The sequence below is a fragment of the Oxyura jamaicensis genome, chromosome 1 (genome assembly GCF_011077185.1).
Source record: "Oxyura jamaicensis isolate SHBP4307 breed ruddy duck chromosome 1, BPBGC_Ojam_1.0, whole genome shotgun sequence".
In the NCBI taxonomy this organism is placed as follows: Eukaryota; Metazoa; Chordata; class Aves; order Anseriformes; family Anatidae; genus Oxyura; species Oxyura jamaicensis.
Window position 1 is genome coordinate 87,237,754 of NC_048893.1, and position 72,089 is coordinate 87,309,842.

Consider the following 72,089-nt stretch of genomic DNA (forward strand, 5'->3'; position numbering starts at 1 on the left):
AACTTTAGCAAGCTGATCTCTGTACACAGCTTAAGTCATTCCTCTCATTTGTGATAGTCTCCTGAAAAGAAAAATTAGGTTTAATTTCACTTTTCTTTCTGTCACGGGATAAATATCACTCAACAGCACCTCAACATCATCTTTAGTAGACACTTTACCCATACCTAGTAAGATTTCAGTTCTTGTACAAAATAGGCCCGTTGCCTATTGTAGCAATACAAAATCCGGAATGCTGCTTCACTGCTAGTAACTGTTAGATGAGATCTATCCTCCCCAAAGGGGAGGGAATGACAAAAAATGGACCTACAGATCAAACCAGCCTACAGAAGTAGCAGGGCATGATGCTTTGCAGACCGTATCTAAAAATATAAGTGGTTTTTTTTTTTCTTTGTAACTTCCAAGATGCTCAGCAGAAAAATACATGAAGACTCCTATGTAAGTTCATAGGCACAGTTACAGCTCTTGGGTTCCATTCCTATGGGTTAACCACACAGACAGCTGTAAACATCAGCTTGCTGCAAGTGCAGAATACAAACCACAAACCATTAAATGTTGATACTATTATATTTTCAAACAATTAAATGTTCTTTTCATAGAAGAACAGCAGACACTCAGAATTCACTTGGATTGAATTAGAGTCACTGAAGACTAGATTTTCTTTGTAGGTGCAGCTTTGAACACAGCAACAAGTATCCCATACTCAGTGGCAGTCCTATGAATTCTTGACAAAATACCTATAGACTCAATCCACAGTGATGAGACTGCAGCTGTTCCTGGCTAGAGGAGAACTCCTTTAGAGCAGCAGCAAATTTCAAAGTCCCTGCTGGGCTACAAGACAAGAGCAAATAGGTGACAAAGCTTTCTTTCTTTCCCATCCAAACACTATTTATGCCTCCTACTTCTCACCCTTCAATTGTATTTTGGAAGAGTCACATGTCTTTTCTCTTTCTACGTAAAAATTGTCTCATCACAAGAGATGAAAAAAAAGGAAAGAAGCAGGCTCTTAGAGAACAGGAGCCAACTCCTTAGCTTAAGAACTGACTGGCTTCAAATCTCATTTTTCAACAACTAAGGATGTAGTCAGTCTTTGATTTCATTCTTTAGTAAATGATGACCTAAACTCCAGGACCATACCATGTGGCTGTTTTATAAATAGCATGCAATACGCAAACTGAAGTAGTAAATGCATATATAAGAGGTCTGACTTTGGGAAACCAAATTTCTTCATTTCTTCCTGTCAAAGAAAAAAAGAGGCTAGTGTGCCAGGAACTGGATGGATACAAGGCCTGCACCAGTCATTAGCGGTGACCATCAGTAAATGCACACAATAGGCAACACCTCCCACTGCCCTTTGGGATTGGCCAAGCATAAGATTCTTCTGCAAAATCTGTCCCTAGAGTGTTTTGCAAAAGCTCTTCAGTAAAGCCATCTGAGCATCCAGTCAGACCACTAAATGAAAAATAAATAAATAAATAAATAAATAAATAAAAAATGAAGAAATGACATGAGGCATTTCGAATTCCCAACCAGCACTGACTGGCCTGCACAACACTGGTAACTCCAGGCTGAAAGCAAAAGGACCTGACATGTTCATCTTTGTACTCTGCAGCAACAGACATCAGATCCATGATGAAAAATCCAAGAGCTTCCAAGGGCCCTTAAAAACTGCCTGGCTTTGGTTTTATTCCCATGGGTCCATACTACAAATAGTCACAGCAGCCTGCCCTATAATGCATTAAGCAGCACAAGGACTGCCCAGACGCTAGCAATTCAACTGTTCTCCAGTGCCCACATCTTACACGTAAGGCACCAGGTGTGCTGACTGGGAATTTACCTCAGCTTTTCCTTAGTTGCTAAAGCCTGCAAGAAAGAAAATCTCACCTTTAGACTGTCAGAACAACAATACTCACAAAACAAAAACAAATCCATCAGACTGGCAAAATCAGAAGAAAAAAAGAAACCAAAGTATGGCACAGTCTTGTGTGAATGTCACCCAAATTATTATGGCTCCAGGAAAAAGTGTTTGGGTGAAACCCGGCACTGAGCAGACAAATCAGTAAGTAAGGTTATAAAAAAGCAGTGTCACCTGATCACCTTATAAGAATACTAAATTGCCTACCCTGTTCATTTGTAAGGAGAGAACTATGCTTGTTTTAAGAATGTTTTAAACCCATAAAAGTAGGAAATAGCAACACTCACTTTCAACATTAAGAGCATTATACAACATGTATATGTGATGTTTTCCCTTGGACCTCCTTGTATGTTCTGGTATCTCCTATGCTCCTCACCTTAAGAGGTCAGAGTAGTTCTCATGTACTCTGCTGTGCCTTGCTTCTGAGAGGTCCAATTTGGTAGCCAAAAACTCACTCTTATCAGAAGTGCAGAATTTTCCAGGACTCTTTAAAACTTTACCTCCTACATTTGATTCTTAGACTTTCTGAAAGCTGTATGTGAGTAAGCTATGTCCTGTTGAATAAAATACTCTCCAAATCAGCACAAAGTTTCACAGATCTAGCATTTAACAAGGTGATGGTGCACTGCTTTAGCAGAGAGATGATCCAAGTCCTGAGAGCTTACTGATATGACAGAGCACTGTACAGCGTATCACTGTAATTTTGCTGTGGAAACATTTCCCCTGTTGAATCAGACCTTAAGTCCATCCTGATGTTCTGTCCCACTGGCAGTAGCCAGTACTAGTACTTCAAGGATGGATGTAAGGAAAAAATGCCTCCAAGAAACAATAATTACATCCATAATACTTTCTTCCATGCCTCAGAGAAGTTAGCTTAATACGGATGGAATAGCCTTCTAAGCATTTCTCTCATCATTTAATCTGAAGTGCTTTTAATATCCAGTAAATAATTCTTTTTGACCCAGCTTCTGAGCTGCTGTTCTCAGAAGGCAACTGCATTAATTTTGAGTGTTCTTCATTAACTTTCTACTAGAATATCCATTTTTGCTATGAATTTTTTGTTTTTTAAAACTTGCGATCAGCTCAGTTCCCTTTTTGAAATTGCAGCTATGCACTTCATTAAGTTGTTGGCAATAACATCTATCCTCACGTTCTGCCTTCAGACCAGGTTGCAAATTCAGAGCCCACACAGGTGAAGAGAAACTCAGATTACTTTTGCCAGTAGGCATTACTGTAGCCTTATCCATGTCAAATTTAATCTGTCACTGGACTGCCAAGATGTTTAATTCTCCCTGGAATGTCTAACCAACCTCAACAGCTTGCAGCAACTGAAAGAAATTACCATGATCAGCAAAATTCCCAGTTCAGTCTTTCCTTCTCCATGCTGCTAACAAGCAAAGTACCATTGACCAGACCCCCATCAGTCTGCACACAATTTGCTTTCACGTTTAAATCTATTCAATTACTTGTAAGCACGTAGTATGATGCAAAACAGAGAAAAGGAAAGGTTAGAAGCATCTCTCTGTGTTTCGTATCCTGCTGGTTTTACTAGTTGGAGTTGCAAAAGTAATATATGACTAATTAGGCTAACTGGATAGAGAGACATTAAGAGGAATTGTTATCCATGAAGAACACACATTAACATGCCTGGGATTGCAGGCTCCCAAGTGCTCTAGCCCTGTATCAAATGATCATTTCTCTGCAATTCCTAGGATCACTTTCCTCATTCATTTTCAAAGAGTTACAGACAGTGTATTATTGAAAAGCTGTTATGATTCTGGAGGCTTTTCTTGCCAGCTATCATGTCTAAACAAATACATCTCAGGAGACAACCACAAATGGGAAGTACCCTAGGAAGCCATGATTTTTCCAGACATGCAAATGAAGTAAAGAACCCCAATTATTTTTCATGCATTGTTCCACTTCTTGCCACGATGGGAGCAGGTTGAAGAGCACAGATATCTTTAGCTACTAATGTTCATATTTATGCACAAAAAAGACAGAAAGTTTGTGGGGAGCTTGCTGAATTAAATGAGGCACCCAGTAGAAGAGACAGGAAGGGTTTTGGAGTCACTTTTGTTCCCCATTTTCTCCCAGGCCCTTCCTTCTCTTCTCTCTCGTATCTCACTTCAGTACCATAGAGCGATGATCAGACAAGTAATCTTCTAACTCTTTGGTACAGCTGGGGTTTTACAATCCACAATGTACTTTATAACTCAATGCCTTGCAAATTTAGGGCTTAGGCAAAGTAGTTAACAGCCAGTTCTCTGAAAGAGGGAAAGCCCCACTCTTGAGAGAAAATGAGCACACTGTTCAGTTTCTACAAGCTGCTTCCATTAGTTATTACTTTCATCCCTCCTAAGTGACCCTTATCCTTGTAAAGAGAAGGTCTACTCGTGCGGACCCCATATGTGTCCCCAGGATTGGAGTGGATTTTCTGTTGCTCAGCATGTCTCTACTTCCCAGGGCGTTTCTCAGGTGAAGGGTACCTGGATGCAGAGCCCGGGCTGTGGACCACAGGTTTGAAATAGATCCTCCTCAGAGAGACTGTGAAAACAAGTGTATCCCCTCTTCTCATGTGAGACTTGTCTCCTACCAAGGCACATTCCTGTGGCTACCTCACCCACCATGTTGTCTTGCATCTCAGAAGCCTGCCCACTCATAACAGCTTATCCAGCACTGCGTTCCTGTCACATCATGCTCAGAGATGTCAGGGCTCTCAGCATCAAGACAAACTGGCACCTGCCTTTTCAATAAGTGTCCCCGTCTTGCCTGATGCCCAAACCTGCAGAGAAGCTCTTCCAAAACCTGTGAGTTACCCTGACAAACAAGATATGGTCCAGAGGAGGCCAGACTTACCTTGACCACCCCAAGAAGGCAACATCGTGATTGTTCCCTGGTACAAACCTCCTCAAATTACCTTTCTTTTCCCTCATATGCCCCTTATTTCCCATGCTGAAGGAACAGATCCACGGTGTTATTCTGCCAGAAGCGATCATCGCCACACTCATGTCCATCAACTTTCTCTTCACCCCATTCTAAAATGGGGATGATCAGCAGGAAAGTGTCTTGTTCTGGTGGTATTCAAAATTAGTCAATTGTCAGCTCTCACATGTAGTTTGCTCTCCCAGATCACTGCAAATAATATTGATATTCCTGCCATACACTTCAAGAATCAAGGGCACAAAAGACCAAGAATATTTCAAGGGAAATAACTTCATCTGCTTCCAGACCAGTTTTGCAGAACATCCTACAGCCACTAAATCTCTGTCCAAAAAGAGACTGGTATAAGACACAGAATGAGCCCAAAAAGCAAGACTGAAGAGCTACTGTGGGAGAGGGGAGCAGGCAGTGATGTTTCCCTGTCCTATCTTGCATAAGAAGAGGGATGAGAGAAACCACAATTCTCCATGTAAGGCAACAAGGCAAAGAACCACCCGACCCTGCCCTGTGGAAGATGGACAAAGTCATATCACGTGGTAACCCCAAAACCAGACATCGCTGAAAAACTAAGAATACACAACTTGGCTTGCATTTTATCGATGGGGGGTAAAGGCAGAGTCTGGCATTTGGTGTTTTCTATCCCCCTTTTCAACTCTCTCAGCAGTGACCCTCCCAGCCCAGCTCTGTTGAGTTTGGTAACTTGAAGCCATCTGTGTTTTGCTGTGTGAGGGGACAGCCCAGCCACCCAGGCACAGGCAGGGGAGCCCTGGCCAGGAGTGGGAGCACCCAGTTCAGCTGTCTGCCATGCCGGAGCTCCTGCATGGAAAAACGCCCTTTCCAAGGCTTCCAAGGAGAAAATGCTGAGCAACAGATGTCAAATCATTTGCCAGTCAACTGCTGGGGGTGGAATGGAGTCTGATAGTGCCAGGTACTCTTCCCTCTGAAATGAGATGGGGTGTAGGGGCTTAAGTCACCTGCTCAAAGCCAGCACAATTAAAAGCAGATGTTTCAGAGACACCCTGACAGAGAAATCCTGGTAGAGACCCTGGCAGAGGCTCAACACACCTGCACGTCTGGTGCAGGCCCACCAGGCTGTAACATGTTAGTTGCATTGCACCAGGCTTCTACATATCAGGTTTACCTCACTGGCCCACTGGATCCCAGTATTTCCTCAAGTGACTCAAAAAAAATAAATTTAGTTGTGCCATGCCATGCTTCACCTTCATTTTTGTCAGATACAGTCTCCAAGTTTTCAGTCTTTCTCTCATTCCTCCCCCTGATCCTCTCCTAGTGATACTTAGAAGTGAGAGCAACAAAATCTTTCAATATCTTGAGTTGGAAGGGACCCACAAGGATCATCGAGTCCAATTCCTGGCTTCACACAAGACTACCTAAAATTAAACCCCCTGTCTGAGAGCACTTCTTGAACTCAGGCAGGCTTAGTGCTATAACCACTGCCCTGGGGAGCCTGTTCCACTTCTGTGGATATGAGGGTCTTCTCACTTTTAATTTTCCTGCAGGGAAAAGAACAGACTGATGGAGGGAAAGCATATAGTGGAAGAAATTACTTTTTCCACCAAGGACTGGAAACAGGCCTGTGGTCAGAGAGGAAGGAGAATAAAATCTGTCTCCTGACCTCCATGACCCTTCACCATCACTGCTGTCATGGAAAGGAGCAGTGAGGAAAGGTCATGAATGGGGGTGGCTGCTGCCCTCATAGGAGCAGAGAACAAAGTCCTCCATGAAAGTGCATGGTACCAAAGCCTCACAACAGCAGCCTTGCTGTGGGGAATGAAGAGCAACAACAGCACCCAACTAACAAACATTTAAGATCCAGGCTTCTAATGGGGCAAAGACTGGAGAAGTCAGGGTATGAAAGACCTGGAAAAAAGACTGTGATCATGGGGAAGCCAGGAGGGGAGCAAAGGACTATTGTGCTATCCTATTTAACCCAAAGGGGAGACAAAACAGCAAAGAGAAAGAAGCCAGCTTCATTCTGGTTTGTACATCATTAGTTGAACCAAAGACAAAGAAACAAACAAAATCAATCGAGTTCCAATGGCCAAATGTCACAGGCTGTGACATGAACATAACAGAAGTCCAGACCAAATGAAGCTTGTAGTGCAACAGTTCAGGAAAGGAAAAAATAAATAAATAAATAAATAAAGCCAACTATACTCTACGTGTGAGCCTTTGATCTGATTTCACATTTGGCCTGACCTTTAGATCTTATTTATAGCATCCTTAGCAATTAGTAAGTACTAAGACACAGTAGAAGCTATGAGGTCAGCTCTAAGGGTCTGGAAAAACAGCCAAACTTGAACATTTAAACTAGCTTGATCTAGATACCTCATGAAAACTAGCTGTCTTACTGCACTGCCAGAAGCTTCTGTCAGCAGTGCTCTAGACACTCCAGTGGATTTTTATCTGGAATTTTGCTTTGGCCCAGGAGTCAAAGGGAAGAGAGTTTCTTAAAACCTTCAGTTTCCCCAGAACTCTCAGCATCAGCTTTGTGTTCTGGGAACACCATGAGAAAGAGACTCCTCGCAACTTCGTTTCTGGACAACCCACAGGTACTACCACAGGAAGCAAATGTGATTGTTTGCTGCCAGCTCACCCTTCTCCAAACAGCTGTTACCATCTCAGTGCTGTGGGAGGGCATGCAGCACCCCCAGAGTGCAGGCCTGTCTCTGCTGGAAACAGTGTTTTGACACTCCTCCTCTATGATTTGGTCACAAATCTGTCTTCAAGTTCATGAGAACTCAGTCTGGGAAATATTCAAGTGTACAGCCAAGAGTAGGAAGTAATGTGTGATTTACATCTGAAATGAGATCCCTGAAAGGTATTTCTTCAGGAAATTCAGGTGCCATGAGCGCATATAATTTCAGCATGGAAAAGTCATGCTCATTACTTATATTTTTTTATTATAAATACTATTGAAGGCTGTATCATGTAACTTTGGGATTAAAATAAGAGCTTAACTCTCCAGATGAGCAACAACCCCCCAAACAAGTGACAGCTGAAGCAAATACCTGGAACAATCCTCCAGACCTTCCTTCGCTTTGAAGCAAGATACAGAGGGCAAGACTACTGGGGAAGCAACCTGTAGTAGAGGTGCCAAAGACAGATGACCTGACAAAACGCAGTGTCTAGGGAAGGTACGCATTCCTACATTATAAGAAAACAGACCATCGCTTTCGGACATACTAAAAAAATGTAAAGCAGCAGACACCTCTTACAAGAGATGTCAAGATGATCCTGCAAGATCTTTAAAACCATATAACGAGACAAACCTCAGAAAATATAGCACATCACAGGTTAGTAGCAAAAATCAGCCCCAAAGGGCTGTGTGCTACTGAACGTGTACATGGAGTTGGGGACAACAGCCAGTGGTTGCCAGAGAGAGATGGAGTTTAGCAAAAGCATGTAACAGCTCAGTTGTTCACAGTATGGAAGGGTCACAACCCACAGAGGATGAGATCGTTACAGGAAAATAAGAACTACAATGCAATATTATAAAACCTATCTGGATTGTATTGGATTTGTCGATATTGCCAAAATCTGCTCAATATCTTGTTGAATGGAAAGGACTTCTGACTGACCTGGTGTGAAGCCAAAACAAATGTGCTTATTTATAAATAGCAAAGAAAAATATGCAGCTAGCATTGTCCCAGTGTCACCGATCAGATGTAGATAAAGAAACATTTTACCTGCTGTATAATACAAGGGAAGACCACATTAGGTGCTAAGCAGCAAGACAATTTTACAGAGCACAATTAGCGTGACCAGTGCTAGTACAAAAATGACATTTCAACACTATCATCATACATTAAAGTCACAAAAATCTGCCACATTGACAGGAAAATTAAAAAGTCCTCAGAGTCCGCTGGAAACGTTTCTCCAAAAAAAATCTAAACCAATTTATCAAGAGGCATAGGGCAGTCAGTCCCTGGACTTGTTACCAGTATGATTCCCTTATTCCCTTATCAAGTGTAAGCATCTTCTGGAAAAGCAGTAAGTGACCTAGAGGAACATTTTACAGAACAATGGAGGGGAAAAAAGCCCCATTCAGCAATATGATATTGAAAGTCCTCCACAGGCTAAAATTGTGGCATTTAGTCAGGCTCCAAATCCAGATGATGTGGCAGAAATCAGAGGAAACTACATGTTAGAAATTCTGGGAAGATGAAAAGAACAAAACAGAAAACCAGTCGGTATGGGCTGTGACAATGGTGCAGTACAGTAAATTTGTAAAAGCCAACAAAAGGTTAGAGATGACTGTCTGATGAAGCACAGTACGTGTTGTTACACCAATAAAGATAAAAATTGTATTTTGTTCTCAGTTAGACAAGAACTGCTCTCCACACAGGGCACAGAAGAAGTATTATCACTGATCCAACCTGAGTCATTAAGTAAAGAGATTTTTAAACCTGTTTCTAAAGAACATGTATTGGCCCCTGTAGGAGAGAACTGTTCTACTCTTTGCAATGGACCAGTGCAGCAGCTCCTGGAGTTACATCCAGGACACGTACAGAACATGTGGTTCACTTTTGTGCCCACACAAGCAGAATTCAGTAATTCTCATGGGCTTTGCCGCTCCCCCCAAATCAACATGTTCTAAAACAGTAAGAGATCAGAAAATGCATTACCTAGCTGTGGATCTCTGCAAGGACGCTGAATGCGAATGGTGTGCAGGAAACAATTAGGAACTCAAAGATACCTGGAAATGTGTCTGGGTTGTTCACCTAGACCATTAATTTAAGTCAACTCTCAGAAGTCAAACTGTCAAGGCAGCGTTACACGAACTGGGATACAAGATACAGTGGAAGGGTGGGTGGTGAGGGGAAAAAACTTGGAAGAGGTGCTTGAATTAGACTAAGATTGCCCTCTGTTCAGTGGGGTTGTACATCCCTTTCTGAAGTTTTTATCATTGTACTTTTCAGCATTTTGTTGCTGTTTTTTGACCTATCAAGTAATGCTCCATGATGGTTCCCAGGAAGAAAAAAATACTTCAAAAGTCAAAAATGCTTCACTGTTAAGTGGTTGGGTCTCGTTCTCCTTTACTACAGCTTTCAGACTGACTTTGACTTAATTGGCACTGCAGCTGATTTCTATCTGGGTGGTAAATTATCTGATATTCAAGGCCTATTTTATTCAGTGAATCAATATGACTGCACTGATTATGTTGAGGAAGGAACAGAGCTGAAGTCCTTCCAAGGAAATTAAGGACTGAGGGATTTCCTACACAGTGGTTGAACTAACTGAATACAGTCCTTGCCATCTCAGAGACAGGAGTATGCACATACTCTAGATGCCAAGAATTTATTCCCAAAATGTGTCACATGCTTTCCCTTCCAATTCCCTGAACTAACCTGTCACCAGAAAAAAAGCCTGATCATCTGATCCCAGAAGTTTCCTCTCAGAAGTTTCCAGGAATTGAGAAAGACTTCAATTTATACAAGCCTGTACTGGCTCAGTCTATAAGGAAAGAAAAATAAGATTCACTAAAGAGCTGGAAGGGTTCATGCAATTCTCCGATTTCATCTGAAGCAGAAACACAGACAGATGCTTTAGGACAAGGAATTGTAGCTCTTCAGAACCTGCTGCTCTTCACACACCTTCTCTGAGGCAGAGAAGCAAGTACTTGTCTTCGCACAGCCAGATGTGAGGTCAGAATAGCTTGTATTGAGCCCCTTCCTACAACCCCGTGCAGCCATGAAGTTCTAAGACAAACTTTAGCCCTGTTTTGTTCAATACAGAACCAATTTATCCAGAGTGCTGGGGCTGTCTTCCACTCCCTTTGGGAAGCAGAAGAAAGCTCACACTACCCAGAACATTTCTGGGATGTTCAGCCAGCATCCTGCACACTCATTTTCATTCCCCTGAATTCAGCTATGCCCTGTGTCCCACTGTAAACAGCACCTGGCCTTCCTCATGGCCTAGCAGTTGTAATCATTTAACTGTGTTCTGCAGAATCCCTTCTGTTTTTGTTCTTCATAAATCAATCTCTACGGTATTGCTTTTTATAGCTCCTTACTAGGAGACATAGTTACTTCTGCAGCAAAGCAATTTTTTTTTCACTTTATTTTTCATCTCCACATTAATCTTTTCAACAGGAAGAACACCATAAATGCGAGTGACTCAGTCTGTGCTTCAACCAAGCATACACGTTGTCTGCAGCTCCTAACACTGCAGCGCCAAGCCCACTCCATCTGCTGAGAGGGCTGGAGTAGTAGAGAGACAGCCATCTGTGTTAATCAGAATCATTTACAAGGTTACTCCCACCTGGGAAGGAAGAAAGGAAATAACAGGCAAGCATAATAAAATAATACACATTAAACTGTCCATTGGAAAAGTACGGTGACTCTGTCACTTAGGATAGAGACCAAGCTCGTAACGATGTTCTGCCAACTTAAAGCCAGCTTGAAGTTTATTTTTGCTAATGATCTAATCACAGACTACACTAAAGGAAAAGATCCAGCTGTGCGTGCATTCTGGTTCTAGCTCCTTCCACTGACTAGCTGGCTGGCTTTAGGGAAGCAATTGTAACAACCCAACAAAAAGAAAACCACATTCTAGCAGGACAGCAGTAATGAATCATTAGCACTAGTGCCAAAGACAATAGTCTCACTTGTCACTTAACACAGAGAAGTTTGTTGTGCTCAGTCCCAGCATAACAACACCCAAGTCCTTGACTGCAGCTTTTAGATACTACTGGAAATCTGATAATCAAACTACATGCGTCCCTCCTCAAAGGTTAAACCAGACTGGTCATACCTGCTTCTAGAAATGGTGGCACTCAGAGGAGCACTGTAGCTACCACACACCTTATGTACCAGGTCATGCTCTGGGCCTGCAGCAGGAGATTACATTCTCCATGACCATGTACACATTTCTTGTGTACAGAGGAGGGTCTGTTGGATGGGGCTGCTGACCTGCCAGGTGTATGAGGGCTTGCAGACCCAAGGGACCTCCAAGCATCACTGTAAAATACAAAACAATAAGATCACACTATGCCAGTACACATTATCGTAGAGAAACTTCAACCAGAAATAGACAACAATGTGAAGCATAAGCCTGACCAAGACTCGTCTTCTTGTGACTTAGCCAGGATGCCCCCTCTCTACGGGCAGGAATAGGTGGCCTTTTCTCCCAAGAAAGCTGACACAAACCCAACCAGTCTTTACATAAACTCCTGAAGACAGCAAATGGGCCCAGCAGTATTGCCAGTGAAGCCAAGGGAGTTGAGTCAATCAGTGTATCCCGCAGAGATAAGTAACTGTAACAGAAAACAGGGCCCCACACTTAAAAGAGCATGAGATAGGGAAACAGGTACCAGAGGTTCAATTGATGGCTTTTTGGTGATCCAGTTTCCCTTCTGGGATTCAGTTTCATCACCTGAAAAATAGGAAACACTAATAGTGACCTCCTTGGTAAAACATTGAGATGTGCCACATCCCAAATGTGTTCTTGGAAGGTATAATGTACCAAGGAAGAAGGTGAAAAGTAATGTGTTATGCTAGGGATGATTATTAGGAAAAACAAAGTGATGGCAGAAAAAAGACTGAAGGGCAAAAAAAAAAAAAAAAAAAAAAAAAAAAAAAAACTTGCTGACCACTGAAATCACAAGTCCATTGTTTGAGAGTGTCAAAACCAAAGTCAGACAACACATTAGAGTGCCATTTGTCAAAATCAGGGAAGCAGACGAGATGATCGGCTCATACTCCTCAACTCAATATTTATGATGCACTGAGATCATGACAGATTTCACCTCGAAAGAGTATATAATGTGAAAAAGGTTAGATGAAAAACAGAGCACAAGGAGATCAGTAAATGCTTCTTTCAGGAATGTTAAAGTACTACCAAATGACAGCACTGAAAAGAGAAGAGAAGGGAGTGGAACCAAGTCAAAAACCTGGTGAAGAAGTAAAATTGGTATAGTTATTTTTGATACTAGACAACAAGGACAGTAATCTCAAAGACACTCAGAGAAACAATGGTTCCCACTAAACTGCTTGTGCACCTTTGAGTAGTAACTTCACAGACTTGGAGACAGATCATCCCAGGCTGAACGAAGTAGGTGACACAAATGTGGCAGGGTCTTAAACTGCTGCCTAAACCATCAGCAGCTTGTGATGCAAGCATGAACACTTCTGTCCCCCTCTTGATGTTCTTCTTTCCTTCTGTTTTACCCAGTGTCACCCAGGACACCCCTACAGGGAGTTTATAACTTTCCCTTTCCTGCTTCAGTACTTCACCTTCCTTTTTCTGTCCCCAGGATGAGCCCTAAATAACTCCTCTTTCCCAGTATATCTAGAAAATTGTTTGTCGTGTGCCTTCTCACCTGCCATTTAATCTAGTCTGACATGATGACCACTTCAATCATCCCTATAAATCAAACTTCCCAGGCCTCTCATCTCTCTTCTTTCTTCGCTGTGAATTCCTTCCAGCTTGTCAGAGCACCCCAGCACACCCAGAAAGGAGCAGAGCACTGCTCATCAGCATTACCGCAGCAGCCTCACTCAGCAAACAGCTCTGCAATAACTTCTTGTCAGCTTACAGCACTGGTAACATTCACCCTTTAAAAATACTATCAGACTGAAATATAGCAAGGTTTCTCTCCTGTCATGGCAGTCAGGCGTGTTCCAGTCAACGCTGTTGCTGGAAAAAGCGAGAAGCCCAAGAAGAACTGAACAGCAGCTCACGCCAGAACTTCATCAAAGTGCTGAAAAGACTGGAGCACATCCAGCATCTCACTGCTGTGCCCTCAGGCTCCTGGGTGGCAGCTAAGTGTTGCTGTGCCACCTGCACATGACCTTTTTTCAACGTGCTTTACTCTTGCAACAGCAAAAAGAGCTGTGCAGCTTTGAACAGCCGCCACTTCTCTGTAATGGCATGTTTCTCCTCAAGCTGAGCAGGAGCCTGCAGGTGTCCTTCCCTGCTTTTCCTTGAGTAGTGATTATCTGAGACCACGTCGAGCACCTGGGCAGCATTTAATTTTGCATGCCATTTCTCTGGGTGGAAGGAGGATTAGAAGTGCTTGAAAACGGTGATCAGTCAACTGGTGAGGTATTTGTATTAACAGGGTACCCCCTGTGCCTTCTGCTGGATGTGTTCAAGTCACAAATAGCTGAAGAACATAACATTCCTCAACCTTTATTTCACAGGTTACAAAGAGGGGGGGAGAACAAGTACTAGTTATGATTGCAGGTGGAAAAGAGACATTCTTTAGGTTAGTTACATGATTTACACATAAGCCTCCTACTTACACGACCCTTACCTTTTGCAATATCATTTAAATAATGCAATCTATTTTAGTATAGCAAAGACCTAGAACTACTCCTCTTTTCCAGGCGTTCAAAGGGAAAAGTGATTTTTGCTGCTCTCAGGATGAAGGACTAGGTCCCTACTACCACAGAAAGGGGAGAAGCAGAGAAAAGAAGAAGGGAGGACCCAGGCAGATAGCACACTGCCCTGGAGAACAGTCTTACTGCTCCCATTGTTTTTAAGGGTTATAGTAAAGGGGTTACATCAGGCTGGCAGCCAGTCACTAGTGGCATTCCCCAGGGCTCTATTCTGGGCCCAGTGCTCTTCAATGTTTTCATAAATGACTTGAATGCAGGACTCAAAGGTATTCTAAGTAAGTTTGCAGATAACACAAAATTGGGGGCAGGGGGAGCATTGACTCCCTTGAAGGAGGAGAGGCCTTGCAGAAAGATCTTGACAAATCAGAGAGCTGGCAATCACCAACTGCATGAAGCTTAACAGGAGCCAGGTACAGTCTGACACTTGGACAGGGCGACCCAGGCTCTACGTACAGACTGGGGGACAAGAGGCTGCAGAGCAGCCCCACTGAAAGGGATCTAGGGGTTCTTGTTAATGGCTAGTTGAATGTGAGCCAGCGGTGTGCCTGGCAGCCAAAAGGGCCAACTGTACCTTGGGGTGCATCAAGCACAGCATTGCCAGTCAAGGGAAGAGATTGTCCTGCTCTGCTTTGGTGTGGCCTCACCTTGAGCAGTGTGTGATTTTGGGTGCCACAATAAAAGAAGGACATAACCTCCAAAGGAGGGCTACAAAGATGGTGAAGGGGCAGGTGGTGAAGGCATGTGTCTACTGTTCCACAGTCTCCTCTTCATGTAGCAGCCACCATGAATGCAGCTCTCCAGGGCTTTGACTGAGTCAATAGTGCTGTGACCACTTGACTGTCCCTGGCAATCTACTAGCAAGAACCTGTGCCTATGACAAAAACCATCCTTGAGTGAATAGACACACTGATGGATTCAAAATCAAGAGTCAATATTGCAGCCTGCTTGGCTTACAAAGACACAAGGAGCAGTACGTGTCTACACTGCAGTAAAGACACTGGCACAAGAGTAGCTGTGCTTCAGCACTGTTCTAAGTAGGCAGACTACGCATAAAATCAGAGGATGGGTTAATGGCAGGGTACCACTGGAGATGCTGCTTACTCTGCTCTCCCACAGGCTGTGGCAACAAGCACAGTGCTCAGGACATACTGGCACAGCTTGGTGTGGGACAGGCAGTTCCCCATCCATTCCAGGTGCTCTGACCCAGCCAACTACATGACAGCTTCTTTCCAAAAGCTGTGTAGTCACATTAGCACAAGGCAGAGTCCTAATTTGTATCTGTTGCTGACACTGTGCGTATTAGCTTGGGCTGAGCACTGTGCAACACTTAGCTGTGTGCCCAGAGCACAAGTGGAACAGGGCCTGCCTGTACAGGACAGCAGGCAGTGGTGTTGCTTTCTCCCCTCCTGGAGGACAGGAATGATACTTCCTCTCTGAGATACTCAGTGCTTTTACAGTTTCTACTGCACGGCATATGAAAACAGATTTGGACCCAATAACCTGTTTTGTTTCTGCTTTTACAGTACTGTAACATTGATATGTCATACTGCAAGATGGAGATTTGTGACAGGAATGAAGTCTGGAAAATAAGTGACTGAGGATGGAGTATGACAGAGGTCTGCAGAATATCAGGTTCTGTGGAGGCTGTGCGGGGAAAATACAACTCTGCACTGTCTTCCAGTACAAGGATTAGCTGACATCAAATGAAACTGGCAGGAGACAAGTTGGAAATAATCCTGAGGAGATGGCTCTTTACTCTTCACACAGAAAACTCAAACCACACCACACAGCGTGCTGTAAATGGTACATGTGGATTCACAATGAGATCAGACAAATTCAAAGAGAAATCAGGATTACTGGAGTACCCATACCATGGCCGGGTCTGAGCAAGTACACAGGAGAAAGCATCACTCAGCTAGAGCTGTTCTCCTGTACTTCCCCACATTTGGTCAGAAACTGGTGCTAAGTTCGATACATGTTTGCTGCTGCTATTCCTATATTCTGCCAGATTTAAGCATAAGATATTTTACACGTGTTCAGTTGATACTTAGAAGAGCAGCCTGTAGGCAAGAAAGAGCTATGAAGCTCCGGAGTCAGATTCTGCCACACAATACTGTAAATTCACAGTATAGGGCATTTTGTGGTATCACTACAGTAAAAGAAAGAAGAATCCTGCCCCTCTGTACCAAGGATGTTGGGAATTTATGACTGCCTTTTTCTGTCCCCACTCCTCCCTCATCCCCATTGCACAATTTATCCACTGCAAATCTAACATTGCCTCCAGGTACTCCGCATAGTCCTTCAGAATGGCTCACTTGACTGACATGTAACAAGGTCAGGTCTTAAAAAAATCTAATATAAAAAGAAAGCATTTGCTTTGTGATTTAATACTAAATTAGTTTTATAGATTTTCTGGCATCCAAAAGACCTCCACATCCTAACACTGACATCCTGATGTCAATTCTGGTCTCAACTGGTTCACCTGTCCAGTATAGCCCAGCAATCATTCATATTCCAGGCTCATCCTATTAGCATAGTTCTGTACCATTTCACAGCTTATTACGTGAGATTTTTTTCCAAAAAGACATTTGCATTTAATTTCCAACAGAATATTGATTGCTCCGAGGCACTGAGAATTAAAGTATACATGCACGGTTATTTCATTGGTTTCTGAATAAGAGCTGAAACTTCCATCCTAAATTGATCCTTCACCAGCTTACACAAAATTAGATTGAAAATCTGGGACAAGCAGAATTCCTCAATGCTAGATCCTATATGAAAAATTGAAATTTTCCATTAATCATGACCTCAGTGAGAGTAGAAAATAAACCCGTTCATATAAAATGTTTTAATATTAAGGAACACTTCTTGTAAAAGCACATAAACCTGTATTTTCCAAACAACACTGCCAAGTGACAGAAGTTGAAATAGATTAATGCTGGATGTGTCACTACACAGCAGAGAAGTATTCCCAGTTCCCTAAGCAACTTCTGTCAATGAAGTTGTATTTCATATATCATCTGTGCAACATCACTCCATGCCAGTCTGGCTTGTGCCCACCTCAATTTTGTACTGACGGCACTTTTCCCCTTCTCTTTGCATCCAGGGCCTGCGATTCTCCCACCTGGTTAGCATGCTTTTCTGCAGATAACATATATAACAAAAAAAAAAAAAAAAAAAAAAAAAAACTGCATTGAAAATTTTTACACTTGATTTCACAGAATCACAGAATCATCTAGGTTGGAAGAGACCTCCAAGATCACCTAGTCCAACCTCTGACCTAATGCTAACAAGTCGTCCACTAAAGTGTATCATTAAGCTCTACACCTAAATGTCTTTTAAAGACCTCCAGGGATGGTGACTCAACCACTTCCCGGGGCAGCCTAAAGCTAAATATGCCACATGCAAAGGGAAAAGATATATATATGTACAGTTAGCATGATATGGATAAGGAAATTACTAGTAAGACATTAGCAGCAAAACTCTTATTCCAGCCACTTTCTGGGTAAGAATTGATTCCACTCAGAAGCTGGAGGAAGAGGAAGGAGAGCTCTTTCCTACAGCATGGCATAATACAACTGTCTAAATGCTACAAAAGAAACATGGGGAAGACAAGCAGACACCTTCCTCTGACCCAGCTAGTGTTGTTAGTCATTGTAACTGGCATGATAGTAGCTAGAATCTAGCTTTCCTATTACGGTCTAAAGAAGTGTGGTACAGCACAGGGAGAACCACTGCTTTGTTCTGACAGCAAAGATATCTGACTGGATATTGGGGAATACAGACAATTCCTAAACTGCAGGTTCTCTTACACTATTAGCATGATATAAGGTGGAGAAACACCGAATAGCAAGCATGTGTTACTGCTTTAGCAAGTCCTATGAATAACCATCCCTCCTTACAGGTTTGACCCCATATCTCTGAAAGCAACATACTCAGCCAGGGTGAGTTCACAGTGGCAGTACAAACTTGCCAGACTTTCACGCATCTACAGGCTATGCACAGCTTGCATACCTGTCTGTGCTTTCACCACTAACCCTATTTGTAAAGTCTCCTCCTTCGTGCCATCTTCATCCCCCAGCCCCATTTATAACAGATCTGCGATGAACGTCTACCAAATGTGTGAACTAAACTTTTCACAAGGGCTTCTGAAGTATATCTTTAAAAGGAAAAAAAAAAAAAAAAAAAAAAAAAAAAGTGCTAAGTGTATAACACCAGATCATTAAGCACCTTCAGAACATTCATACTTCCTCGCAGCCGCCCCCCAAAAGGTCAGGTACAAGTCAGAAAGCATTTCCCACCGTGAAGTCAGAGGAAATCAAAGAGAGAAATGAAGGCTGAGGTAAGACAGAGCCCTGCTTTCTCCGTGGCACGTTACACTGCAGCATGGGTCACGCGCCGGAGCTGTAAGCTGAGGCGCAGGCAGCTGGCGCTCGGCCATGGCACAGCATGGCCTTTACGCAGGGCTCATGCAGGCAGCAAGAAGATAACAGAAATGGGAGGGGAAAAAAAAAAAAAAAAAGAAAACTTGCAGCTGTGCCTTCAGCATGCAGGCTCTCTGCATGTGCCATTTAGCTCTTCTTTATCTTGCCAGCAGAAGAGCTGTAGCTTAATTAAAAGGAAAGGAACAAAGGGTTTACACAAGCAAGGCACAAGCTCTAATTGAGCGTCTGCCCCCAGCCCATTAGGAACTGGTAAGCAGAGTCATTCCCAACACCAGTGATCCCTATCGTTTCTTCAGCTTAACGATGCAGTCGCAGAATGACAGCGTGCAGTCTGACAAAGCCAATCTCTTTTGAGGTTGCTACAATCTCAGCTTGTCTGCATGAAATGGCATCAGCAAAATTGCAGCTTTCTGTCCCCACTCATCCTGCACACAGCCTGGAAGCAGGGCCCAAGACTGCCTTAACCCTTGCAAAAGCCTCTAGCTGAACAAGCTGCCATATAATATTGATTTAATTCAGAGATCAGGCTCTTTTCAGCATATGGCAGGCTGCAGTGGTTCATTGAGTCTGGACATGATCAGCAGCAAGCACAACTCGAAGCAGGGGCTATTTTATTTAATCATTGTATGGCTGTGCTTGGAAAAAAAGGTAGTTTCTGGTGCCCCCTGTCATGAACATCAGATGCTTTTTTTTTTTCCTGCTAAAGGACTGGCTTACTTGGGACTAGAACATTCTCACAAAATGGGGAGACATAAGCACAAAGATCTATTAGTAGCTGAAGATATAAATTATATGCAATAGCGAAAATTGCCTCACCTTCCCTCCAATGGGGAGGAACAGGGAGAGAGCAAACAAGAAGGGAAAACTCTATCCAATGTCCAACAAGGACCTCAGGAAAGGATCTCCAAATGAGCAGCCTCTCCAGGTGCCCTTCCAGTGCAGGAGGTCCTTCCCCCATAGTAACTGTATAATTTCCATCAAGAGCAACTCGCCTGCTATCAGTTGTCCCTGCATATGATGCTTAGTGCTGATCAGAGCACCGGAGGAGCAGGCACAGTTAGTTGTTGCACATCAATTCAGTGCATGAACATGACTGGGTCCCCTAACATAAAGCAAGGGCTTTAGAAGCGGGAAAGCTGCACTGCCTGCAGCACAGCTTGGTGCTCCCAACTCCTTTTTTATGAGGGCATGCCTCACAGAGGGGTGTAAGTTTTCTTCAGAAAACTGGCACTGTGTCAACTATCAGGGCAGAAGGGGTGGCTGCTGCACAAACAATGTGAAACAGAGGTGGGTCTTAGACTTCTGCCTCCCTTGCTTCCCATACTGCCTGAGTGGGAAAGTGAAAAGGAAGGCAGGTGGCCAAAATTCAGCTCTGCATTTTGCCATAATGAGGTTCAATTCCTAAAGTCTCTGCATGACCTTTGAAAGTATACTCAAAGGATTTTCTGCAATGTATTCAGGCACCAAAAATTACAGAAAGGTTTTCAGCAGGATTTCCAGAAGATCCAGGTTTCCAGCTCAATTTTAATGCGGGAAGGGATTTCAAGAACAGAACAAAACACACATAGAAAACCATAAGCCACCTGTCTGAAAAGCTTTGAAAATTTGACAGTCTGTGTGCTTCAGATATCTTCCAATCCATAACACAGGGGGCAAAACGCATTCCTACCTCACCGAGCAGTCAGGAGAATAAATATAGCACATGCTGTAATGCCCACAAGTCTTGCAGTGAGAACTGTGAGTATCTCAAATCAATTCCTACTCCCCAAGCTTGGAAGTGAGGCAGGAGTAGGATATCACTAGAGTGGTTGAATTATCTAGGGAGAATAATTACTTATTTGAATTAAACATGAGAAGTAATCAGCTCATTCAAGTACACACCCCAGTTAAAAATACGAGCAACATGACAGAAGTAAACAGAAGTAGCTGTAGCCTGTAAAAACCAGCATTCCTTGATTCAGCATTCAAAGGAAAAATAAAGAAAATAATCCACCACTCTAATATCCTTCTTCGAACAGCTTCTCTCCCACAAAGTACAGCCTAAATAAGCCCCTATTTATCTGCAAAACGTATTCAGTTAGGAAAGGCAAAACACATACTAACTGCTAGTCTGAAACCTGAAGGGTCCCATTGCTTTCACAAGCATATTGGAAGGAAAAAACACCAATGGAATAGCACAGTACAATTCAGAAGCTTCTGACCACTGGGAACCCTCAGCTACTAGTCTGTCAAATAGCGATGTCATAGATATTCCTGGATATGTGGTGAGTATATTGCATAGTATCTTAAGATTGACACTTTGACATAGATACCTGAGCACAGAGATGAGCCTCAGAAGCCCTTTAGAATCTCAGCATCTCTCCTTTGAAAATTCTGATGTTTGGGGAAAATAACTACATGCGAGTCCATAAAGCTTTCCAGAAACTGATCCAAACATGATGCTGCTCAGAGACAAATTCTTCTTGCCCTGCTAAGAGCATATGAACTCATGCTTTGAGCCCATTTCAGACTAGGTACACAACACCTAGTTGTTGTAAACAAACTCAGAGAAGACTTGCAATGCATCTAAAACATGCCCACTGGGGAGACTGAACTCTGAGAGCACCGTGTCCCAGCCAAGCAACAGGGCAGCCTGTTGAAATGAGATGGGGAGCAAGTTGTTTTTTAGGAAGCCGCTTGCCAGGGCACCAGTCCCCATGACAGTGCGCTCACTTCTGCAGATGGATAGAGCTGTTCTTCACACTGATTAAAGCACCATTAGCATCTATTCACTCTAAATGGGCTAGTGGATACCCAGCCAAAAAGACTGGGTTAAAAATGCCTAGTGATATCATCTGGTTGGACTTCTGATGGGCTGCCAATCTGCTCCATGGTGAAGACACACCTTAATGAGCAAGACAGCATTGGTCAGAACCATTTATCTACATGTGACAAACTGCATAAAACCAGGAAATTACATCCATTAAGGTGCGTGTGCAGACAGCATTTTCATTGCTTAGTGCAATTAGAGTGATGCATAACACCCATCTCCTGCTGCCCCCAGGGAAACATGGCTACTCTCTTTCAGGAACTCAGATAAGCCAAAAACAGCAACTGACACTTGTGCCATTACAAACACAATTCTGCTGCACAGCTTGCTGTCTTACCACACAGCCAGGCCCATTAATTTCATCACACATACTGAAGGAACAAATAAAACAGACATCTGATCTCAACAGTAGCTCCAAAGATCACTCTCAGCCCTCCATTATGGCTTTCCATTGCGAGACATGTTCTGCATGAGGAAAGACAAACTTCTCCCTTCTCTACATCCTGCATCCAGACCTCTCCTGGTATCAGCACCCAGCCCACATGGTCGTTCATCCTCATACACGTGGCCATCTCTTTGTGCTTGGTCTCGTTTAAACACAGCAACAAGACAACATCCTACCTTTCTCCTAGGAGGCTGCCAGTCTAGGAGGTAACCAGAAAGCCAGGTGTCTGGATAAGCATAAAGAACTGAGGAAGTCAGGAACACACCATCCAGACACACGCAGACAGGCACATGCAGACTTTGAGACAGCTGCACACTGCTTTCATTTTTATTTTAAAAAGTCCAGTCTATGGCCATGTAGGTGGTGAAGACCACACCAATTTACACAGGGACCTGCAGCAGCTTGGAAGTTGTTTTTATCACCAATACCCTTTGGCTCTGACCAACTGAGAGTAAACAGGGAGCTGCAACTCAACCCCAGCCCATGCTGGAGAGGCAGGCAATGAGCTTTAAGTGGAGCAGGCCTTTTGCCAGCTGAGGGCTGTTTCTGTGGCACCCCACCAACAGCCTCCTCCCAGACCCAGTCCTGCCCTCCTCACCAGTTTGGTGCCAAGTGACAAGCAAGCAATGCCAGCACAAATGCAGGCTACCCAGGAGACTGCCAGCAAGGCCAGGAAACAGCTGCAGGCCACAATATGAGAGGTGAAGGGTGAATATACCCTGGAGAATCTAGAAGGCAACCTATTTAAACACTCAGCTGCTCTCCACTAGGTGTGAAGGCATCTAGATTGCACATCCCCAAAACTAATAAGCAAGAAAATAAAGAGTTAAGTTATACACAAGTGACACTCCTCTGCTCAGCTTGTCTTCCCAACTCAAGGCACGCACCAAACCCTGTATATCCCTACCCAGTTCTCTCACCTCAAGAATGAGACTGCTTTTACTTGAAAAGGAGACCGACAGTGACTAAACCAATAAACCACCCTGCCAGATCTTCTCATAAATATCTCTACAGCACACAAAACAGACCATGTCTGTGAGACCAACACTAATAGTTCTCAAGAAACACTTGTGATCAGAGTACAGTCCACAAACTGATATTAAAAGATAACTTCTGATATCTTAAGTACTAGAACGTTGGGTTGCCCAAAAAGGCAAAATGAAGGATTCTGTGCTAGAAAGTACTAAAAAGATGCATGGAAACAATATGTGGAAAGAAGCAACAAGTCACATCACAGCCAGCCATGACCACTCTGCTTTCACAACACCAGGATGCATTTTCCTTTCATAATGGCTCTGTATACACCTATTGCTCTGGGATAACAGGTTTCACTTGAAGTGTAGATGATTTATAGCTTAGTGTGCTTACTTACATCAACATATTTGGACTTTACTGACAGATCATGGGACACAATCATGCATTTTCTTGAATAATTCATTGAAGAAAGCTGCCTGCCTCAGTTTCCTAGCTGTGGTTCTTCAAACATATGCATAAGTTTTGACACCTTTGATATGAGTGTGGGGAAGGAGCAAAGAGAGAAGCTATTTTAAGACACCTAACCCATCTTTACAGCACATAGCATTGACATTTATATCCACATGGACAGATGCATTGGGAACTTAGGATACACAGCCAAAGACTTACTTGACTTGGTCTTTTTTAAAAAAATAAAAAATAAAAAATAAAAAAATTAATTCATACAACAACTTTCTTGCAGCAATGACTATTTATTTCTCTGCCTTAATCTACTCTTCTATTGCCCTCAGCTTCTCTACTGCACTGCTAATCAGATCTCTACTTACTTAAGCCTGCAGCAATACCTTGTGCAGCTTGATCTCACTGAGCAGTGTTGCCCATTTCTACCATCAGGAGGTAGGATCAAGAATTCAGTAGATGGCACTTTTCTACTTCACTACCAGAACAAGTACACGCACTAAAGTGCTGTAAACAAAAGGGAAAACTAAGTAAAATAGACAACTTGCTGTCGGAAGGAGTACAAATATAACACGCTTTCGGTTGAGCTTATACCAGCTTATTAGAAGTAGAGAGATAAACCCAGCCTGAAAATTTCTTGTCCTTCCCATTGCAGAGTTAGGCACACGTTTCCACAGGTAACAGCAGCACCACCCAGCCTGCCTGCAGTGTCCTCCTCCTCTCCCTCTCTTTCATTCCTCAAAGATGACCTGAAATCTGTCTGCACTGCATCCAAGCCCAAGGTAGGACACACCCCATCGACAGGAAAAAGTTTTCAGGGTCCAAGTTTCCTGGAGCTGGAGATTGACAGTGAGCATCAGATAAGGATTAGGATTCAAACATGGAATTCACACCCATGCTTAAAGGGCAATGTTTAAAAGTGCACTTTGAGGTGTCAACGTCACTGATCTCCTGGTTTCAGCTGCAATAAAGTTAATTTTCTTCATAGCAGCTGGTATGGCACAATATTTCCAATTCAGGATGAAAGTAACACTGATAACACACCTGTTTTAGTTGTTGCTGAGTAGTGCTTACATGAAGTCAAGGACTTTCCTGCTTCTCACACTGTCTTGCCAGTGAGGAGGCTGAGGCTGCACCAGAAGCTGGGAGGGGACACACAGACAAGGTGGATGACCCAAACTGGCCAGAGGTACATCTCACGCCATGACATTGGGCTCAACAATAAAATTGGTGAGAGTTGCCCAGGAGGAGACTGCCATTGCTCCCTGCATCATTATTTCTTTCTCTTCTCCCGTTTCCCCATCTCCACCCCATGAGAATCTGATGTTGGTTCAAAGAGGCAAGGGAGGAAACCAAACCCTGGGTCTTTGAGTTAACACAACCACTGAAAGAAGTGCACTTGTAACCATATCCCTAGCAAAGGCAAACTGCTTGCAAACATCTTTGGGAGAAACAGCTTCTGAAACCCACAGCATACTGTGGTTCTGTGACTTTCAACAACACACTGCTGGATAAGCCAATAGGAAAAAGCTTAGTCTGGATCAGGCATGATTGTTCAACTACAGTTTTAGGTGACACAAGACAATATTGTCAGCCAGCTTTATTCTTTTTTGTCCCAGCTGCAGAAGAGATGAAACTGTAGCGTAAAAACTACAAGGTAAAACTGCCCCTATGAATTTTCTGACCAAACCTTTACTGGTAGAGTTTGTACTAGTTCACCTCTTTTTGTTGCATGGACCAGGCATGTCTGATCTGGTCTCTTTCTGTCATGGGGCTCATCACCAACACAGAACTACAGTGTGTCTGCAGAGGAGGTAATTACAGAAAGGCTCCTAGGTTTCTACTCACAGAACAAGCTCTGCTAGTTCAGAACTGCAAAGGCATCCGGTTGCCTTTTTTTTTTTTTGTCTTTAGTAGAAAGATACATTTTTGAGGCATCTATTTATCAACACCTTTTTAAAAAGCCTTTTTCATTCAAGTGGTAGCTTCCATCCTGCGTACTGACAAAGGAGTCATTCCTTCCATCTTTCACTCTGTCCAAACTCCACTGCGGGTCACAGAAGGAAAGAGCTAACACCCAATTACCCAATAACACTGGCAATAACACATCACTTTTCCAGCCAAGATCTCCCTGACGGATGACATGTCCCAGGAACCATTCCATTATTTTAGATAGTTACTTGGAATCCGTGGCCAGATGGCAATTGCAGGATAAGAGCTGGCAAATTTGTATGTCTTCATTCTTTTCAAGGTACAGAAAGATAGCTTCCAGAAATACCCAAAGTGATAAGAATAGCAGGAAGGAGTACGAAAAGCCATTTTCTAATGGCTGCCTGCCTTTGCTATATTTTTGCCATAAAAATCAATGTAGAAGTCTTTTGTCATACCCAAGTTGGCTGGTCACACTCTGGCTGTGCTCTTTTAGTAATTATACTTAACATTTAACTTTTTTTTTTTTTTTTTTTTTAAGTCCGTACATTTAATGAACCACCAGAAATAACTTTGGCCATATTTACTGTAGATTTTTCTTCTACAGACATCACCTTGTGGTCTGCTTCACATCTGAGGCTTTATTAATTACTAGCTTCACCACTGTAAAGAGCTGAAGTGTTATCAGCTAGGCACTGTTGCTTACTGCTGAAGTAAGAAAAAAAATCAATCACATATAATAAAGAGCTGACATAAATTTTGTATTTCTGCTGTCATTTGTGGCTGAGTTTTCCAAGCATTTCCTTTACTTCAGAAGCGCATCTTCTCCCATCCCATTCCTACATCACATTCCAGCATCCCAATGTCATCGCTAAAGAAGCTAGAGAAAAAGGCAATCTGCCAAGAAAGTATCAACATTAAGTCAAACCACAGGTATCTACACTGACTGCTTGCATTATGCACACCATGAGCAGCATTCAATATTCCAACAGATTTTTAAATGACCTTCAAAAAAGATTAATTCATCGATCTCTAGGAACTCCTCACTGATGTCCCTCAGTTCTAGGATAATCCCTAACACAATGTGCTTTAAAAGGAAAAACCAATTCTCTAAAAAAGGAGCTAAAACACATGCTAAGAATAAAAATGAACTGATTTCATTTTGGAATCAATAAAAATCAGTAAAACCCCAGTTTGGAAGCATGCCACCATTCCAAGTCAGCGCCTGAGCAACAAACTAGTATACACTTCTATTTACCTATGCTCAGTTAAGGTATTTGACTTTATATACAATCAGATATCAAGTAAAAATCGAGGCAGAAGTCTCTAAACAGAACAAACAGCATCCCCTCCGTACCCTTGGAAACAGCTTTCTCTCTCCTACTGACTGCTTGCACCCTTATGGGGCCATAACCAGGGCACTGGAAGGCAGAGCCATACTGAATGCCTACAGGGGAGGACACACAAATGCTAGAGTACTTTAAGCTCTCTCAGAGGCAGGCTTCCAGCTTACACGCTGCTGCCAAAAACACCACTTCCAATTGCTAGGCTGTACTCGACAACCTGATGCTGTAAAGCTGAAACCACCTCCTTGGGAAACAGTGCTATTTAACCCCAGTTGTTCCCCTCACGTGTAGATATGAGGTATTTTGCTCCTGCAGTAGCAAGCAGAGCAAGGGAAGCTTTTTTTGACTTACTCCCTCCTTCATACAGCATTTGCATTTCAGAACTGAAGCAAGGCGCAGGCCTCTAGCATAAAGGCAGCAGTATGCACTTGAGGAACAGAAAGAAAACTAACATAAGACTGAGTGTCAGGCATCATGATAACAAAAGAAAAGTACTGATTTAACTTCTTCCTGGTGGCATATATTATAAAATAGGAGCTGCTGCTGAAAAAGCACTCGTGTTATGTTTGTGGTGCAGTCATACACCACGTTCAGCACCTGAACACATTGTGCATGTGTGCTCAGAGAAACAGAGATGAGATACAAAGAACAAACAGTGAAGCTGTGAAGGAAGAGGGCTATGCTGCTCACATCTCCCTCCACACTATCCGGTGTGCTCTTTGTGAGAGACACGTCGGGAATATCAGGCAAAACCAGAAAGAGGAGAGAAAGCTATGCATGTGACTACCTACCGCACCAAACAGATGTCAGAAGCAATGTTCAGAGGGTTCTTCCCCCCCCTCAACTGAGAACAAAAAGACAGCAGATTGAAGGAAAGGCACAAAAAACACCACAGCTCAGGACCCAAACCTGCATGCTAAGTCCCAGCTGCTAACATAAGAGACTTGTATGTTTGGCTCTAGATCTTGGCTAGTTATTAGCTGCTTGCCAGGGCTACAGCATCCTTCAGCCCCCACACAAGACACAAAACAGCCAGCAAATGTTCACACTGTACAAAGCCAATATTTGCCTGTCTTGCCAGCTCTGCTCTTCCACACACAACCTGCTTTCAGGAGCAATTCCTGATGTTTTAAAATATTCCCTTGTGATACTCCTTAAAATATTACTAACAAGGACCTAGCTTATTAAGGGAACACCTGAAACGTTCAAACATCAGCCCTTTACACCTCCCTCATTTGTAATTGAAACTAGAAATCAATGTTATTAGCATTTTGTAAGAAGGACCGGAGCTGTGCTGTGCTACACAAACACAGTCTGAGAAACAGCCCTGCACCAATCGATCTACAACTGGAAAAGACAGGGATATAGTGTGGATGGTTTGCTTGGAAGGCAAAAAGATTTGTCTGCAGCCAGCTAACAGAGCAGGAAGAGAACAAAGGTCTCCCAGCTCCCTTTTCCTGGCTATCTAAAGCAGTTCTGCTTATCAGGCATTAGTGGTAGCTTACGGTTCCAGTCAGACTTACATCAACAAAGGCAGACTGACTATCCTAGAAATGCAGCATAGTGGAAGAACAGAGCTGAAAAAGCCCTCCAAGTAATGTAGTCCATCTTTTTGCTCTGAAACAAAACAAAGTTTACCCTGATATTTCCTTACAGATGCTAGTCTGATCAGTTCTAGAACATCTCCAACATCAAACATTTTTCCTGAACATCTACACTAAATCTCCCACACTAGAAAGCAATCCAAACCCTACACCTGTAGTCAAAGCAGTAATACATCAAAACACATATAAAGAATAAATTCCATCACCTTCTGACACAAGTCTCCTTCTTCTGCTTTTTTTTGGGGGGGGAGGGGGGGGGGGGTTCTGACCCCCTTTTGCTCCTTTGCTTTGCAAGCAAAGATTTGAGGGCAGAAGTAGGTGGGTTTTTTTGTTTGTTTGCAAACCACTCAGAAAGCAGATCTCACCTTCAAGTTTGAGGGAAAATTTCTGGACAACTTCTGTTTGATAACACTGCCACCACACCAATTTGTGAAAATACACATGGGCTCCAGGACACTGTAGGGGAAATGACTATTTGCATTTCCAGCTGGACTGTGAGAACTGTTTATTAAGGATTGTCCTTAAACATTTTGCTTCCTGAGTAAAATCATTTGGTTTTCATTCAATAGACAGACTAATTAGTTTTTAAACCATCAGAAGAGATATGAGTTGACTGTTCCCTCTGCTTTGTTAGCAGTGAAGATGTGATTAGGTGGTCCATGTTCAGAAACTCTCTGCCCTCGATGACATCTGCCAGATTTATGAGCTGTGGCAGCTCATAATTAAAGGCACCTTTAAGAAGGGGAGGGAAAGTGGCATCGAGGTCTTAGTTACTCTTTTACGATAGAGCAGACAAGCCTGACAGATGAAACTGATGGGCTGAACTAGCAGAGAGAGGTTAAAACGCTTCAGCGGCCATTCACGCACCTCTGAGACTTTCACTTTGGCTTTGATGACTACAGCCGCCTCCTGCTTGTAAAAAGGGAAGGGAAGGCTGGAGGTGCCCACTAGTTTGGGAGCAGGAGCACCCAACTGCCTGAGGCCCTCCTGGGGAGCACGCACAGCCACCAGAGCAGCAGGGAAAGCCCAACACAAAAGGGAGGTGGGCATACGTCCCTGTGCAGAGAGGCATGAACAGCAGGAGCCTCAAAGCCAGATGCCCTGGGGAAAATTACTTTTTCTGCCCCATGGAAACCCTTAGAGGAGTCTTGGCTGTGATCCTCTCAAGGAGGTAACTGTATGGGCTTTCCTCCTTGCCCACCTCCACTAAGTGTGGGCAATGGATCATTCTGTATCTCTGAGTGCGATCTCTAAAGGTACCAACTTGTGCTTTTCTCCAACCTACCCTGAAGAGAGTTTGGTGAGTTCATGCATGCTCATGTCCTGGGCACCACCAGTTTTACTCGGCAAGTGAAGAAACACTGGTTACTAACCTCTGTGCATGATTTTCTATAATTACAACAGATGCAGGAATAAAGAGATTATCACGTAAAAAGCAACCAACACTTTGTAATCACCTGCCATGGAGGATTAAGTTAAAATGTCCCTGGTTTAATCCCCTGTGTTCAAGGCCCAAAGTATTCCACAGAACACTGTGGTACACTTCCAAAATACTATTTCATTAACAGAATAGCTTTAGAAGTATTTATGCCCTTTATTAGATGTGAGCTGCCAAGTACAAACTGACGTTTCAGGGTTTATTTTTACCTTTCCCATTTTTTTTTCTTAAGGTGTTTAGATCCAATGATTCTAGGAGGCACATTATAGAAGGAGGTGGGGGAAAAAATCAGAATATATATATATTTATTTATTTATTTATTTATGGAGGAGGAAGATTCTTTGTCTCCAGTGATGCTCTCAGGAATCCCAAGGCAGTGACTGTCAGTCTGGGAAACGTAAGTACTGCTTAAAATGAAAAAATACAATGGAAAATATAGTGCTAGCAAAAGGTGCCAGGTGCCCTCTTTGGGGATAGAAGCTTCAAACCAATGAGTGACAAGTATATGGCATGGTGGTGTTGTACAGTGCACTAGAGTCAATTATATACATACGTGACTTATTTCAAAGCAACTTAGATTAAGAGGATTAGAAAGGGCTGTTACTACAATACCCTGGTCTTCTCCCAACCTCCCTCCAGTGACAGGACATCCCAGTCACCTCTTGTATCATGCAGGAGATGGCTAGGACAGGTCTTAAGGGTTCTTACTTGCAAGGCTAAAGCGGTCACTGGCACAAATGCAGTAATAATGAAGGAAAAACATCAACAAAAGAAGCAACCTCCATGAAGCTTCTTCACCGACTTTATTTTAAACCTGTGCTGAGCAGCAAACCACCTAACCACACCAGTACTAATTAAGCTTCAGAGCTGACACCCTGCTGAGCAGAGGAAATTCTGTAGTGCTCATGGAGAAAACGTGTGAGTAGCCAGCACAGGAAGACAGCTAAAGATAACTTTGCTCAGTGTTAGAGACAATTGCAGTCACCACCGATAGTTCTTATCTAAACAGAGCAGGCTTGGCCCAAACTTCAGAGAAAGATCTTCAGAGAAATCTCACCACACCTTAAGGCTAGGCACAGAAGATAGGAGATGGCACTCAATTCTGAATCAGTACCCTGGAGTGACACGGATATTTGGGACACATCATGAAGAGATAAATGGAATTGACTATGTAACATGGTAGGAAAAAACCCTGAGCGGTCCTAGACTGAACTGCATGTGCTTCATGAGACAGAGTGCTACCCTGTTTAGAGTGCAGACAGGACAGAAGTCTAAGTATTATGCTCTGCTTCACTTCCACAAAAATAAAACTAATTTAGGGTACAAATAGAAGTGATCCACAGCATTACTTTTTCCTAAAGACTTCAGGACAATGTTACAGGACCTGGACTACAAGCACCTTCTTCCACAACTCCAGTAAAGATAAACTAACAGGTAGGCAACTGTGAAAGAGAGTGAAACAGGAAAGTAAATCCCACAAATAAATAACCTAGAATGCAACATTACTTGGATTTCCTCTGCCTTTATCCAGTACGGCTGGATCTACCTTATATCCAATCTTCCTAATAAAATAAATCATAGTTAGAACATTACTTCATGGCACTGTGCTGAACATTACATTGCTGATCAGGGGTAATGCAGCAGCCATTTCCACTAGGAGCTTGCCGTGCCAGCTAGCATACACCTACGTGAGGAGGTCTAGCACCAGTCCCAAACACTCAGCATCTGTGACTTTTAAGGTTTCAGAAAATTTCAGAAAACAATTATTCCACTGTTCCCCCTGCAAAACTGTCAAAGTAATACACCTTATTATCAGGAAGATGGAGAAAAATGAAGCTGAACAAGCCCGTTTGTAAATCTCATTAGTGGGATGCCTATCATACCTGGACAAGTTTGAGAAGTGGGCCCATGTGAAGATAACGAGGTTCAACAAGGCCAAGTGCAAGGCACTGCACCTGGGTCAGGGCAATCCCAGACATGAGCAGCCTGGTGGAGAACTCACTGAAAGAAGCCCTGAGGCAAAAGACTTGGGAGCACAAGAAGAATGCAGGCCTATTAGTGCAGGTCCAGAGAAGATGATCAAAGGGCTGGAGCACCTCTCCTATGAAGACAGGCTGAGAGAACTGGGGATGTTCACCCTGGAGAAGAGAAGGCTCTGGGGTGACCTTATTGCAGCTTTTCAATACTTAAAGGGGACTTACAAAAAAGATGGAGAGAAACTTGTTGCTTGGGTAGACAATGACAGGACAAGGGGGAATGGTTTTAAACTAAAAGAGGGGAGACTTACATTAGATGTTAGGAGGAAATTATTCACTCTGAGGGCAGTGAGGCCCTGGCACAGGCTGCCCAGAGAAGCTGTGGGTGCCCCATCCCTGGAGGTGCTCAAGGCCAGGCTGGATGGGGCTTTGGGCAACCTGGGCTGGTGGGAGGTGTCCCTGCCCATGGCAGGGGGTGGAATTGAATGGTCTTGAAAGTCCCTTCCAATACAAGCTGTTCTATGATATTCTGTATGACATGCACTCTCTCTTCAACAGTCTATGATACTGTTTTTAAAGGACAGCCATCCAAATGCCAGAACAAAATTAGCAGCAACTGGTTTCTGCTTGGGAATTTCCACAGAGAGGTGCCACGCACTGACTGATGTCAGGGCAGCATGAAATGAGATATACCTGGATTTTAAATCTCCCCAGGGCTGCATGTTCCAAAGACATAAGATCCCTATTTTCTATAAACAATAGTTTGGATCGGAGGGATTTAGAGAGCACATTATAAGAACAGGCAGTTTCAAAATCCCAACAAAAAGCTATGCACAGCATTTAGAACCTGGGATTTAGTTCAATCCATTGCTATGAGCTGAGCAGTTCCTTCCTGAAAAAGACACTTTGCTTTATGTTAGTTTAAGATAAGCAAAAATAAACCCTATCTATATAGCATTTGCATGGAGATAAACGAGCCCAGAGCTTTGTAAAGTCAAGGGCAGCTACTGCTTTTGCTCCCTTTCTGAAAGATGCAATGCCAGCTCCTTTTCGCTGCAGAGATGACCAGCTCTGTGGGATGTCACCTTAGTTAACAGCAGTGATGGATGGTGCTCCTGCTCCAGCAGCCTCCAGGCTGCCAGCTGGCTCAGCCATCATACACATGCTGAACAGCACCATTCAGGGCATCTCCACCAAACACGCTTTCTTCTCACCTTTCTTGACTTTTGATCTATTTTCATTTTTTTCTGCAACACACTGAAAGCCTAGAAATTGCATTTTGCAGTTAATGAGTTGGGAATCAGTGATGCAGGGCTGATTTTGACAAGCAGACAGGATGGTTTGCTCACATGCAAGGCTGGATGGCTTATTTTTTCCACAGCACGGGCGACAGAGGAGATGAGATGTCGTTGTGGGCCTCAGCAGTGACCCCCTCTGGTCACTAGTCATACTTTTCAAAAGCAGATGGGAACTACAATTCCTACATCATACGCCTCCCGTGGAGGATCCCCAGCAAGTGAACTCAGAAGAGTGCATCCTTGAGTACAAGAAGACTTTCAGAAAAAGATATCCAGAACGGAATACTGAAAATGCACTTTTACATACTTGATAGAAGGCAAGGCTAACAGAGTATAATTTGTGCAACACCTTCAAGTATTCCAAAGCTGCCCTGATTAAAGATTTTATCCAGCCACATTTATTAATAATGCTCTCTTCCAAAAGTCAATTAAATGTACAGTGTTACTGTGAAAAGGAGTCAGATTCTTATCCCTTTAAATCATTCCACAAGCCAAGGAGTCCTTCGAGACCTTCACTGGATACAGCGGCATTAGCCAGCTCCTGTCCAGAACGTGCCTTCTGCAAGCAAACTAGCCATGCAATTAGCACGCAACTAATTACAAATACCGTTACCTACAGTCAGTGCTGGAGATGCATTTCCACCAGGTTCTGGGCAACCTACTTAAAAATCTAATTGATCACAAAATGCATTAGCAAGTCAATACATCCTTATTAATAAAAGGGAATATTATAGCATTGGAGAGGTGGGTTTAAACTACTATTTTGGCTTTTCCAAAGAGATGTGAGAGGCCAGCATCTTTTCTAGGACCCATGAAATATATATGAGCTCAATGCATTTGATGATATTTGATGACTTCACTCAAGGAGTTTGCTAGGACTGCAGAACTTTTATTATAGACTAAACATCTATTTAGCACCAAAACTAGCACAACAACACAGGCCTACAGCAATTGCTGCTGAAGTCACAAATCGCTTGCATAGCAGCATCTTCATCTTTATACATGTATACTATCCCAGTAGGAAGTGATTCCTATGTTGCTGTATTTTTCAGGGAGGATGAATGAATAAATCTCATACTCAACTTTCATTTTGTTACATAGCTGAAACTCTGTGCCTCTGGAAAATAGAGCTTTCTAGCAAATTCTCTACACATATCAACCTGTTCAGCAGTAACATTAATTCTTAGGCAAAGCTACAAAGTGAAGGAGGGTTAATGTCCCAAGCCACTAGTGAGGCTGCAGTGTCAGACACCAATTGCACAGCACTATGCCCTTCGAATATACAAAACTTGCCCACAGGTAGGAACTGCAGCATACCAAGAAGCAGATCAGGATCTCACAGTAAAATCATGAGCCTCTGCTGTCGCCCTTAAAAAACCACCACAGTTCCCCTGAAAAGCAGTCACCGGACATTTAATGAATGTTTACACATTCCACTCGCTGATGGTTGACAAAGATTCAAGACAATGCGTGTTCATGCAATACCACATATGTGGCTATCAGCAGATGATTTGACCAAGACAAAAAGTGGAAAATAAACAACACATACACTTTCCTCATGCCCACACACTTGGTGACTTTATGGGGATTTGGCTGTCAGCCAGCAACATCATGCTGTAGAGCCTGTCAGCAATGCAGCAGCCCTGCTTCAACACCATACCCTGCCCAAACTTTTATGAGGATTTGCATGCAAGGTGCTGCATTACAGGAGAAGGAGCTTTATTGACCAACAGAAGCCACCTGCCTTCCAGGGACTGCATGAAACAGCAGCTGGTAGCATCAGTACCATCAGCACAGTTCACCTGGGCATCAGTACAAGGACTTTTTGTTCCTTGGCACCACTGTTCTTCCTTTTATTCTACAGCCTTACAGCTCTAATCACTTTTGTTTGTTTGTTTGTTTTGTAATGTGTGTGTGTAAATCAAGAGAAGTCTGCTTTTATACAAACTCTTCGTAAAATATGCTCACTCTTTCAGAGAAGGTGAATGGAAAAACTGAGACAGGAAGTTAGGGTCATCACTGCCTTACCATAGTGAAACAGGCACAAAGAGTAGCTTAGCCAAAAAGCACAGAAAATTTCAAGATGATAATTCTTCCCCCTCCCAAAGCAAATCCATGGCTCTGCTGTTACTGTTTTGCCCCTTTTACTTCTCCCTATGCTGCAGAGCAGGTTAACATCCCCCACAGCTGGATAATGGAGGCACTTCAACAGGGAGACTAAATTCTACTCTCACTCTAATTGTTCCTCCCTCTCAGGAGGGAAAATGTGTGCCTTCCTCTTGTAAATTGTAGCTAGCTTTAATCTAGTTAATTTGGGTTTTGCAGTATCACACCACAGTCACGAACTCTGTATTGTCACCAGAGCTAGTAAATAACCAGACAGACATTTCTAACAGTGCCCCAAATGGGGTGATGCCTGTATTACAATGCAGTCATCGCAGAAAAACTGCAAAGTAGGCAACCCCAGAGTGACAGAGAAGGTGCTGCTCCTTTCGCTGCCCTTTTTCCTGCATAAACCTCTTAACCTGTTCTATTTCATCAAATTCATAAGTTCTTATCCAAAAAATAGTAGGTCATAAAAAAGAGAAGCTAGCTCATGGAAATGCTTGTGGTGAATGCTGTTCGCATTTTTCCTTTTAGCACACTGGGTATGCAGCACAGGCAAATAGCTGCACAGCCTAATTACTGAAAAGGAACAAGATGAACTGATCTAGTAATAACACAGCTGAAGGTACAGTGTATGCAACACTAGTCGTTCAGATATGAATTGAGGGGAGCCGACAACACACCGGGGTATTTTTATAGCCAGGCAGTTTACTGTTCTATTTTTACTACCTTCGGGGGCTACAGTTCAATCCGTTCAGCAGCCCATCTGCATTACTCAGACGCATTTCTGTGACACCATCCTGGGTAAGCACCACGAAGGACTGCTCTCTGCATCACGTACGGCTGCGGGCTGCGTGGGTCTCCGAGCAAAGAAAGGCAGGGGCGGATTGCTGGCTGTCAGGGGGAGAAATAAAGAAGCCAGAGCTGGATTAAGCATCTGGAAAATTACTGCAGCCTCACAGCTTTTGCTGCTTGCTACCCAGGATGAGTCACCACTAGTTGCCTTGGCAACAGCTATTTTCTTCCTCCTGCTGTTGATCAATTTTGTCTGTATGAAGGTCCCCTGAAACCAGGAGCTGCACAGATAATGCAACAAAGTCAAAGAAACTCTCAAAAAGCATTTGCATTTTCAATCTTGCACCTTAAAGGAAAAGGAACAACATACTTGGAGGAAAGGAGGAAGAGAGAAAACACTGTTTTATTCAACCTGCATACCATATCTTCGACAGGCGTGGTTAACAAAAAACGTACTACCATTCCTGCTAAGTAATGCCTATAAATAAAACATCACATCTTGTCCTAGAAATCTACATAAGACACTAAACATCAATGTCAGTTGCTCCATAACCTACACATACACTCTAGAGCAGAGGTTTGCACCACCAGTTTCCAGCTCACAGATGCAGAGCTGGCCGGGGAGCTCCAGTCCCTGGGCCCTACCCTTATCTCTGATGTTGACAGTCAGAATGACCCCAGGCAAGTCATTTCAACTTGGAAAAAATCCTGTTTGCCACCTTTCAAGTGCAAAGATATGGTTGAAAAGAAATGAAATGTTGTTGCTTAGCAATGCTGAAGTCCCAAAACAATGCCTATCAGTTTGCCCTCTCTACCATCTCTCGGAGGTAAATGCAGACGGATGTCAGATGACCTTTGATGAGAAAAGAAACCCAAGTCTTTGCCTATTGTGTGGCTACAAGGTTCTACTAAGTATTTTTCATGAAGTTAGTCTGTTATCCCTTGTTTCCACCCCCTCCTTTTTATGTCACAAATTAACATCCTCCGAAGGCAGATTAAAATGGCTATGGGCAGGAGCCTGACCCTAGCCAGGTCATTAGACCAGTGACATGAATGGCACAGACATCCACTTGTCTGAGATTAGCTACAGGAATGTAAAAGCTACAGATAAGGCAATCCTCCCAGTGAAACACAAAAAGAAAGTCAGTGAGGGCAGGATTTGTGGTGCAAGCAAAGACAGGAGACTAGCGTTTGCCATGCTAATTTATAACGTCAATCCCAAATGGTCTTATGTGCTCAGACAGCAGACACACTTGAACCAGGAACATCAGATCTTCAGCTTCCCAAGCAGTTCTCATTTTTATCAGCTGGAATCTTCAACACACTGGAGCTATTCCTCTCTGTGGCCAACCAGCGACTGAACAGAGACCACTGGCATAGTGTTCTCCCTGTCTAAGGACTTTTCTGCTTGACTCAGTTTCCCTGGAGGGGTTCAAGAAGGCATGTAGGCATATAAAGGCCTGAATGGCTTGCAAATCACTCACATACCAGGTTTTCATCCAAATCTACCATCTGAAGCAAGGACAGTTACCTCGTATCCAAGTGAAAGTCAATCCTCTGGAACAAGAACTTGTGTTAGCACAGTAGGCTAGCTTAGAGCACAACAGTGATCTGATGGCAACTTAAGCTAAGACATAAGGGTTTTCTTTCCGTTGTGGTGCTGTTTTTGTTTGGTTCTTTTTGTCTTTGAAGTAATCTAGCAGACATGCCCATCTTTTCAGCAGGAAACAGTCTGCCATACAGTTTACCTTCTAGACTAGTCTTGATCTTCAAGCAACGGTCTTGGCACATTGTGTAGACATTTGTTTGTGAAAGGGTTGAGTGGGTGAGCTTTTTTTCCTCTCCCATGCATTTGTTTTCGGGGATGATAGGATGTTCTTTTTGTTTCTGTTCCTTGCCTTTGGATATCTTATCGCTAAGAACAAGATCATGATTTGTTTTATTTAGAATTGGTTTTCGTGCAGAAAAGCTTCAAAAAAACCTTTATCATTTTTCAAAAACATCTTTTGACCCTATAGACTGTGACTTGCTTGTTGCCCATCTCCAAACTGCTGCAACTATAATACTGTGTTCCATTTCCTTCCTTTCCCAGCATCACATAGTAATCATATTATGAAAACAAGTCAGGCAGAGGCGCAAAACAAGAAACAGCAATAGGAAGGATTACAATCTCTGCATTCCCCCCATGAAAGCACTTTCAGCCAAGCATTCCAGTCCATGTTCTACACAAGCTCAGCTGCACTCAGAACCAACCTGATGTTTCCTATTCCAGCCAACGTTCAGGGTGGCATTTAATAAAAAGCCTGGTTCAGCAGAGCATAAAGAACACTGATGAAGTCAAAGAAAGGGGCTACTTTTCTAACAAGCCATGGTCCAAGCCTCATTGTAGCTGCCTGCCCCATAGACAGAACAGAAAAGCCACTAGAGTGAAAACTCTTCCCGAGGCTCACAACTGACATAGATGTTCCCCTGTGAAGGTGGCTGGAGTATTTTGCTAACTGCAGATATCATAAGCCTAACAGGCCCTTTTAGATCAAGCTCAGGTATATGACAGTCAAATAGCTCCTCTTCAAAAGGGAATATGCCAGGACTATGCTAGCATGGTTTTATTATTGTTAATGTTAGTTCCTTGTGCGTACAACCCTACTGTATTCATTATGTGTAAGTTTTTCAGATGTCATTTACATCCCTTTGAGTGTCCACATAGTGAATTACACTAAGACCAGCACCAATTCCAACACAATAATAGAGTGCTACTGTGAAAGTAGACAAAAACTGAAAGCCTGTCCTAGGCAAGAAAGGATCGGGAAAACACACTGAGAATAGCTCATCCTGTACCGAATACATTTCGACGTTTCCCTCATTCCAGTCTACCTGAGAAGAAAAAACTGCTACACAAAATGGAAGCTATTTACCCAAGTTCACCTGTGAAATTTTCGCTCCAAGAAATAGTAATTCTCATGGTACCCCTGTGGGCTCCTTACCATTGGAATCCATTACAGAGGAGTAGTAGGCAGCCAGCTCCAAGTTTTGCTTGTTCAGCAATATTCTCTTCCAGGGTAGCGGAGGAGAGAGAGGAAGGAGAAGTACTGGAGATCAAGGAAAGACAAAGTGAGTGCTGGCTCCCCCTTCCTGAATTCATCAGGCATTTTGCCATTCACCCAAATTTCATTCCACGCTTTAAGTTTTCTAGCATGTTGCTCCAGGCCTGAGGGCAGAACTGAAGGAAAGCTCCAGAACTTAAGTCTCTGACTGAACTTCACACATCCTTGCTACAAGGACATGATTTCAGTGGTGAAGAGCCTTCCTTATCACATTAGCTTCCTTACCAGTTTCTAGAATGATGCTGCATCATTTGGTCCAGAATACAGATGGGAGGCAGGGAGAGGGAAACACTTCAGCTTCCTGTAGTATAGGTTAAAAAAAAAAAAAAAGTTACTAGCTCTTTTCTCCTCATCCAGTTGAGCACAGGGTGAAGATCCATCAACTTTTACCTTTGAAGGTAGCTATGAGCAAATTATGAGCAAACAAGTTTCCTGACCCGGTCAAGGTTCAGAAAGATTTGCAGAACAGATTTAACTGTAGCACAGCCTCACAGGAAAGGTAACCCTCACCCACTTAATCTTTCTGGATCAAAACTTGCCTCAAATACAGAGCTAACCAACTGAAGAACTAGGACTGTGAGACCATAATCTGACTAAATGCACCTTCAGAAAGCACGTGTTCTGTAGCACTCTACATACGGGAGTTCTGCAGGCTTACACTGCTGCTCTTTGCAAACTACCACCAGTAGTTAGTTAGCAAAGCACTAGGCAGCTAACGAGATATTGCAGTTATTTCACGCCTTTGGTACTCAAGCAGTTTCTTTCATCACTGGAAGCAGATAGGAACATCGCTTCATTATGAAAAATAATTGCTTTTAAAAAAATGGAAGCAGAGTTTAAATTCAAAACATTTCTCATATAAGGAAATACAGAAAGCAGAGTACAATTCTTCAAGGAAAAGCCACTGGTACCAGAAGTTCACTGAAGATCAACAGTGCATAAAAATAGAATAGCATCTAATATCATATAGCAATTGCCATATCTGGAACTTCTGAAAGCCCTGTCCCAAGTCACCAGGCCATTTAAGGTGCATTAATGTGACACTACAGGCACAGTACAAGAGGAAAAACTATCTTCAAACATAATCAAGAATTCCAGAAGAAACAATCACATTTTATATAGACAAAAAAAATACTTTGTGTCAGAAAAATGATAGTGCAGCCCTGAAAAGAGAGGTTATTACAAAGTGTTTAATCTGAGTTTATAAACCATAAAACCCACAGCTATCACAAAAAAAAAAAAAAGAAAAAAAAAAAAGAGATGCTTCATATAGAAACTTGATACATGACTTAGTTCATTCTGAAAATAGGAAATCTTTTAGGAAAAAAATAGGCTTCTCAAGTTCCAGAGTTGCTATATGAACAAACATGGCTACAAAAAAAAAAATGTTTTGGTGAAATAAGCCTTTCCTCATCCCACAAAGATGATATCAGGGTATGGAGTCAGTGCATGAGCACCAAAAAGTGAAACCAAGCATAACTACAGTTGAGTTACGCTCACATTTCTTAGAGAATAAACACTAAAACACAATTAACAGAGCATACAAGCCATTTGAATAATGTATGATGTTCTTTCAGTCCACAGGGATTATTTTTACATAAAAAATGTTTTTAATCTTACTAGATAGCTTCTAAATATAGAGCAACTTGTATTTAAAAAGCTTAACTGGGAGAAGAGACGTTTATATTCCTGCCCAATACTCCCAGTTGCAATCTTTTGGTGCAAGTTTAGTGCTAGTGGAAACTGTCCTGAACATTTGTAAGACCTTGCCTCAGCATGGACAATAACAGCATAGATTCCCAACAGCCTGGTTAGTGACTATTAGCAAGGAGAGGAGGATTTTGAATGCATCTGAAGCATGCCAATATCTTAAAGCAGCCCTTGGATTTTTTGCCAAAATTGCCAATAAGAAAGCAAAGGAAAGAAAGCCTGTGGACTTGGTCCACTGTTGCATCAACACAACCATACTTTGTTTAGACTGCTGAATATATGAAAATCTACAAAGACTGTCCTTCACCAATCTTCAGAACCACCTGGGGAAGTTCCAGATGTCTTTGCTTAATGCACTTCAAGTGGTTAATCCCATTTTGCAACTGTGCCACCAACATGTCTCCCAGTCCAGGTCAATCACTTTAAATGTTAGCACCTATCAGCGAAAACTCAGTCCAGAAACAGCGCTGATTTGTTACCACAGCAACACTTACTATGAACTTGCACCTTCTCGGCTACCAAGGACCATTTGGAAAGCCTCTGCTCCCTCTCAGCCCACATAGGATGGGGATATATCTAGCCACATCTGAAACTGATCAACTAAATTGACATTAATTCTCTTCAGACACTTATTTTTTATTTTGTTATAGTACAGCAAAAGTAAAAAGTCCATTTCTACCAGGGACTGCAATTGCAGATGTGAAGCAGATAAAAAAAGCGGAGCCATTTTTAAAGTGTAACAGAGAGCTAAGAAAGCCCAAGGAAACAGTTTAAATGCTCAAGCACAGGATACTACATACCCAGCTAGTTCATCTACATCAGATCTGCAATGCAGAATTGCACATACATGAGATATCAGCTGGTACTACAAGATATCAGGTCCCACTTGGAACAAGCATGGACTTTGACATGCACTAGCCAGCAGCCTTTCCTTACATGCTCTTTTTCTTTACTGTTTCTTGAGCAAAGCAACAAAGAAAACCTGGCCCTTCTTACAGAAGGCAAATCCCCTGTGGCAATTCAATGAAGAGGGCAAGAACACAACCCTCCCTACTCTAAAGGATACTGCAAGCAGGCCAGAAAGGACACCACACGTCCTGACACCTCCTGTGTCATCATCAAGCATATGAAGAAAAACAAGGCTAAACAAAACCTGGAAGTTCACTCAATTTGTGGCATGAGTAGCCCAGCACAGCCATGATTTTCAGCTAGCATCCTGTCCACGAGCGGTCGCACTTATGGATAACTCAGGATAACTCAGTTTTCCAGGCCAGATATAAAGTCCCCTTTGTGGTTGGTAGTTTGTAAACTGCTATTGGAACCTGTAAAACAAAATATCAAAATACAAGTTATTCTCATTACTGGATGTGGATTTATGCACTACTTCTCATGGACTACAGAAGAGTAACCATGTCTCCATCCAAAAGCCAAAAAGCTTCCCAAGAAACACGAATCTTGCAGTCTAATAGCAGACTAATCACATCGCTCCACCATTGTCTCGTTTTCTGTGCCTCTACCCAGGACTTCTGTATACCCTAATGCTTGCTATTCTTAGTGACTGCTCAGGAACAAGTCTACCAAGCAGAATACATTATCCCATCACTAAAAGCTGTCACTTTATAAAACAAATTTGCTGGGATTGCATAAATTATGCCCTTGAGTGGCATGTCAGGACTGCTCTGCTGTTGATTTTCCATGTCATTCTGTTTGATGTTGAGTCTGAACAACATACTTGAACCTAGCCCTGGGGTCTAGAATGAAGAATGTTTAAGGCAGAAGCAGATTTACATTGAGTTTTATGAACAGCTCCCTGAACGATAGAATTACAGGTCTGTGATTCTATTCCTAGTAGCCACCTTTGCTATAGTAACCACTGGACAGACCTACAGCTGACCTACCAAGAACAGCCAGCAAAGACTAAACTTGGTAAGAGACTGAAAAGGGAGCACATAGGCTAACCGTTCTTGTGGTATATTTATGGAACCTGCATTCATAAAGCGGGTTTTAGAGCCAACAATGGGTCTTCTCACTATTTTGGGTCCACTTATATTCTAACTTCCACAAAATATAAGAAACTTAAAACAAGCTCCATAACTGCGTTATGCACTACAGGAAAAGATGCTTATATTCATCAACCAGCAGGTTTAAAAAAAGGCTTTGGGGGGCACTGCCTCCAATTGCGTTACAAGAAATTGCAAGCAGCCTTTCCCTACTCTTCTTTAGCACATCATTTATAGCACTCCCCCATATCCTACTCCCGTCACCTCTTCCAGGGTGAAGTCAAACTACGTAAGCCCTCTTCTAACACAGAACAAGCACAGTCAAAGGCAAGGACTTGCTCCTGTTTCCTTTTTTTTTTTCCCTAGCTCTTACATAATCTTTTTGAGGCAGAGCTGTTAAAACTGACTACTTAAAAACTGAATTAAAAAGGTAGGTTACAATACTGACTTGCATGGTAACAGAATGGATGCCTTAATGTCTATCTTTCCCAACAATTCCTTACTTTCTAGCTGCTGTGCTCTAACCAGTTTACAAAATATTCATAACGAACCCAAGATCTTTCCTGTAGAGTACTAAATGATAGCTTGTGTGTATGTATATACCTATCTGGCCGATTGGTGTGTTGTCGTACCCCACCCAGAGGGGCTGATCACCTCACACTTATCAGTTTCCATGGGTATTATCATCCATAACAGGTCCACAGCAGTACTATGGACAGACAGTTGTTTTCAAGGAACTTGACCAAGACCTAACACCTTACTCCCACCTCCTAATGAAAAGCAGTCAGAGACTGGTGTCATCTTTTAGCCTGACTGGACTATGCATAACCTGCTGAGCTCATATTTTATTCATTCCACCACACGTTGCCTTTATATGCACAGTGTGTTTTAGGAGATACTTCTGTCACAGCAGTGCACTACTGCAGAGCAATTGTACTGCATCACCCTCCCTCTTCAGGGCATTCAAGGAACAAACAATTCATCAAAAAAGCAAAAATAACTTGGAAACACCCCTAACCTCGAAGCATTCAGGAAGGGTTAAGGTTATATTAATTCTATTCCATTGGAGTCAAATACACTTAAGCCCTTGGTGGAAAAAGAATGGTAGATGTCACAGAAGTTTCACCTTTGGCAGAACACTACTGCTATGAAGCTCCCCTTCCCCCCACTAGTAGTGAGCTAAAATCATACATGCAGATGCTTAATACCGTAGCCTATCCCAGCTTTCAGATTCACTGTACATCCCTGCAGAAGTGTGTTGGTTTTTTTTCTTGCATCCTTTCAGCTCTATCACCAGCGAGATCTCCTTTCAGTCCCATGCTAGTCATTAAATAGCCATCTAACACCATCTGCTGGATTGTGAAGAAAAAATTATACCAGCAACTTGCTGCCAGAGAGAAAGAAATCAAAGCATGAAGGTGCCTGGGGCTTGGCTTTGACTGGGGTCCTTGCATCAACCCCACCCCACACCTTATTTTTTCTTTCCTCTTTTTGAAAGGCCAATCTGGGCTGCTGGCATTAATAGGCAACCGCAGGCAAAGACAAGAAGTCCTCTGCTCTGGATTGTACAAATTGTACAGGGGGCTGTACCATACAATTATGCTTCAAGACAACCGCTGATCTGTAGTCCCACTTTACCCCTTCCTGACTAAATAAAAAGAAAGTACCACCAGAAAAAGAAGCTACTCTGAAAGCAAGCCTTCTGCAAAGGCAGAATGTAATTTAAAAGGAGGAGCGCAGAAGGAGCTGGCACTCTGTTGAAAATCCATGGCCTCAGCATGAGTCAGAAGCTGGGGACGCAGAGCCCGTGCAGCGAGAGGAAGCAGCCATTACTTAGCACAGACAGCAGTCCTTGGTTTTTTGCATCCTGTACAGAGGGTAAAGCACCAGTTATGTCACCACCATGCAGACATGTACCACAGACTGCCAGGGATATTTTTAGCACCTAATTAGGCAGCTGCCACTGCTGCAAGAGGATAGATAGCTTTTAATTGCTTATTTATGGCAGGAGACTGAACCCCCCTTTCTTGTTTCGTCAGGTCAAATTTATTTCACACATCACCTAGCTCCTTACAATACTGGATGGAGTGGCTAAGCTTTTTTCTTTCACCAAGGTGAAACACCAGCATGGCTGAAATTAAATTGGGTATAAAACATTCTGGAGGTTTGGAGTTTCCTACTTCCCACTCCTTTCCTCGCCCCACTGTTTTCCTATTTTCATACTGAAATTAGGGATGAATCATGTTGAGCTGCTATTAGACATCAGGTAAGGTAAGGTCCTCATTGAGTCAGCAAGACGTGGTGTGAAAGGACAAATTATCATTATTGCATCCTTACTCTATCAAGTGACTGAAAGTAATGCCAGGATTTTACCCTGGGTAGCTAACAATGCATCTCTTCCCTTATTCAAGTTTTCCTAAGCTCCAGGCTTTCTGGAAGCACCCAGATTTTAGGAAAGCAAATCTCGCAGCACTAACTCTGCTGGTTCAGATAATGCTGTAAAAGCTCCAAGGAGCTCTGACTCATAGGATCCCCACAGCAATAAGGGGAAATAAAGGTCATGCCTCATGCATCAGTGGTGCCCAGAGTGGAAGCTTACCTTCTGTGACAGAGGCAAGTATGATGGTAAGATGAATTTGTTGATGTATTCCCAGGAGAGGGAGGGTAGGTTTTTGTGGCACTGTACAAGGCACTGGTAAGACTGCCTCAGAAATGCTGCATGCAGCTCTGCTCACCAAGTTCAAGACAGATGAATTTCAACTGGAATCAGCACAGAAAAAGGGCTCTAGGATGAACACAGCACAGAAAACCTACTGCATGAAAGGGGTGGGAAGCAACGCCAAATCTTTTCTTGGAGAGCCAGCAAAATTAAGGCTGGGGCTGCAGTTTCACAGTGTTTTATCTGCAGCAGCAGAAGGGCAGTCCCACTCACCCCCATCCCACATTCTGACCACCTCCCTTGTATTGGAGGAGTGCAGTCAGGAGCTGGTGCAGCTCACCCTGCTGCTGCAGCACAGCTGGATTTGACAAAGGAAACGGCAGGACTGCGCAGCTGAGGGGAAAGCAAGCATCTTCTCTTTCAGCAGAAGCAGAGCGTAAAACTATCTTAAGAGGGCAATTTATGAAGTGCTGCTAAGTACAGCAGTTGCAAAAAAAAACAAAACACAGAAATGGCAAACAACAAAAGAATAGACAAGTAATTTCAGCTAAGGGACAATGCCAGCCCAAGAATAAATCATTATAAATTGCCCATAAACACATTTGCACTGGAAATAAGCTTTCTAAACATCAGCCTTCTCTCTGGGCTGCTGGAAACAAAGCCTCAATTAATATGCCAATAAAATCTTGATCAGTTTATAAAATGGATGATGTTTTCCTTCCAATGGCAAGGGACAGAGCATGCACCTGAAGGTTCTTTCCAATCCTACATTCCTAGCTTATCTTTTTTAATCAATCCTTCCAACAGAAAATATTGAAAACATTTAAAGGGCTCCAAAAACTACGTTTCTTGCTGTGAGCAACATCAGAAAAAGGAAAAAAAAAAAAAAAAAAAAAAAAAAAAAAAAAAAAACACTCTAGGCAATTCAAACGGAAGATTCAAATAAATCCGGACAAAGCATTTTATTGCTTGCTAACAGCATTTACCAAAAGCAGTGTGTCCCTTCTGGAGATATGTCTTTTTCAGGGCAAAATTGGCTCAACTGACCAACATATGTTACAGAAATTGTGTTTTTTGTTTGTTTGTTTTTTTGGTCTGGTTATTTGCCTGTGCAGAGAGGATCTTTTATAGCAGGGGACAGCAAAGACCTGAGGACATTCAAACACATCAGATCCGGAACACAACCAGCTTCCTGACTGCAAGCTACTCTTATGGGAAGAGTTACAAATACAGATTATCCGCAGATGCGCACAGCTTATCCCAGGGCTAAAATTGATAGCCTAGAGACGCTGCAGGATTTTAAAGGAAGATGTTCAGCTGGTGAAACCCATTCCACTGGCATGGTGAAATTTCACAGTAGCTGAAAACCTGCCCCTGGACAACTTGGTTCCCTCATGCTTGACCACAAGCAGTCAGCTAGGCCCTACAGCTTGCCACATTACAGTCACCTCATACAGAGCAGGGCCTGTCCACGAGCAGCACTCACTTAGTCTAAGTGCTCTTCTGCACTAACGAACATGCTGCCTCCCATGCACTTAGGCAATTAGGAAGGGGAAGGAAAAGTTTCACTATGTAGCCATGTAACTCTCCATCTTGGCACCGCACCCACTCACACGCAGGGATTTAGTCCGCTGGATTTGCGCAGCAGATGGCTAGCTGGGTGTCAGGTGATTGCCCTAGCAGCCAGCTGCGCTGAGCCAGAGGGAGGAGTGAATGCCTGCACCAACAGTGGGCAAGTGAAGGTCAAGGGGTGTGCGCTTTTATTCAAACTGTGCTGACAGGGCACTGAGCTACACCATCAGCCAGCATGAAGTCAGCTAGTCCAAGGGGAGGTGCTTTGCAGCAGCAGAACAGCTGCCTTCAGGATCTAACCTCATCCTGCCACACAGCCGCATGTTTCATACCTGCTTCACGCTCACCCTTCACATTGTTTGGACAGCCACAGGTGCACTCCGATCACATCTTACCCTGCCACTGTCCCCTGGAGCATGAGCTGAACAAAGGCCAGAGCAAAAGTTCAGAGATACAGCACCTAAAAAGCAAAGCCATAACTTCATGCAAGGGCACATAGAAACAGAAGGAAAAGAACATACCTTTCTCAAAAGTGTCTTTATTTTTTTTAAATCCAAACATAAGTATGCACTTTGGATTTATAGAAAATGATTTACTGATTTTTATTTTTTTGCAGTTAGTTTCAGGCTTTTCTTACCGACTTTGCTGGAAGAAAATTTGAGCAATCATAGTTCTAACATACCTAACATTTGTTTACGTGTCCTTCCTTCCCCATCTCCTCTACCCACACACACACAAAAAAATAACACTAGAAGTTTCCATATTCCAGATTGAGACATAAAGCAAGATAAAAGTACAGATAAAAGAAGTAGTAAACATCTCAAGTTTAGGAGTTCAGAACCCTTAAAATAAGTTTTTATTATTTATTTTTGTTTGTTTGTTTTTAATAAGCGTTTCATTTTGAAATAAGGTGAACTACTGGCATTCAAGCATCATTCTGAATATTTTAAACAATGGTTTGACCTCTCCAAAACATTTTAAAATATCAATGGAAGTTTATTTTCATATTTTTAATTCTTTTCAGAAAAAGCAAATATTTTGTAACAGTAGCAACAAAAAACCACTGGGCATGAAGACCCTTACCTCTTTGCATACATACGCACCTAATTTGTCATCTCACCAGTATATGCAAATTTGAGCCAACACAGTTATTTATCCTTACATTTGTAACTCAAAGCCCTGTTCTCCCCACATTTAGGGAGCACAAGAAAAAAAAAAAAAAAAAACACAGGGAGAGATTATCCTGATTCAGACTGGCTCACAGTTTGAGCATTGAGGATAAACGAGCCGCATGTAAGCGGAGGTGAAACAGGGGTGATAAACAGCTTCACCCCCATTTCTCCTGGGTCCCACCCGAGACCTGCTTTTCATACACCAATGCTCCACAGATGGCATCATACAAGCAAGGAATAATCTCTCTTCTTCCAGCAGAGCAGAGAGTTTGAAAATAAAATAGCTCTCTCCTAGGCACGACCCTCTCTCTCCAAAGTTTTAACTACATATACAGCACAAGCCTGACGTTCAACCACTGTCCTGTTATCAGGGATATTTTTAGTATCACCATTCCCAATGTCCAAGCACAGCAGCCATACCCATAAACAGGATGCACGTTTAAAAGTGGCCAGGTCAGTAGCAAGACCATATTTCCAAAATTCTTCATTCACCAGAGAGGACCACATGAAGGGAAAAAGAAACAGATCATTACAAGCAAGATCAAGCGCTGCTCTCTAAGGGATACGTGATAGCAACAAATCCTACTATCACCCCAGTGAGCATTGGACCAGGTGATAAACTAGGTCCAGGAAAACCCAACAATTCAGGAACAGAGCCAAAATCAGCTGCACCCCTAGACACAATCCAAACAGAAGTCAACCACCTAGGCTGAGCTTAAAGGCTCGGGGTGGAGACCTCAGATGAAGCTCATCAGCCCAATTAAGGCTCATTAGTGCACTCAGAGATCTAACAAAACCAAGGGTTACAGTGAACGTATGGTATAAATAAGGTGCTTTGTTAATGTCTCATCATTAGGAAGTTATGTTTTAATATTTTGTGTTTCTTACATCACCTTTAAAAAGCAACCTAGCTACTAGAATATCAAGTACGGGAGATACAAATTACAGCAGCCAGAGAGCCTTTTTTTTTGGCGATTTGATTCTTCCTTCCTTTGCTAAATAAAAGTGAGGCACCATCCCCAGCTGCAGGGACAGCAGTAGCACAGAGACACAGTCCTGCCTGTCCTCCCAGGTTTGGAGCTCCCACTCACCTGGGAGCTCCTCTGCAATTTGTTCCATGCAATCCACAAAGCCCACAAGTCCTGGTCCTGTCAGCAGGTCTGAACCTAGCCTGAGTTTCAGGTTTGTCACGATTATAAAGGTAAGGTGAATAACGTGGGACTTTTCCTGATTTTTCACAGCAACCTAGAAAGACAAGACAGCTTTACCCCTGTTTCATTGCAAATGGACAGCATGGCAAACAGATTTCTGAAACATTTTAAAAGATGTTCTGACGCACCATCCAGCACTGCAGGTTACTTAGAATCTTAGAATCATAGAATATCCTGAGTTGGAAGGGACCCATAAGGATCATCAAGTCCAACTCCTGGCACCCCACAGGTCTACCCAAAATTTTAGAGCATGTGACTGCTTCCTTCTAGGAGTCTTGCTGTGTTTTGGGAACACCGATAATGCCTTATTCAAAGCTTGGCTCCCAGGTCTGAGAGCACTAGGACCATAGCCCTGCAAAGCGCAGCCTCCTTCCTTGCAGCTAAATGTACAAACACTCAAAGCTCTGTAATTTTTATGTATGATGGCATGCTAGAAGAACCCAGGAGGAAAGGGCTTCATTTTGCTGGTACTGTACATGCTTGCAGTAGGAGTAGGAACTCCTACCCTACTGATCTTTTCCTACAGAAATTAAGAGAATGGCAAAATGCTCACTTTTCAGATGAGAAGATGAGACAGAAGATCCAACATCATGGCCCTGAGACCAAAAAAAAAAACCCAAAAAACTCCTTAGGCACGTGACCTGTGAGCCTGTAAGTCCTTTAGGCAAAATCCTACAGAAAATCTATGAAAATTCTAGGAATTCTGTCCAGATAATTCACATCCTAGCACAGTTTGCTTTTTTTTTCCATCAATTCTTCATTTCCTTCAACTCAGCATAAGGTCACTCACGCTTCACGCTTCAGTAACGCCTTTAATATGAGATTTTCAAACCATACAGCAAGCACTAGCATGTCTGTGGTAGGGATTGTTATTTATTGTTGCTACAGGCCTGGCAGACCATGACACACCAGAGCTATATCCATTCGGTGAAAACAGCGGGTTTGTACCATCGGTTGTTGTTGTTTTTTTCAGAAGGATGAAATTTAACCTATGTACCTTTTTAACTATTAGTAGAGACAAAGTTACAAAACTGTCCTTTTTTATCTATATTTTTTAATCTATATTTTTGCCTTCCTTCAGAATACTTACACCGGTAAAGTGCCTTTAATTAGCCTCAGCTGAGTCTCCACTCTGGGGGACGTGACTGTATGCGATATACTATATGGCTAAAGTATAAACAAGGTTAAATATTATCAGCTGTTACAGCACTAGTTTTAACAGCAGACTAACAGCAATACAGAACCCAGAAGTGCTGCATGATTTACCCAAGGATGAGAGTCCAGAGTTGACTTCAAGACAAAACCACAGCTGTGCCCTGAACCGAGTGCCTAGTACAGAACTTTTGCGTGGACAAACAGTAGAGGTTAAGTTTAAACTGACACAAATATTTTACTGCATTACAAAATTCCATATATTTTCAGTTTTTAAATTGCTGTTAGCTTTACTACCATCCCTTCTTTCCCCATTTCTGCGTTTGCTACATTCTAGCAGACAGAAGGTCAGAAAATAGATGTTTTGTGGCAGAACAGGTCAAAAAGTGGCAGATAACAGAAATACCAGCAGCTAGGCCTAGTCTTCTCAGTGAGGTGACACAGCTTCCTTAAACAGGTAGAACTGTGGGAACTGATCTGGCACTTGGAAAAGTGCTGTCTCCTAAGAAAATCTGATTGCTCCAGTTGTAGATTGAATCCTAATGCGGAAGTAAATTGCAGGGTAAGCCCTGCAAACCGTACAGCGTTTCAGACTCAAGCCAGGATCCATATATAGCAAAAATAGTTCAAATCTGTATTGAACACAAAGCTCTGGATACTTCAAAAATGTGGGATGCGAAAAAATCAAGTCCAGATCCCAGAGACTGTTACACTACTGTGGAGAGCCCACGCTGGGAAACAAAGAGGAAAGTAAGGATGAACAAATACAGATTACAAGCAAAGCAAAGTATCTCTCACCTGCAATCTACAGCTGCTCTCCTGGAGGAAAGTATTGTAGTAACATTAACTGACTAAAAAAAACACCTTGGGAAAAAAAAGAAAAAAAAAAAAACACCCCGAACAAACAACAACAAAAAGAACAAGGCCAGAACAGAGGCAGAGTATAGCTTACAGTGTGCCTCCTTTTATGAGCCAGCTTTTTGACAGAAAAATAGATGAAGGTCAGGCTGGAGATTCAGCATGGAGCACCATTCTGCCTCTTGTCAGTGCTGAGCCAATGCCCCAGCAGAGTACAGAATGCACTGCAGAGCTTTGTTGGCAAAAGCAGTCTGTAAATGGACTTGCCTTTGCCTAGAAAGTGTTTTGGGAACCAGGCTGTGGTATTTTTTGTTCTGTTCACCAGAAACCCGGCTGAACTGTGTGACACAGCAGAGGGTTTCTTCCCTGCTTGTTTGCCATGTACTTAATCTTAGATGTAGAGCTTAGGGATATGGTTTAGTGGAGGACTTGTTAGTGTTAGGTCAGAGGTTGGACTCGGTGATCTTGGAGGTCTCTTCCAACCTAGACTATTCTGTGATTCTGTGATCAAACACCCAGCCTTCTCAAAAGGCCTGTTGTGTTTTTACAACAGTACGTACTGGGAAAAAAACGGGCAGTCATCCTAAAGCATCTCTGCAGCAGGCATGACATCCCCATTGAAAAATCCCCAAAAAGCCCAAAAATTTATGAGACTGAACTCTTGATGATCTGTGATCGTTCACACTCTCCCCAAAGGCCTTTAAAGAGCACATGCTGTATCAACATGCCATCTCCTTCCCTCTCATGACAGCCCTCCCCAGTGTTCATTTATACAACTCAATTCCTAGTGCCTGGAACCTAGCACACGGACAAAAATGTTCATAATATTGTGTGGGAAAACAGGAATGAAAAAAAAAAAAAAAAGCCACATGCAACTCCCTAAACAAAAGAGAGCTTGGAAACATCTCAGTCAAGCGCAGTGAAGGATAAAGTGGGTAGATCTGCTGACCAGTGACATGGGGTCCAGTACAGCCATAGAGGCAGGGCCTCCTGCCGAGGAGAGGTTACAGCCCACTGAGGGTGTGAAGCAGGAAAGTGTCTTCTGAAGAGGTTACCTGCTGGTCTCTGTTGGTAGTGGAGGTGCAGATGTGTTTTGACTGATGGGGACCCAGGGTTGGCTCACCAAGAGGCACCTGAGCTGGAGCCAGGGACTTGAGGAGCTGGTACGTATTTGCCTTCTGGTCTTCTGCCTGTCAGGGAGCAAGGGGGATGTTCCCTTAAAACTCCACAGTTGTGGATGGGAATTTTGAAGCTGTATAGCCCTTCTGTTGGCATAAGCATGGGTGTCTGAAGTGAGGCCCATTGGCTTTCTCCTGGAAGATGGGGAAGGAGACATGGCAAGGAGAGGGTGAAGCACAACAGGTGTCACACTTCCGAATTTTTGGGATGGGACTGCCTAGGCTGCTGTGCAAACATGCATCGTAGACCAGCTATCACCACAGAGGTTGACAGGTATCAAACTTCCTCACAGCTTAGAATGTGAGCTACCAGGGGAGCTGCAGGTTACACTGAGGAAAATGCTTCTCTGTGTTCCCTCACTATAGCTGGAGGAACCTCCTCACCACCCCAAGGGCAACACCAGCCTGAGTTTCAGGGAAAGAAGGCCCAGGGGAAGCACCTGAGGAGAAAGGTACCTGCCTCAGGCCAGGCCAGCGCCTCACCACGGCATCTGGGGCTTTGCATGTTGCCAAATCCCTGGCCCCGAGTGCTGGGCACGGCCCTGGGTGCCAGCCGCCATTTGCCCCCTGCTGGCCGGCACGTCGCCTACACAAAATGGCGCCGCAGCGGCGGGAAGGCTGCGCCCGAACACCCCCAGGGCAGGGCAAGGGCAGGAGCAGCCCCCTCAGCACAGCCGGAGTGCCATTTTCCATGAACGAGGTGTTGCAGAAGGTCATGAGGAAGCGGTTCTCTCAGAATATATAAAAAAAATGGTCACTGGGAGTGTTTTCTTGTGGCAGTTTCAGTTATCGGCTATAGCAACGAGTGAAATAAAATAGTTGTAGTGTGTGGTGTGACTGGTGAGAAGTCTGTCAGATCAAAAATGTTCATTTGTTGTGAGGGGAATGGTTTACAGCCAGTTTAAGGGGCCTTCTTAAGGGAGGAGGGTGCCACAAGCACCTCGACAGGCTGCTGCATTGTAGGCAGTTCCACTGTGCTGAGAAAAGGAGGTCTGCAAATTTAAAATGGCATTTTGTCTTGTGGACGCGGCAAAAACTTTCTCCATCACTCCTGCTTCTCTTTAGAAGCAAACTGACCCTAGCTACAGGCCAATTCTCAAAGCCTTTATCAAAATAGCAAAATGTCAGGGTATTTTTATCCTGCCATGTCGTGTTGCGGGCTTTGGCGAAATCAGACGCTGCAGTGACAAAAACTTGGTATGCGTCTGAGATCTCAGAACTTTTTGCCTCCTGTGACATGAGTCATGACTGCTTTTACAGTGCTAAGAAAAATGATTCAGCCTGTTCATTCTGATTCTTTTTCAGTCCCCTCAATCCTATGGGACTATCAGGAAACCTAATTGGATTTTCTTCTACATTGTTTATTTGTGAAATAAATTCACATGTTGCCTAAGTAATATCTTACAATCACTCTGCTACTGTAATGCAGAATGTGAGAAAACTAACCCATTATCCAATTCATTAACTGTGAAGAAAGCATAGCAAGTCCTGGAATGTAGATAAGTCATCACTTGCCTTTTTTAGCATCTCCAGGCATTTTCTGTATACTCAGCACATGCTGTGTACATGAGGAGCTGAGCAGCCAGAAGGGGGTAGCATAAGTTAGTTAATAAGCCTCATCTGTAAAGCAGAGCTATTTGTGAGAGAAACATCTACTTGCATTTCTGGCTGCAAGGTAGAGAGAGACAATATTGAGAAACTTTTCACCGAGCTTTAAACAGAATTTGGAAAGGCAGAGTTAAAGTCAGAACTGACAATGATTAGACTGATAGTAGGCTACAGAGCTTTTCACCTTCTGCTATTAGCTCCTGTTTGACCGATGCCTCTTTTAACAGAAATGCCTCCAGAACAGCTTCATGACTTCGCTTTTAGCTGATAGCAGCACACATCAGTCAGTAAAACTAACGGCATCTTTAGCACATTCCTGGCACAGCACCTGGCCCACAATAAATCTGAAAAGCCAGACAGGGATGTCATGAAACTACATAGCACTGAAAGCACCTTAAGGGGATGATGAATGGAGAGGGGCTAAGAATGTAAGAGAAAAAAAAAAAAAAAAAAAAAACACCTCTATACGTCTGACATCAGCATGGAGTAGAAGACTAGAGCCCATCTTGTAATCCGTATTAATATGTTTTGGTCCTGCTCACTTCCTTCCTTAAGCAAACCAAGTCATTAAGCAGGCCTCTGCTGAACTTGATAGGACTTGCTTGGAGAGGTGAATGAGAGGACAAGGTATATCCAGGGGTGTAACTTACTCACATTACACTAGTAGTTAGGAGGCTCAAGCTTCCACTATGCTAGATGTTGTACAGTCACATAGGAAAGGAAAAGCTGCACCCTGAAAAGAGAAGCTCAAACAGACAAAAGGTGAGAGGGGAAACAGGTACCAAAACAAAACAACAACAACAACAAAAAACGTGAAATACTATGATCAAGATAATATAGCTGGTTACTGGCAGAGAAATAGAAAATTCCTGTTGACTTGCTTCTGGCAGAGTTATTTTACATTCCCTCAATGGCTCTTAGGTAGAAAAGACTGTGATGTGTGTTTACACCCTGGAAAGGAAACTGAAACCATAATACACCATTGACTGATATTTTATTTGTACTCTGTACCAGAAGCAAAGTGGAAATGTAAGGTGAATATCTTTTCTATAAGTCTTTTCCCTCCACCCTCTCAAAAACAGTACATACAGAAAACATTGGAACTTTTCATTTCACATCAGACTATAAACACTAAACCAGATGCCCTTCACCTGCCGCTACAATGCAGCCACTTTCTCAGCTTGAATGTGTCCATTATCCCTATAGCACAGAAAGAGCACAGGAGCTGGAGAAGGTAAAGAGAATACTGTATGCAGGTGGCATTAGGGTGTCAGACAGATCACATCCCCTGAAGAGCTTAGTTTCAGGTATTACAGAAACCCTCATATGACAAATTCAGAAAGTCTTTAAAGCAGTGCTGTCTCTTCAGATTACCGGTTGCAAACTTGCTCACAATTTCCTTGGATTTGGTCTAGTTACAGAAAGGACTCTTCCAAAACCACATGCAAATATCTAACCACCATGTCTGCTTCACTCAGTCCCGTGTCTCTGATTGTTTTGATGTGATAAAGAAGCAAAGCCAACTATAAAGATTCTTTCTGGACATCATCCTCAAGGATGCAGGAAGGTTACAGTAATAAGCCAGTTCCTTTAACATTTCTTGCCTTGCATTATGCATTTTGGTTTCTCTGGCACGCAAGAGGTACATTATGCAGCGATGCTTGGTGAAGAGTTTTCTGCATACACATCCCTGTTCTGAGCTGCATTTCCAGGGGATCCTTCGCCATTTGTGTCACTCTTGTTGGTCTGAGCCTTCCGTGTGAGCTGCTTGTCCATTAAAAGGAGTGTGAGGATGTCCACGCAGAGTCGGCTAGCCTGGCTAGTGTGGTTTCCCCTTGTGCTTCCATGCTGCCAGACACAGTTCCCTGCACAGGGATTTGGACTGATGGAGATGCAGTAGGTAAGGGGACATTACCCCTCAGAAACATGCTTGAAGTGCTGCTGTTCACCTCACTTCCTGGATTGGTGACATTTACAGCACTGTTGCTCACTGTCCACAGACAAGGGTAGTGGCTGGGAAAAAAAGCAGTACAAATTGAATGACTAATTTCAAAACATTTTCATCTGCACAAGACTTACTTCAGTGGAGTCAGGTGCATTATCTGCTAAAAAGCAGCTATCCCAATCCATTTACTGAACTAGGTAGGACTTGCAGATCTTAAGTGAAAAGCCACCAGCAACCAGTAGACCTGGTGACCTTTAAGAAAGGCATGGAGAGAAACGTGCAAATACGTATGAGGTTTCAAGGTATTTTTTTTGCATATGTTTACATTTTAAATAAATTCAGCTGATTATCCTGGCACCTAAATTAAGGAAATTTGTGCATTTATTTTGGGGAAAGGAGGGTGAAATATTTGTTATTAATTGACTCTGTCTAAATTTCAGCCATTCCTAGAACTGATTACTGCCCTGTTAACAGCATTTCCATAATGTAACATGAATTAGATTTTGTTACAACCCTGCAGCTGAGCAGAGTAATTATTTCATGCAATGCAGTAGTGAGGATCAGAGAGAAAAATAATTTGGCTTTAAAACTTCTACTGATTGTAGATACCTGAGTTCTCAGTGGCTATTCCAAGATCCTTGTTTTCAGAAGTGCTAGGGAAAAATGAAGCTTCCATTGCTTTCAGCTGGAGCTGAAGACAATTATCTTGTTAGAAAGATCTGTCCAAGAATCTCAAGTTGGACACATGGGACATGTTTTAAAAATCTGTGTGCTGATTAAAGGATGGAACAAAGTGTATATCTCTAGGGCAGGAACGGTCCGGTCCTGATGTGGGTAGGTGCAGAGACCTCTCCCACTGATCCACATCAGCCTGTGAAAGACCCTGTTTTATTTGATGTGAACAGACATGAAGCATGGGATTGCAGATAGTGGAAAGCCTATTCAGCTACATCCACCCTCTCCCTCTTTTTGTAGGGTGGCATTTTCACTGTCGCTCCCTGCATAAACTGTACAGGATTTGAGGAGAAACTGTAGCACCATGCCAAGAATGCACGAGTTTTATGTGCTGCAGCAAAGGAACTGGAGATTGTCGTAAGCCATGATAGGATGAAGTGGGCTTAAATTCCTTCAACTTCACCTGTGGGAAGCCACTCTGGTGACAAAGCTAGGAACAGCCATAAAAATCCTATTTGACAGTCCTTGCTTTAAACATTGGATAACTCTATCTTCCAGAGATGGAAAGAATCCAGGCATCGTAATTCTCATTCCTGCACTAAACCTCATTTGTATTTCCTCATAAGGTCAAGTCATTATTGCACCTTTTAGCAGTAAAAAAGAACACCCTTTTTATTTTTACAAAGATATTTACTGTCCAATCATTTCTATAGAGCCCAGGTATGATTAAACATTCCCTGTGTTGTAAATTCAATATAAATAGGTCCATGATAACAAAGTCTAAAATTAGAGCAGGCAAGCTGACTTCTGCACAGAAGTTATTTTCAAAAACTGCTGGAATACATCTTTACCTGGGATATTCTTTACTAGAGAGAACATTGGAGGGACGTGAGCAATTGTGTGCACATATTAGTAACTACTGTTTCTGTAGTATTTCACATTCTTGTAACATAGGAAAACTTTAATGGCAGATTGACCCCTGAGGTAAACACTATCTCCGTTTTACACACAAAAAAATGATGTCAAGAAGTGACTTGCCTAAGGGAGACTATGTACTAAGTAGGGGTGGAATTGGTTAAGAAATCAGGCCTGAACAAAGCCTTATGACAGTCCTCCAAGCCTCACTGCTCCAAATATTAGCAGTTTTCCTGAAACCTTACCTGGGCCCTGGGCTGGCAGCTCCCTTGGTGTGTGGCACTGAGAGCAAATTAGCATGTGGAGAGGATGGCAAAGTCCAGCTGTCATGTCCTGAGAATACCTGAAGATTATTGCTGGAGCTTTCCAATAAATTCACTTTGAGGAGAAAAAAAAAAAAAAAAAAAAAAAAAAAAACCTTGGTGACTATTGCAGGTACATTGTCTTAAGGCAACAGAAAATGGGTAGGCCTTAGGAAGCTATCTGATCATGGGGTTTGGGTAAAAAAGGACAAAATTCACTTCCTTAGTAAGAGAGTAGCAATGTGCCATTGTAATTCCATTTATGATATATGAGAAGATAGTGCGATAGATGTAGAGCGTGCATTTTTTCAATAATCTAATAGTCTCTTGATAATGATGATTGCTATATGTCTGTCAATGCTTTGATACAGGTTTCTGTATAACTTGAGCTTATATATTTCAGTTAAACAAGATGCCTTGCTAAATTATATCTAGTGAACAGATTAGTTTATCCTTACTCATCCTTACTCTCATTTCTGGCCAAGTTCCTCTGATCAAAGTAGGACCAATTTCTGTATCTCCACACCCAGGTCTAGAGAGCAGGTGGGGCTTGAAAGACATTCTGGCAATAACAAAACTCTCTCATCGCCATGTTCCTAATGACTGCTGCAATTTGAGAGGGTGACTGCTTCGTGATACAACATTGAAAGAAGGCTTGCAACGCCCTGATACTTTTGTATAACTGGGAGCTGTACTGCAAGGAAGATCATTCACTCTTGTTTATAATTAGCAATTACACTGCACCCAGAAATTCTACACCATTTCTTTCGCTGCCTTAAACATACACCATGCATCCAGTGTGCAGTTTAGATTGTTAGAGACCCATCATGCTCTTTTCTAGCTTCTGCTCTTAATTGTTTCACTGCTTAGGTTACTAAAGCAAGGGTCAGTTCGTCTAACTATGTCTATTACCTGGAAACAAAGTGGATTTACAGATCTACCTGTAGGTGAATGATTTCTTTGCATGTAGGAAGGTGGGTATGGAGCAGCCCGATGACCTCGCAGTGCTGAATATCGCTCACAGCCATGGGGAGCGTGCGGAGCTGGTAGAGGCAAAGGTCCAGTGTACTGATAATTAGAGCTTCCTGATGCACACATTGTATCTGGGTTGGAAATCAACCAGCCACCCACTTTGAGGGGAAAGACAGAAGGAAACTATTATTGCACTAAAACATGGCAGTACAATAAAGTAATAAAGTAACCAGCCTTCCTGCAGAATCAGCTGTTCCTCAGAAATACCAAGCCGATTCTAAAATACTGGTTTGTGGAGCAACTGACAAGCAAGAACCAAAACAAACAAACAAACAAACAACAAAAAAACACTGAAAACAAGACCTGAAGACAAACTAATACAAAATGTCACTGATATCACAGAACAAAGAAAATAAATACTGATCATCATTAGAATGAGCACAACCTCTGCTCCCCCCATTTATTTTTTGAGCTGTTCAACAGTGAAAGGTAGTTTTATAGATGACAAAAGTCCTTACAATTATGAATACAAAACAATAGCCCTAAAAATGGCCCTAAAAATTCTTTAATGTATCTTTTTTTCAAGGTTTTATTTAATATCAAAAACTGGATCATAAGGAAAATGATCCCACTGCCGAAAATATCTCAGCTTCCTACTCTAAGATTTATTCAGTCTTTTTTTTTGTTTGTTTGTTTAAATGGTCCATTTCTATAAACACAGTTCAGGACTCAGTGAACCACTGGTCTGATCCAGTTAAGCAGATCCCAGGTTCCCAGCATGTATCAGAACACATAAATCTTCCAGCGCACATGGATAAAAACCTTACAGGGAGAATATGTCATATGTTGACCTTCAGAGGCTGTTTCTGGAGCATCCTTGGGATGGTTTCTGAAAAAGAAAACAGTGGTAAAAATTCTCATTGAGAAATTATCAAAGAAATTTAATATCAAATTTAAAAACTGAAAACTATTCACTAAAAATAGAAAAGTGAATTAAATAGGAAAGAACTCTATCATCTTTAACCACTTGTTGGCAGCAGTAGACTTTCCTGCACTCTGCCATAAAGGAAGCACTTATGTTTCACAGCATCCATACATTTTTTTCCTACAGTCGTGCCAAATTCAGGGACCGAGCCTAGAATTTAAGTCTACCTGCAGCCACCTTTCCTGCTTGCATCAACAGTCTAAGCCTGGCATCACTCAGACTGACGGAGGGCTCTGCCTCCTGCACAGCCAGGCAAGACAAAGGCACATTTTCCCTCCACAGATGGGAACCCTGATGCTGAGACACAGCAGCTTGATGTGAGGAAAGGAAAGAAATACAGATTCTCCTTCATGCATGTAGGAGACATCACACATCAGAAGACACAGCAAGTCTAGACAAAATGTATTAGCAATTGTGCATTGAAATTAGTCATTTGGATACCTCAGTGCTTTAGCATGGAGATGCAAGGGAAACTTTAATAGAAAAATAAACCACAATTTGTTTCCAATAATAGAAGCATCTCTGACATAGTGAGCACCTACAGGTTACTTTTACTAAATGCATCATACACTATCATACATACACAGCAGCGTAGTTATATTACAGTTACAGTGCAATTTCACTTTAGTTGTTCTTTTTGACATATGCAGCTTACTTTTACCATCCCTGAGCTATTGAACTGTGGGATTCATTGGAGTTTGAGTACAATGTAGTGAACATATGCGGTGTATAACATTACCAGGGAAATTCACAGTCTCATTCCAGGCTTCCTGTGTAGACAGTGCTAAGTTCTTGGATCCCAAAGAGGATACTTACTCACCTCAGACCCTATTGTGGTAACAACTATATAGACAGTCTTCCCACTAGTTTCAGTGGAGTGACTCTAGATTTAAGACAGTAGAAACAAGCGTTGTACAATTTACTTTCACATTATGATGCCACAGCTTTAACCTTGTCAGCAGCGAAATATTACTGGAACAAAAAAAGATTAACTCACCTTTCTTTCGCATCCAGGAAGGCTTTGGCAAAGGGATTATACTTGATTTTGAGAGCAGTTATCTTGAGTTTACAGAAAACAAGGCATGTTAGTGAAGGCAACTTGGAATAGAGACTTGAGAAAACAACTTCCAGAGTAAATTAAGTGGAACTACGTTAGCTAGCCAAACAAAATATATCCCCATGTATTGTTTTCCAGGGGTGGTTGGAAGGAGCTTTGCTTGTTGCAGGGTGCTATGTACTGATCAGTGCCACAGGCAGAACACCAATAGGGGTAACCTAACTGCATGGTCTACTCTGCTAAGTCTTGTGGGACTGCAAACTCTTTCAAGAGAGCTGAAGCACTGAATTCCTACCAAATATGAATCAAATCTGCAGCAACAGTTGCTGAGGGATATGGCATATGAGTGAGCAATTGTCACAATCTAAAGCATCCCGCAGTTCCAGTTTTGGGGTTGGGAGGAAATTTTCCCATGGAACGATATGCTGTTCTGCAATTGTACATATTTTAAAGAGAGGAGAGAAAAAAGGTTATTGTTAAAACTATCAGTCATTACTAGAGAAAGTTCTGGACTTGACTCTAGTCTTGTTTTATTATTATTATTATTATTTTATTTTTATTATTATTATTATTTATTTTTTTCCAATAAGGGATTGGTATCCCAAGACAGATGGACCAGTTTGGAGTAGCAGTGGCAGAATATTAAGCTAAATCTGGTTTAGTATTGCAGCCAGATGCTGGATTAGATAATGTTCTACTGCAGAGAAAAGACAGTAGTAGACTCATGGAGCACTACGCTGCATGGGACTGATGGAGAAACAAGAAGAGGACCAGTCTATCCATACTGTTCTTGTAGTTAATAGGCTTTTAATATATCTTATCAATGATGTCCAAGAGCACAGCACGGCATCCGCCTACCTCTTCGTTTTGATAGGCAGTCACAGCTATGAACTGAGTCTCAGGGAAGGAACAGTTCATCACCATCCGGTGGGGGCCTCCTACACGAACTATATGTACCTGGGGCTCGTATTTGTGCAGAGAGTTCAACATTATCTGCAGAAAACAAAACAGACAGACGGACCCCATTGCCACTCTGGTACCCCACAGCTGCTCTTTCACTCCTGCTCTATAATAAACCAGATGTCACTGCTAAACCTCTCCAGTTACTGAAAGCAGAAGGGCAGATGCCTTCCTACCTTCTGACGAGCCACAGGATTGAACAAAGAGAGACTTCACTGGACTTGGATTTCAAGCTTTCAATACAGCCACAGATTTGTGGTAGCAGCTAAGGCCTTCAAACCATTGGGTTTCCAGTGAAGAGGTTGTTCAGGCAGTTGAGGGACAATCCCTGTCCTGCTTTGGCTATCCAAAAACTCAGAATTACAGTCACAGAAAACAGGGCAGAAGAGAGTTAAGGCATTCACCTAGTCATTTTTCTGGGCAAGACTTACCTAAACAAGCTTTGACAAATGTCTCTACCCTGGCACTAAAAGCTGTGCATAGTGTCAATCCTACAATATACCTTCTTCAGAAAGCTTAAGCACATTAAGCACATTGCTTAATTCTCTCTAATACAAGAAAATATATTTAAAATTAAGGAAAAATAATGTATTTTGGAAAGTGCTGTGTGCATGCGTATATATATGTGGAATAACAGCCAATAGCTGACTAACAGTGCATTCTGCTAATAACACCACAAAAAGGGAAGATGAAACACAGTGGGAAAATGGTTTACCTTAGCAAGGCTGCCAATATTTTGAAAAGAAAACAAAGAGAGCTTCAGTTGTTTGCCATTTATTTAGCTTTTCTTTGGACTCTGCTTCTTCTTTGGCTTTTCCTCCCTTCCTTTCTACTTTCTTTCTCTTTACTGTGTATACACATCTTGTTCCCCTGTTTTCCCCCCTCCAAGGTCTTTTTGAGCCTCTTGACCCCAAGAAAGGTCAAGGAGTTTTTGTTTGTTTGTTTGTTTGTTTGGGGGGCGGGTGGGGCCCTGTCCATTTCTTTCTGTAGCACTTACTTTTCTGAAGCTTTTGACCTTTCTAAGGTCCTGGATGCAGGATGAGAATTTGCAAATTCAGATCCTGTTCTACACTACACAGTAAGTCTTGTGTGACAATTCCATGTGTTACTTTAGGGAAAGTCTGGTCATCTTTCTATTCTTCAGTCTGCAAAAACCTAATTAGGGTACTACGTTTATGTAGGTACCTCACAAACCCAATGGAAATAGTAGGTAGAGAACATATAATATTTACATGAAAGAAATTGATTCTGGGCTGACAAGTAGCATCCAATGTAGGAGTTTTGTACAAAAACAAGCAAACAAAAGGTCTTGTGCAATATTTCATCTTTAGATGCATCATCAAAAACGAAATACGAAACATAACTAATTTTCCTGTTTGCATTTTTAAGGGGTTCAAAGAGAAAGTCACTTATTTCTGGTACATGTGGTTTCTTTCCAAAGGCCAAAGCTGATTCAATAGAATATTGATAATTATCATGATGCAGAAGCAGACATAGTAATTATTTCATTTAGGAGCAGCCTTTTATTCTGCTATCTGACTCCTGCCAACATTCCACTTACACCAAACAACATGGGGGAACACAACAAAAACCTAATACCCGTGACCATTTTTTCCCCCTTCTCTGAAGTCCTATGTAAAAAAAAAACCAGCACACAAGACCAACTCTGAAAAGCCCCCTGATGATTAAGTAAACCACAGCACTCTGTCTCTCTTAACATCAAGAAGTCCATTAAAATCTGAAAGCGCCAATTAAGGCCTGTTTATTCCTGTTTACATGTGGCCTCCAGAGAATAATTGGCATCTGTGGGTGAAGAGGCCTGTAAGGGCCTCTGTAATTACATAAATGCACCCTTGATATTTCTTGATTGGTAGGTGCTTGCAATTGAAGCCAAGAGGTGTATGGGGAAACATCAGGCCATACCTGCCCACTCCCATTGAGCTTGTTGGTAAGTTTGACTTTGCTGAAGGAAATGGCAGCTTTCATCCAGTGGGCCCCAAAGTTGGGGGAATCCGGGTGGATGTAGACACAGCTGTGGTTTGGTGGCTCTGGCTTCCCAGCTGGCACCCATTCTCCATTGACGTACTTCCAGCGGTGGCCATCAGTCGGGGCAAAGTCCAACAGGAAGGAATACATGGCATTTGGGTCCAAGCCTGACACACTGATCTTCAAAACAGGGAACATCCGCCTGTTCCGGAAACAAGAAAAGGAGACACCACTGGAAACTGGTTTTGTAAAACTCTTCTCAGTAAATTTGTGGCCAGAATCTTGCTGATTAGGTCAATGTAAAAAACATCCTCCCTCCTCTTCAACCCCTGCCTCCCTCTGTCTAGCTGAAGAAAATTCTCTTAAAGGTTAATCTTTCATTGTATTTTGATCATTTGGAAAAAAAGCGTTACCTCTGAAGTAGGGCACTAAGACCTTCATTGTGTCTAGATTCATGAATGCGCTCAATTTATGAGCTTTGTGTAGTGTCAGCAGAGTCCATGGGATCCAGACATGCTAAATGCAGCCTTAGATCTGGGACAACAAGGCATGAACAGGATTGAACAGAGTTGAAAATAGTCAAGAAGGTTGATTCCTCCTTATTCCTGAAAAGCTGAATCACAGACTAACTGCATTAACTGCAGACTCCTGTAATAAGCTGCACTTATTTGGTGCTTTGATTTTCCCCACAGACACTCCAGTACACTGTCCAGTGTCCAAGTTCTACTTTTTCCAACTCTGGACATATCCTCTGAAATCATCTTGCCATTTCCAGCCCTCAGGATATGATCACAGCCAGGTACTCACGAGACTCCAGTTAGATCCATTGACCACACTACTATACAAAGGCTTTTCTCCCTTTCTTTGAAGGCATGGTCATATTCCAAAGTCTTGAGAGGTACGTAAATAATTTCCCTCTGTCATTTCCTTTGGTTCTTGTGCTAATTCCCAATATCTCCCACTTGAGTTACAGTTTCCAGATAGGACTACTCTAAACACCCTAACAATCTGCTACATTTTCCTTATGTAAAATTATGTATTTCCTTTACCAGGGTTAGTCAGGCATGATTTAAAATTTAGTAAAATGTATTTTTTCTTATTTTCCATTGTCCTCCGTATATTCATTACCTTTTATTTCCAAATACATCCTGAACTCTTATTACATGGATATATTAAAAAGAATGTAGTTAGCTGAAACATGCTCTCTCTCTTTCTTAAAGAGAAGTATTCACATATTGTTCCACTATCATATAAATCTGCAGTTTGAGAAATCTGATTAAAATCCTTGCCATTAGACCTGAAATCCTGCTTTTGTTTAGTTTTGGAAGAACATTTTAAAGCATCTTTTTCCTCAAGTGGATCCTTCTACATTTAGAAGTCCAATGCCACATTTTCTCAATCCCCTTTTAGTTATTTTTTGCCTCTGTAAAGATTTGCAGCAGTTCTCAGTTTTCTCTCTGCCCTAGTACAAGATCACAAGATCCATACCACACAGCTTTGAATTGGCATTTATGGCCTGAAAAAGTATACAGCAATGGAATTAGTAGGGCCCCCCACACTTTCAGGAACAGGGAAAAGACAGCACAATAGCCACGTCCCAACAAAGGTATCCTATTCAGTTAGATTCTTAGGTTGTCAAGTAATACACACATCATTACTGTGGAGGATTATTGTAGCTGTAATATATCACCTCCTACATTCTTAAAAAAGTGTGAGGCCTCCCTGCTCCAGGGACCTCCACATTGATCTCTCCCAGCAATCATCATTTTGCCACATTTTTATGCGCAGGACAATGAAACTTTAAGCTCTTTTCCTGTACAGATTCAGAGAGATTAGTTACACCAAGCAACCTCAGCAATTGCCTGATGTCCATGGGAATAAGGTAAAGTGGTTCTCTAGGCTTAGTGAAGTAGCAGCACAAGATGTCTAAAAAAAACACAAGAAGGGAAGTGAAACTTCACATGCTCTCTCCAGGGACACCAGAAGTCTCTGCCCCAGGAGCCATACTCTCCAGCAGCCTCCACCTTCAGGGTACTGACAATCTCATTTGCTCGTAAGTTATCCTACTCACCCCCTACCTTCCTGGACATGATCATACCAATCTTGCTGCATACTTTCAGCACCTTCTGCCCACGGAAAAATACAGTATTTGAAAAGGGTTTTTAATCCAAATATAGATAGTTGGTGATGCAGGGCCAATGCAACACCGAGGAAGACATGCTGAACCATGATCTTGCTAACTAAACAGAAGCTTAGTCAAAGATTTATACACTACATCTAACGTGCCTTTCTGACCAGGATGCACCAGCTATCGGAACTGGAACTTCACAAGTGTGCACGCATTGCTCCCCGTGCAGCCTGCTCCCCCTGCAGTCAGTCTGCAATGTAACACACACACATACTTAGCTGAAATTAAAGTACAGAGGAAAATTCATCCTCATGAAAATTTAATTTCACTAGATTTCTCAGAACTCTTTGTGTTCTGTGAAGATTGTTAATTCCTCTGCCCACAGTGCAAACTTCTCTTCTCTACTTGGGAGGGACTCCCCTTTTGGGGGAGTTTATCCCCCAAAGGTCTACAGGCTATTAATGCCAGAACAGAAGTCATCATCCAGCTCTAACATCCTGTGCCACATAGACTATAGCACTTCCCTGTATTAATCTCTGCTTCCCACACAATTAATCTACATCTCATTTGGACCAGCATATCTTGACTGTACGGGAGCTAAAGACAGAAGACCTACCACCTCACTTGTTCCACTGATTAAGTGGCTTTATTGTTCAAATCTTATGCTTTAACATGGCAAATGATCATTTCTCCACATTTGTTTCAGTCTATTTTTGTTTCAATGATCAGGTAGGTACACACGACCTCCATTACTGCAATAGCTGAGTACTTCAGCCTCTTCAATTTATTTAGAGCAGATCTGCTACAATTACTCCATGGTACAGAGCTCAAGTGGGAATGTTTGATATCAAACTTGAACATATAGTAAACTAGTAAAGTTTAACAATAAACTAGTGAAGTTGCTTTACCATTTAAGCCTTTCCCCACATCCCTCCCCACATTTGTCTGCATTGATCCATTACAGATCCTCCCCATATACAAAGGGGAATAGTGGCCCCTCCAGGCAATAAGGTGGATTGTGAAGTTTCAGAATACTACATAGCTGAAATAGTACCCACAATCACAGAAAACCTGCTCAGTTCGCAAATGGGGTGTTTGAATATTGGAATGCAAATTGAATACAATAAATCTGAGTAAAATAGGAGACTGATTCTCACCATATGAGCTGCACCTTTTTGGATATATCTTGTGATACAGCATGCACTTTAATTTTATTGATATCTGTCCTGTTCAGACTATATCTATCTTCCCTGTGCACTTAGGTATTTTGCTATGACAGGTGATTATTGTAGTGAAGCACAATGCAGCAGTGGAGAAATATCTATGTATTAACAGTGAAGTTGGTTCAGAACATTTTGGGACCCTCAGCACAAATTAGAGATGACTCAGTCACAGCAGATAGAATTACACATGCTAGAATTTTACACGTGAGGATCACTAACCAGTCAGTCCTGGATGCTCCTGTATCGGGTTTCAGTTTAATTTCTGAGTTTTGCTAACAATGTGTCCACACTAATCGCCTTAGTTTTCAAACACACAAGTTCAGACAGGGTTTTCTTCTTAATCTTAGAAAACAGTTTTCAAAAGCGCTCATATATCCTTCGGGAAGAATGATCGAGTTAGTTCTACTGATTTAAGCAGCAGCAAAATTGGATCAATATTTTTTCTTTAGAAAATCCCTCTGGAGACTGTCACTGAAGAATCCTGCACCTGAAAAAAAGCTCAGGATTCATGGGAAAGTCTCTCAAGTTGGTCTCCTTTTGAAAAGCATGGAGTTGTTCAGAAGGTTTTGCTGCAGGCCACTGTCTGTATTTCTTTTTTGTTGTTGTTGCACTGGCGTGTTTGTTATGGATAATACTTTCACCCTTTTTCATAGTCCCCAATTCTACAAAAGCTTCATTATAAGGATTTATGCAAATGACTATAATACATTTTTTTTGTTTTGAGACTGCTGTACTTTGATAATAGAGAATGAACTTGTACCTGCCCCAATGACGTTACTAGAACTGTCACTGGCCTTAAGGAAAGCCTGGAGCAAGCTAGTAAGGAGATCGCAAGTTAGAATGAAGAAAAATAAAGAAGCTTCTGCAATAAAATAAAAAGTAACAATGCATATTCAAACAATGACAGATACCCTTATCAGCGGTAGCAGAAAAAGATTATATCCATGCACTCACCTAGACATTTTAGAGAAAAAATAGTATCACCTGCAATCACAATTAACATTAGCTGAGAGGAAAAAAAAAAAAAAAAAAAGAGTAAAACCTGTCAGTATGACAACATTCTTTGTATCCATTTAATTTGAGGCAAACCTATCTTACTACATTTTGGTTACTTAGGCTGATAAGGACTCAGTGTAAGCTACCTTAATGCTAAGTGAAAGTCCACTCAGAAGTTTGCTCTAGCCTAACAGCAATTAAAAACATTTAAATTAAGCAAAAGCAGCTTCTTGGCATAAAGAGAGCTTCAGCAGAAGATTAATTCTGTCCCTATAGGTTGCTAGTAGGAATCAGTGGCAATAAGCAGTGTTACACCAAGAGCTGATGTTTTGGGAATAGAACTGCTCTCAACTAAATAACCTTGGTGAGCTAACAGACTAGATTTTTCCTCTTTTAAACTTTCACCCTGTCCCTTGTCAGGATACAGTCAACAGAATTATTGTCCACAAGACCTGCTAAATCAAAGTCTCTGCAAAATTGATAAAAGTGACACCACGTGAATAAAGATTTCTTCCTGTCTCTTAGTTCTTCTCTCCTATGCGGATCTTCCAAGGGGTTTTGCAAGAGAAATGCGTGCATGGGGACAGGGAGACAGAGAGTTGGTGAGGGGAGGCTAAATAAAAACGTTAATACGACTGTACAGGAGAACCTTCCTCTAGTTATTGGCTGGACCCTGTCGTCAGCCCAGTTCAGAACAGAGCCTCTCTGGAGAGCCAGTATCTGATTTAGAATTAACATTCTTCTCTCCAGGTTTTGCACTCAGCAAACAGTGAGATATCACAATATTTTATCTTTTATAATCTCTGTATATTAACCAATATTCTGCAGTGGTTTCTAAGTGCACCAGTTAACACTACAGAGCAACACAGTTGTGGAACCACACAAGCCTGGACTGTGCATACATGCTACATAGAGCACAGCTATACTGTACCCCTTCCCAGTAGATTGTGCAAACCTCCAAAGCCAGGGAGACAGGAACAGCAACGGGGGATAAAAACACGGATCTGCTTCTGTACAGTCATCTGAGGTCTACAGATAAGGACTTGCTAATAAAGACTAACGGCTGGTGGTACAAGAAGCGATCCAGAATGTTTTGAGGTTTTCTGCTCCCTAGTGAAAGTTCCCTTTTTGTGCGACCTTAACTCAGTCAGTATATTTCTCCAGCACGTTTCACAAGCAGGAATAAAGGGTGGCAGGAATGGCTGAGCAGAAAAGAGCAGGGACACCCCACTGTTTGTATGCTGTTTGTAGGGGACTGAAAGGCTGCAGGGGTAGCACTGGTACACGCTCATAGCAGTTCTCTCTAGCCTGTACACACGCTGCTTATTATCACACCCCTCAGCCCCCCTGGCTGTCATCTACACTTAGCCACAATGCGGAGCAGATCACTCACCTGCCGTTCTTGGTCACGATCATCTCATTGGTGACTTCCCTGAATCTCTGCCAGAGCGTAGCATCCTCTAAGACAACCTGGAGCTGCTTCTCAGTGGGGTCGCCTTTGTCTCTCCCAGCCCGGAGTTCGCTCTCCACTACGCTGAGTAGCCTGGAGACAGTGCAGTCACTGGGCTTTTTGCAGCCCAGGTCTGCCATGACGACTTGACTGCCAGAAACTTCAGGTGGCTGTTAAAAGACAAAAATCGTCAGCTGAATCTACAAGTGAGTCGGATTGTTAGGCACAGCCTGACAATGTGCTCTCCTCACTCTTTTGCCACTGACTAGCTCTTTCCTCTGGAAGTCCCAATGGGCAGTGACACCAGCGTGTGCAGGTTTACGCACACACTCCACACAAAAAGAGGACTATCTCCTAATTACCTGTCTGACGGTCAGGTGGGTGGCAGGCTGATGACTCAATTGGCTGCCTTGAAAGAAGAGTCCTCCATCCAAATTAGCATGCTTTTATCTTTTTTCAACCTGAAGTGGGTCTAATTGTTCTGCTTGAGAACCAGGTTTCCATTAATGAAAATTGTTTCATTTCCAGACTGAAACAATGCATGGAAATTGCGTTCACGCTGATGCGGACTCTAGCTGAAGGAGCTGGTAACAGTCAAGGTAGTTACACAGAGAAGGTAGTCTTAAAATATTTTCACTTGGCATGTTGGATAAACACATTAACTTTGTTCCTCCACAATCCCAATTAAAATGTAATAGTAAGAGACCCTTCTGCACCAAGGTTTCAATGCACAAAGAGACGGTAGCATCCCTATACTCCGCAATTGATGTGTACTCTGTCCACCCCTGGGTCCCCAATGTCTTTCACAAAATCCCTTATGAGCACCTCAGCTCTCCTCTGCATTTCTAGGAACAGAGCTCGCACTTCTAAGGCTGGGTATGGGCATAACTGTCCTGAGGCCTGGCAATGCTGACCTGCTCAAGGTCCGCTTCATCCAAAAGCTCCCTCAGCATCCCTAAAACAGGCATTCCCTCTCCTCTCAGCCTGAGACTCCCTCTGGCAAGCCTTTTCCAGCTGTCCATACCCTCCACAAAGGGCAGCCATGAAAGGAGCCACCATTTTACAGTTTTACAGAAAAAGTCCAACAATTTCAGCACTGAGCCAGGGACATGAGAAACCTGCGTCCAGGTCCATGGTGAAGGGCTAAATGAAGGCTATGTGAATACCACTGATCCGTAAAGGCTGGACTTTGGCACACAACAAGGCATTTGAGTGCCTAATTTCTCCTGATGCATCTAGCTCCAATAGCATCTGACATTTCTGGTCTGTTGGACATGACATAGTCAGGGACTTGATTATGAAAGCATACTTTTGGAATTTGTTTTTAGAGAAATATATTTTCTAGTTACTCATTGAGAACTTTGCATTTGTTTAATTCAATAGCCCCTCTTGAACTCTGGTGCTTCTAGTTCTTTATAAGAGATGAAATGGCCTGGTTTCAGGGCCTACTATGGATCACTGATAGGACTGTAGAGACAAGAAAGGTTCTAAAATACTCTTTAAAACAGGATTTAAATTAAACCATCATTTGACAAGGCTCAAAACATCTTGCAGTGCAAAAATGCAAGAGGTATCACCTACCTAGGCAGCAATGGCCAGGGCTCATTGATCCTACTTGTGCTGTACGGCACCTTAGGTGGCAAGTAGTCCTACTAAACCCTCAGCACCAAGTGGGGTGAGGATAGTGACTGCAAGTCCTCAGAACAGCACAGCTCCAGGTGTGCAGCAATGTGATGTTCTGCAGAACAGAGGAGACATGCACACTGTAGGTAAGAACTTGCAATGCCCACCGATGTCAGCACCACAGGAAGGTGCAAGTCACGCAGCTATGAGGTATTTTTACATCTGGGTAATCCCAATCATGCTGATCGCAAACTTCATACTAACACATCTTCCTTCTGTCCCATCTTTCCACATTTTATGTACCTTGTTTGCATTGTCAGCTCATTACAAAACGAGATTATCAGTGAATTCACTCTGTGAGTTACACTAGAAGGTGTCTGCCTGGATTTATGCAAATAGCAGCTTCTAGTTCCTGTCTAGCCTACTTCCACTGTTGAACAACAGAAAAAATGTACATTAAAATCTGTAGGATATTCAGGCACGTTGAAGCGTGCCACTTTGCATTTGGAAAAAAATGCCTACCAGGTAATGTTAGTGCAATGTGGAATAGGCTTATGTTAAGGCTTTCCTTTACAAACGCTCAAAAAGAAGAGAGAATATCTGTCATTTTTCCATGCACATACTGCATAAGATCAAATGGCATAGCAAATGCATAAAAAGACTAAGTGAAATACTAAAATACTTTTCGGTTTCACTATATTATAAAATATAAACACAAATCAGAGCTAGTTGAAGTACTGTGCATTTCCATTCAGAAACATCAGGTTTTCAGACAGCTCTAAAATACATCAGTGTTAATCTTG

At 42.5% G+C, this 72,089-nt stretch overlaps 1 protein-coding gene and 1 long non-coding RNA gene across 4 annotated transcripts; both read right to left on the bottom strand.

Moving 5' to 3' along the window:
- Nucleotides 1-8,710: 8,710 nt before the first annotated feature.
- On the bottom strand, nucleotides 8,711-48,573 carry LOC118160637. 3 transcript variants are annotated; one of them, XR_004747609.1, is made up of 7 exons: nucleotides 48,483-48,573; nucleotides 47,238-47,350; nucleotides 39,175-39,250; nucleotides 35,780-35,944; nucleotides 11,633-11,838; nucleotides 9,373-11,140; nucleotides 8,711-9,312 (listed from the first exon to the last, which is right to left on the bottom strand). It is a non-coding gene; the product is annotated as an uncharacterized LOC118160637 (long non-coding RNA). The 3 variants fall into 3 exon arrangements; XR_004747610.1 differs by lacking the exons at nucleotides 8,711-9,312; nucleotides 9,373-11,140; nucleotides 11,633-11,838 and adding an exon at nucleotides 14,883-15,091; XR_004747608.1 differs by lacking the exons at nucleotides 8,711-9,312; nucleotides 9,373-11,140; nucleotides 11,633-11,838 and having other exon boundaries at nucleotides 34,934-35,944.
- Nucleotides 48,574-55,174: 6,601 nt separating this feature from the next.
- TBX19 (T-box transcription factor 19) lies at nucleotides 55,175-69,803 on the bottom strand. The gene is made up of 8 exons (XM_035315480.1): nucleotides 69,607-69,803; nucleotides 63,804-64,068; nucleotides 61,779-61,913; nucleotides 60,861-60,922; nucleotides 59,706-59,767; nucleotides 58,848-59,036; nucleotides 57,850-57,982; nucleotides 55,175-56,082 (listed from the first exon to the last, which is right to left on the bottom strand). The coding sequence occupies exons 1-8, from the start codon at nucleotides 69,801-69,803 to the stop codon at nucleotides 55,845-55,847; spliced, it is 1,281 nt and encodes a 426-aa protein (XP_035171371.1). The 3' UTR covers nucleotides 55,175-55,844.
- Between the last annotated feature and the right edge of the window lie 2,286 nt (nucleotides 69,804-72,089).

Coding starts and splice junctions, on each gene's coding strand:
- TBX19 (XM_035315480.1), bottom strand. CDS start 69,803: ATGGCAGACCTGGGCTGCAAAAAGCCCAGTGACTGCACTGTCTCCAGG. Junction 60,923..61,778: donor CTGCCTATCAAAACGAAGAG/GTAGGCGGATGC, acceptor TGTAAACTCAAG/ATAACTGCTCTCAAAATCAA. Junction 56,083..57,849: donor GCTGCCAGCCCAGGGCCCAG/GTAAGGTTTCAG, acceptor TTTTTTTCCCAG/CCACTACCCTTGTCTGTGGA.